Here is a 72089-nt window from a genome sequence, read left to right on the forward strand (position 1 = left end):
CGGAATTCTTAAATAGGAACATAAAAATCCTCCTCCTTAATCTTCCAGGGTGTGACTACAGGGTACGTCAACATCCCCATCTCCATCGGGTATTGTTACTCCATTACTCCATTGTACGAATGAGATTTTGGGATAACTACACAATGTATTAGAGGATGTTTGTGTGCCCATGTGATCCTGATTACTACAGCATTTTTCACTTCTCTGAACTCATGAGTGCTTTATTTTTTCAATGTCACACAAACACAAGCACAAGTGCAGATCGGATTGACAAGATTAATTGTTTCACTTCTGTGCCTGAAAACCACAGTTTACTTCAGTGCATTGAGATAAGTAGGCATGAGTATTACTCCACCTGACAACTGACTACTAATACTATGGCCCTCATTATGACATTGGCGGTAAATCCCACTTACCGCCATGCTGACTGCCACCAACATAACGCCGCCGCAGCGGATAACTGCCAAGCATAGTATGACACACACATGCCAATCCGTCACTATGCAGCCACACACACAAGTCCGCCAGCACAAAGGTCAGTGATAAACTGGCAGTGTCCAAACCCACACCGTTACGCCAACAGAACAACGCCCACAACATTATGACCCACAAATCTCTGCAGCGGATATTCAATGGTGGTAAACCATTGGTGGTACATACCGCTGTGCTCAAAATACACACACTCAAACACAACTACACCACATTGGACAATTCAAACTACACACACCAAACACCCATACTCACACAAAGGCAAATCTGCCAGGGCAACAACAACCATAGAGGACAACACACTCATACACAATATGTCACACTCAGAAACAATAACACTGCGTTCACATCCCTACAGGTTCGCCAACCAATGCCACTGGAGAAGAGGTGCCAGCAACATCCAGTCCTCCCCAGAAGAGGCCCACAGTGATGACAGCAGATCTGGTCACCTGGATCAGTATGACCAACCTGGCTCATCAGGGTTCTCCGGACAGTCGGGTACCTAGGCACAGTCACACACCACCACAGAGCCTCCCCCCTCAGGAAAAATCACCATAGGCACCCACCCAGCGGGCCCATACCTCTGTCACCAGGACACGTCAATCAGCAGTGTGTCCACCACTACAGGGACCTCAGGCCACCCCACAAACACAGGACGAACAGGGACCTGGGGTCAGTGGCAGTGGGCACACGGTTCAGGGGACAGAGGAACAGGACAACCAGGAAGCTGGAAGGACTGCTGTGTGACAGGGGGAGGACATGCCCAGGGAACAGACTCTCCTGGAGGCACTCACTGCGATCCTGGGAGCATACCAACATTCCCAGGATATGCTGGGCCACATACTGGACAATTTGCAGGAGAACATGCGGCTGCAGGAGGGACAGTACCTGGGCATCAGGGAGGACTTGAAGGACATCAACACAACCCTGGTCTCCATTGCAGGGGTGCTGGCAGACATGGCCAACACTATGAGGGAGGCTGTGGCACACCAACGGTCCCCTGACACTAGCCAAATTGATTAACAGCTCTCCACCTCCGCTGCTGCTAGTGGACAGGAGGCCCCACCACAGGACCAACAGACCACCAACACCTCCCCCTACAGAAAAACCATCCCGCAAACGTTCCCTGTGATCCAGTCAGAAGCCAGAGACTATTGCCAAGACTCCCACCAGGAAATAAGACACTCCTGATTGTCACCCTTGTGTCTCACTCTGTCCCCCTGTCCACCTTGAACTGCCATTGCTCCCCTTCCTATGCTCCCTTGGACAATGCTCCCTTGGACAATGCTCCTCTGATGTGTGTTCCCTGGTGGTGGCGGACACTTCTGTGCCCACCCCAGCTACAGGTACAGCCGCCGCCCCCGTACCAGCACCGCTCCACCAAAGAAGCACCCCAAGTGAGTTTTTCTTGTGCCTGCTCACCCAGGAGGGTGGGCGTCTCCTTCGCCCCAGGCACCTCACGCCCTGCCCCATTTAGCTCTGCTGCCCTGAGTTAGAATGCTATTGACCTCCTGAAATCCATCTCTGTTGGGCAGACAACCATACTGAAGGCCATGCAGGGGCTGGCAGCCCAAATGCAACAGACAAATGCATTCCTGGAAGGCATTTACACTGGCATGGTGGCCCAACATAGATCAATCCAGGCTCTGGCCTCCTCTCTGATGGCAGCCATTGGCCCTGTTTCCAGCCTCCCTCTCCAACTTCCTTTACGCAGTCCCATTCCCCTCAACCCCAACCTGTCCCAAGCGCACAGTCAGACCAGCATGCACCCAAGTCAACACACAAGAGTGGACATGGCAAACACAAGCACCACACTTCATCCCACAGGCACTCACACAAACACCATCCAGAATCAGACATACCAACATCCACTGCCTCCACTGCGGCCCCCTTCTCTTCGTCATCCACCTCCCTCCCAGTTTCGTCTCCACTCACACCTGCATGCACTACATCCTCATCCACTACCCCCATCACCAGCACAGCTAACAGCACACATCCCTCACTGGCAGTCACCACCCCCACTTCCATGCACACGTCCCCTGTGTCCACTACCACTGTGTCTGTGACCCCACCGCCCAAGGTACACAAACGCAAGCACTCAGACACTCAACAGCCATCCACCTCACAACAGCATCTAGCCCATGCACCTGCAACAAACATAGCAGACTGACATCTCCTACAACCACTCCCTCTTCCTCCACTCCCAAATCATCTTCCTCTTGCCACCCCAATGTCCTTAAGAAGCTTTCCCCCACAAACATTGACCTCTTCCCTAGTCCCTCACGTCAGACCAGGGTGGCCAAAAGCCAGGCAAGCACCTCAGCCACCCAGTCCACGGGCACAGTAGTGTCCACAGCTACTCGAAGTGGAGAGGATCCCGGGCACCAGGCAGCCACACTGAAAGGGTGCCTGCACCAAGTGCTGCAAAGAAGGGCAAGGAGGCACACTCAGCTAATGCAAGAAAGGACGAGGAGGCACCCCCAGCTGCTAATAGAAAGGGCAAGGAGCAACCCCCCTCTGCTGAAAGGAAGGACAAGGAGCAGTCCCCAGCTGCTACCAAAAGGAGCAAGGACCCATCCTCAGCTGCTGGTAAGAAGGGCAAGGGGCCTGCACCAGCAGGCAGAAAGGACAAGAGGCCTGGTCCTGGGATTCGGTTGGAGCCCTCACCACCAACCAGGATGGTTCAGCTATCTGAGGCTGCAGGGGAAGGGCTGGAGCTTCCCCCCACCACTGTCAGCACTGCCACCAGCACTGCCGCCAACAGTAGCAGCAGCCCCAGTGGGCAGCCGTCCGAGGCTTCAGGGGAAGGGCTGGAGCCTCCCCCCACCACTGCCAGCACTGCCACCAGCACCGCCGGCAACAGTAGCAGCAGCCCCAGTGGGCAGCCATCCAAGACTTCAGGGGAAGGGCTGGAGCCTCCCCCTACCTCTGCCAGCACCACCACCAGCACCACTGCCAGCAGCAGCAGCCCCAGTGAGCAGCCGGCCGAGGCAGCATGGGAAGGGCTGGAGCCTGCCCCCAACACTGCCAGCTCCACCATTAGCAGCACCAGTGCCACCACTGAGCAGCTGTCACTGCTGGTGGACAGTGTCTAGGCCTGCATCCATGGGCTGTTGTGCGGCCTAGCCCCTGCAAATCCTGTGGGTCTTACACCCAGGTGAGAGATCTGCATCACAGGGAACAATGCCCTCTCCAGAACCAGTGGAGAAGCCATCCACTCACCCCATACTCCCCAGGATGAAGCTCACTGGGCACAATGCCCCCTTCATAACCAGTGGAGAAGCCATCCACTCACCCCATCCTCCACAGGATTAAACTCACTGGGCACAATGCCCCCTCCAGAACCAGTGGAAGAAGCCATACACTTACCCCATCTTCCCCAGGATGAAGCTCACTGGGCACAATGCCCCCTCCAGAACCAGTGGAGAAGCCATCCACTCACCTCATCCTCCACAGGATGAATCTCACTGGGAACAATGCCCCCTCCAGAACCAATGGAAGAAGTCACTAACTTGAGAGACTGTGGCCTTGCACTCCTCAGGACGAAGCAGTGGGCAAATAACCCACTTGAGAGACTGTGGCCTTGCACTCCCCAGGATCAAGCACAGGGCGTGTTGCCCCCTCCAGAGCCAGTGTGCAAGTCACCCACTTGAGAGACTGTGACCTTGCACTCCCCAGGACCAAGCAGTGGGCAAATCACCCACTTGAGAGTCTGTGGCCTTGCACTCCCCAGGACCAAGCAGTGGGCAAATCACTCACTTGAGAGACTGTGGCCTTGCACTCCCCAGGATCAAGCACAGGCCATGTTTCCCCCTCCAGAGCCAGTGGGCAAGTCACCCACTTGAGAGACTGTGGCCTTGCACTCCCCAGGATCAAGCACAGGGCATTTTGCCCTCTCCAGGACCAGTGGTGTTGTTTCATCTGCCGGCCGAGGTGCCACCCCGTTCCTCATCCCCCAGAGGTGCCTGACTATTTTCGAACTGATACCCCTTCAGTGTTCTCTCAGTGTTGTTACAGGAGTCAAGTGGGGCCTTGGACTTTGTAATGTGGCCCTGTGGCCCACGAACAATGAGGACTGGGCAGTGTCCCTTGATTTGTAAATATGTATATACTTTTAGATTGGATGCATGTATTACTACTTTATTTATCTTTTTACACTCACTTTAATCTATTTGTGTTGTCCTTGCATTATTTTGGAGGGGTACGGGGTAAATATGTTATGTTACTGCATCTGCTTATGTGTATGGTGGTGGGTGTGTTGAGTGTGTGTGTCACTCTTTTTTTCCTCCCTCCCTCCCCTGTGTGCTAGGTGGCTGTACTCACTGTGGTCGTCTTTGCCATCGTTGGTGTTGTGGTGGAGCAGGACGTGGAACAGCATTGGAAATATGTGCAGTTCGGGCTCCATGGCGGCGTGATTCTTCCCTGAGTGTCCAGAGATGAGTCGTTTCCCTTCTGTGCAGTGTTTCTGCCAGGCTTTTGATGTTGTTGGTACCGCCCCAGAAAAGGTGTCGGTAACCACCCACAGCCATGGTGCCTGTTGGTTTCACCCTGGTGGTCGGTCTGTTGTCTGTCTGAGTGGTTTCCGCCGTGGTCATAATTTCAGATTTAGTACTGCTGGCCTGTTGGCTGTATTACCGCTACTTTATCACCGACCGCCAGGGTCGTAATGAGGGCCTATGTGTTTATGTGTGTCTTGTTTATGTGTGCCATGTTCTGTTTTTCCCAAACACAGTTACTAGCTTGACCTGATGGTGGGTGATAGGTCACATTACAATGCCACATAACCATGTTCAATCCACCTGCAGTACCAAAGCTGCATACTTTAGAGCAAACAAATGAATGCGTCACCAATGGATCACAGTCCTGGGGAAGGCCTTGGACCTATGTGGGCCGAGTGAGATGACTGAAACATGTTGAGTATTTGAGAACAATAACAATCCCTTAATTATTTTATTCTTGTTTTTAATATCCCACAGCGTTAGACCCCAGAATAATATTTATTATAATGGGTATCACTGCAGGTATTTTTATTTATAGTCTGATTCCCACTAACCTCACCAACAGGTGAGAAACAGGTGAACACCGAAGAGCTCTCATCTAGGTCAATCAAGCCCATCTGCTCCCCTTCAAAACTATTGGATGGATGTAGACAAATCTATGATAAAGCATAACACCTAGGTTGGTGTGTTAGTGTTTGTTTATATTTATTTATGTCTAAACAGGCATGCACTGGTTTATTTTTGTGATGGTCCCATACCAGTTCAGTTGTACTAGCGATCTCCATGTTAAACACCAGAGGTAACTGCACGTTTTTGCAACCAATTTTAGCACAATGTTTCTCTGTTAAAAACAAAGGAGAGTAGTGCAGGAACACACATGTGCCACCCATGAGATACCCCTTAACATGAAATAATGCAAATAAATTGTGTTATATTGATGGTTACCACCCATGAGATACCCCTTAACATGAAATAATGCAAATAAATTGTGTTATATTGAGGGCTACTTTCCTGTGCAAAAGCAAATGTTGAAATGAAAAGTAAATAGTTTATCAAGACTTTGGTTCTTTGCTTTGTTTTACTTTACATTATTTTGCACTGATACAAAGTCTAGATAAACGTGGACCATGTTGTGCGTGAATGGGATGTTAACCTACTAATTGGCCAAAGGTGTCCAACATAGATTTTCATGTCATTGCATGTGATGAAAATATAGACAAGTCAAATTTCAGGAATTGGTATGACCCAGTTATCCCAATATTCTTATTGATTCATACTTGTAAATTGAAGATTTCTTTGCAGTTGGATACGTGCAACTTTTTTAAAGGTGCCAGTAAAGCTGACTTGCTATTGTTATTTGGGATCTGCTTGCATAAATAAATGTAAAGTAACAATGACCAAGTCAGTTGGCTATAATATGTTTTTTTGAGAGTGCATTTGGATTTCTGCATCCCTCTGTATCATAAAGCATAGTCCAATTTCTCATAAAGGGTTGTCAAGCAATGGATATTAAGGGTGGTCAATAAGTGTAAATAAGGTTAATGCTCAACCACTGATTCCTGCTATTTCAGGCAAATCCTATTTTTTCTAAAATATTGTAATTCTGATGATAACTCTATCGGTCATTTAGAATTGTGAGCAGTAGTGATCTTGCATGTAGTTGGTTCACTTGAGAAGGAGGACTGGTATAAAAATAAACAATACTTGAAATCTCAGTAAGAGCCTCGTAAAATGGTTTATGCCATTTATGCCATGCAGGTTCACCAGAAGAATCCATATGTATGTAATATTCCCATCCATATTTTTGTGCAGTTAGTCTTGAAGGCCCTCTCAAAAGTAGATGTGGTCACACACTAACTCCACCGTTTAGGGGTCTTCTGAATATACCTCATGAACGAGGACAGATGCTGTTCTGTAGAAACTCTGACAGTACTTCAACTTCTACACTGATTGTCACTGAAAGGGAACCCATGGCCTTCCTTTGGTGAGAGTATGGGTCACCCCACTTGAGAAGTTCCAAAGATGCCTCGGATATGATCTCCATAAGCCATGTGGATGCACACTCACTCACTGCCACACATGCCAGTAGGGATTTTTAGTCCTTGCTCCTCAAATATGGTGCATAGGTACATGTATCCCTTTCTTTAAAAGGGGAATCTTCCAAATGAGCAAATGACAATATTATATTGCCCTGGTGCTATCTTTGCTGTGGTGCAATAGGTAATACACAATGGACAATGCAACATTCTGTTTTCCTTCCAGAATACTATTTCAGGAATAGTGGTTATGTACTGGTACAAAGAGTTGTGAAAAGTGTTAGTGTCATTCAGAAAAGTCCACTTCATTAGCAACATTAACACCTTCCCTGTAGCACATGTTCAATGGTACATTGAACAATATATACTAATACATTTGTGAAAAAGATAACCAGGTTCAAGATCAGCAGTGATCTGCATAGACAACCGTCTGCTCATATGTCTCGGCTCCAAAACTCAAATGACTGCTTATGCCCCCTTCTTTCTAATCCAATTGCCTTTTCCTCCCTAAATGTCAATGTATACAAACATAAAGTCTACCAGTAGAAATATTTGCCTTTTTGAGTGGCCTCCCCAGATATGTTTGCTTTATTGGACTGGTTATACTGGCATATGAGGACTCTAGCCACTGTGGGCATTCTAGACACATCTGTGTGCATGGGCTCTGCCCCTTAAACTTGAGAATATTTGACTTTTTCCAAATAGGCTAATTGTTTCTCAATTAAGGCTAAAGTAATGTCACCAAGGAAGGGCACCAGTGTCATAAAGGTCAGATGTTCCAGGTAAACTGCAGTGTGGCTCTACATCACTAACATCAGTGTGGTACCACTGTGCAATGTGGTAGCCAGAAACAGCAACCTTGTATCATGTTGATGTGTTGAAAAGCCTGATTTAACATGCCTTGGAGCTTGAAAAGCATAAAAGTGTATGGTGTAAAAGTGAGGTATGGCAAGTATGGAAGTGGTATACTTCACTTTACACCAATAGAAATAGAGAGTGCTTCTTGCTGCTGATACCTAAAACAGCCTTGCCAAGGACTGACATTTTTGTCAAGGCCTGCTTTTAGAATAAATGTTCCACTTTTCAAACCTGGTTTATGAAATGACACCTAAGATATATTGTGCTATTTGCATACATCTATTTAATTATTGAACATAGGTTTTTGGAAATAGGTGCCAATGATTATGCTTGTTCTTCCAGGCTGAAGCCTGGACAGTCCCCAAGATAGTTATTTAAGGCTGCCTTACTAAGAGGGCAAAATTTAGGATTCCAAAGCCCAGAAGGTGGAAATGGCCCCATCATAAAACACATGGACTTGTTAATAGACTGAAATCTCAGGAGAGACTATTTATAGTAAACATGGCTCCCATTGCATTTTGTTGTGGTCTGTCCTTAGCCAGGCTGCCTCCTATTACCTACAGAGGTAAAATGGGCCCAGAATAAGCTTGAGTTAGTATTCCTTTATATTAACACACTGTAAGAGGGCAGTCCCTGGATAGGGGGACATAGCTCCAGAGAGCAACAGAGAACTCCTGCCATACTGGAAGCCCCCGTCAATAGCACCTTCTCGGATTAATTAGAGGTTGTGCTTTGAACTAGAGTTATGGCCTATTGATGCAGAGGCACTAGCTAACAATTTGGCAATGAACCTTGACTTTCCTGTCTGGAATGAGTGGTTGCACATATCTCTAACTGACATCTCTGCTGTGATAAGCTAAGCACCATCCATAGTACTTTAGTATTTATGAAGGGACCAGTAGGAAGTCACCAAGCAGGTAGATGCAACTGGATTCACCAGTGGAAAGATTTCAGTGGTTATTCTGCTGAGTCCTTTCAACTGGAAGAAGTAAGGCTTCAGCAGGACCTTGGCAAAATGTATCTGACCTCATCAAGCCCCGCCCTGGTGCTGTTCCCAGCCTTGTCCAATGGAATATTTAAAAAAAACTAGCCTAATGCAAATGATGTTAGTGAGAAAAGGTGGCAAAGTGATCCCAATACTGAAATGACATTGTCAGGAACTCATTTTACGTTGGAGGCACCCTGAGTTTTTGAAGCCAAAACAAGGCATTAGTGGGACACTGAAATGGTTGTATCAAGCCTTGTGAATTCCCCATCTGAAATAGCATCTACCTTTCCCAGTGGAGGATTTTTACTTGAATCTAAGAGATTAGTTTGCAAAGTAAAGCTGTTGACAATGCTGGACAGCTAGTTCCTATTTAACTCTTGATACATTGAAATATTGTCAAACATGGGCCCAGGTCCTAGCCATCCTTGCCCATAGAATAATATTGAGTTTTTAAGCTTGTGTGTGTTTCTCTTTTACATTTTATTCAGAAAAATGTATGTCTGTGGATATTATTAAGCACATTTTTGTCAGGTTAGTGCTTGTTGCCTTACCTTAATTTTGCTTTGTGTTGCTAAATTAATTACTCTACATTTTCAAAGGATACCTAACTATTGGCACCAGTCAGTTTAAGCCTGACTTTCTATTGCAGAAACATACAAGCGTTTCTGTGTTGCACCCCTGAAAATTGTTGAAGGCAAGAGTTAAACAGAATTAACAGTAGTATTTAAGGACAGATATAATCTTAAATTTATTTTCACTTTAAAACGTGTTCTTTAACTTGCGGCTTAAGTGTATAAATTTAACGTAATAAAAACAATTGCATCAAAGTTTGTGTCATAAAGGTTACTGTTTGTAGGCAGATAAATAGTACATCTTTCATGCTCATTGTAGAATGTAGGGTTAAAGGGTGAGTTGGAAATCCAGTGACATTGGTTGGAGAGATCGAAGAATGACGGTGCTCTGTCCGCTACTCTCCTGTACTGGGGCATTGGCAATACACATATACTGGACAAACCATTGTGAGGTGAATTACTGCAGAATTTGGAGGTGAGCTTGCCAGGAGCAGTACTCTGGACTCCCAATCGAGTGGCATCTACTCCTATGATTTAATTCACCATGACTGACCCCTTCACATTCGATTTTTTGTTTAGTCATGTCACGTATATTTTCTGTTAGTCATAGCTTCACAATAAAATCACCCTTCACTGACTCATTGCTCATTTTGATTTCATATTTGGCCATGTTGATGTCAGACAATGTGAATCATATGATGATGATCCAAGGTACTTGTTCAGGATGGGAAATTTTGCATGTATACAGTGTCCAGCTCAGGATTACAACCATTCCACATAAACGCATACATACAAGTGTCAGGTCAAAATAACAATGTTCTTAAAGTGTTCATCACATAGGACGGTCAATATGTCTGAACTATTTAAATCATAAAAGTTTGACTGATACTGAGTAAATAAACATATTTACAGACACAGACCTCCAGACCACGGTAGGAAGCGATTTGCCAGACATTGTCCTGTAAAATAGGCAAACATTGAAGTGGTTGATGTCGGCAGCTTGAACCTTATCATATACCACACCAAAGTAATTCATAATCACATAATCCAAGATACAGACAAATGGCAGTACAACAGTCCCTGATCACAGGGCCATTATAGTTGAATGCTCATGCTTCTGGTGGTATGAAACAAACATATGTCAGTGTTGTGTCATAGGCACTGGGGCCTACAATGATGAAGCTTATCTACAGCTGCATACGGGTCATACAATGTGAAAGGAAAAAGACTTGGTCACATGTTAGGACTACATATTTTATGACCACATGATGACACACATCAGGTCCACCACAGGACACAAAGCAAGTCCAATCTTACTTCTGACCTTCCACCCAAACAATGTGCAAGCTGTCTTAGCACAGGTAACATACACCCAAACTCTGTGACCTACATTACCTTGACCAATCCATGTCCACTTTGTATGTCAGAACATCATCACATACCTGCCAATGTCACAACTCCGAAATGCCCATTTGAAGATGTCATGGTGAAGGTACCTGTACAATGAACAAAACAAGGAATATAGGCTTGAAACCATACATGTCATACACATCACATAGCAAGAATCTGGAAAACAAAGTACATTGCAAGGGAACTGACACAAACAATGCAACATCATCAAGGTGGGGATGTGTCAAAACATATCTAATCTATCAGACTTTGGCTAATTATTGCACGGTACCAGCTCCCTAGCTGTTTCCAAAACACTCACCTCTACACATTCTCACAACTACAGTTCATTGCACAGTCACAGTCAGAACATCACATGACATACTTACACTCATGAGAAGCAACTACAGATGAGATTGTCTCGCAAGTGAGCTCCTTCCTCTTCACCACTGTCATCCTCAGTTTACATTTCAGGATTCTTTCTCGGTGGCACTGCAGGCTCCCCCTCCTTTGGGAGCCCAAAAGCCCACTCCACTGACCGCCGTGTTCTTCCATTGACTTCATTGAAGCTGAATTCCCCTGGTGTAGTTAAATTCCTCAGCAGCGTCAACAACCAAGGATTGTTTGGATATACTGTGTCTCCTGTTCAGGAATAGGACATAAGTGAAACAATGAGTCACTCACTTCATGATTGTAGTACCTGACATTGTTCACACACAGTCAGGACAGGCATGACTTACGAACCAGCCAGGCCCTCTCTGGTTGCAGTTGTGATATCATCTGGGATATGGTGCTGTTCTGCTTTATGAAGGAATCATGCGCTGATCCTGGATAACGGGCACACACATTTGACATGTAGAGATCCGCCTGACATACAACTTGCACGTTGATGGAATGGAATGGAATTTCTTTCTGTTGCGATACACTTGTTCAGTGACCTGCGTTGGCATCAAACCAACATGTGTGCCATCAATGCCTGCACCAAATCTGGGGTATGGGCAAAACCATAGAAGTCTGCCTTCACATTGTCTAAATCATCCAGCCGGGGAACCTGATATATCGGTCAATGTGTTTCAAGATTGCTGAGAGGAAATCCTTCAACACAGGACTAAACATAAATTGGGACATACTACCAGATAGGGACACTATGGGGGTTATTACAACTTTGGAGGAGGAGTTAATCCATCCCAAAAGTGACGGGGAAGTGGCGGATATACCACCAGCTGTATTACGAGTCCATTATATCCTATGGAACTCGTAATACGGCTGGTGGTATATCCGTCACATTTGGGACGAATTAACACCTCCTCCAAAGTTGTGATAACCCTTTATATGTTGGAAGGACCCTGTGGCCAGGAATTGTAATACTGACATGACTTGTACAATGTGTGGTATGCAGGTTGGATTACTGTTAGCTGGCATCAGATCTGGCTCCAACTGACAGCATAAGTCCACTATAATTTGCCTATTCAGACAGCATACCTGGATGACGTGGTGTTCCTCCATGGTCTGAAGGTCCGGAAGTGGAAGGTAGACACAAGATTGAGCATCCTCCCTCTTCCAGGGTACCTATTTGTGACAAGACATGATTTGGAATATTAGTCAGTGTGTCCACAGCAGCATACATGATGCAATACAACAATATCATGTGACAATGCATTTCTGATTGGATAGACATGACACCCATCTGGCAACTACACAAAGGTGAAATGTGAGCCCCATGTTTGTCAACACATGTGCCCACAACATGGATTCGGGCAACGCCCAACTATCTGCTACACAATTGACCCTTGAATTGTGACTGTATTTTTCAACAGACAAAAATACCTTCAGTGGTGATAAACCATGCATAATATGCCATCTGTGCCCTGCAACACACTACACTGCTGGTTGTGTAGTCGGACTGTTAGAGATGGGGTCTTTGGTTGGCAGTCAGGTTACCCACTGTCTAAGCAAGGACCCTCATTCTAGTCAGGGTAAGGAGGAATCACCCTCAGTTAACACCCGCTCACCCCCTTGGTAGCTTGGCACAAGCAGGCAGGCATAACTTCAGAAGCAAGGTGTTAAGTATTTGTACCAACACACACAGTAACTCAGTGAAAACACTACAAAATGACACAACACAGGTTTAGAACAATAGAGAATATTTATCCAAACAAAACAAGACAAAAACGACAAAAATCCAACATACACAAGTCAAGATATGAATTTTTATAGAATAAGAGGCTTACATTATTTAGAAAACAGTGAGAACACTGTTAGCGTGTAAACGTACCTGGGTTGCATCAAAATAACACCGCACAGGCGAGTGTGCATCAGAAAAGGCCAGCAATGCGTCGATTTCTCACTCGCAAGCGAGACTGTACGATGTTCCTCCTCCGGTCTGGTCGGCATGCATCGGTTTTTCCTCTCCACAAGAGAGCGATGCATCGATCCGGACAGGCACCTCGGGTCTGGGCAGGCTTTGAGTTGTTTTTCTGCGCCCAGGGATGTTGCATTGAAAATCCGGTCGCACGGTACCACAAAACAGCCCTGTGTGGGGTTAGCATCGTTATCAGCCTCCCCTAGCAGGTCTTGCACATCATTTCCCCAGCCACGTTACATCGATCTTCCAGCCGCGTTGCGGGCGGAGCATTGATTTCAGCCGTGAAGCCGGCGGCACGTCATTTCTCAGCCGGTCACGGAAGGTGCACCAAAAATATCCCAGCACAGCTGTTGGTGCAATGTTTTCAGTCTTGGTCTGCCAGCTTCAACTTTCAAGGGCCCAGGAAATGGATAGGGCACCACTTTGCAGGGCAGGAGTCTCAGCAGAGAGTCCAAGTGCTGGCTGGGGAAGTCTTTGAAGGCCTTGAGACTTCAACAATAGGAGGCAAGTTCAGGGCAAGCCTTTGGCGATTCTTCACAAGCAGGAATGCACAACAAAGTGCAGTCTTTGTCTCCCTTCACAGGCAGAAGCAGCAACTGCAGGGTAGCTCCACAAAGCACAGTCACAAGCAGGACAACACTTCTCAGCTCTTCAGCTCTTCTCCTTGGCAGAGGTTCCTCTTGATTCCAGAAGTGATCTAATTTTCAGGGGTTTGGGTGATCTTCTTATACCCCTTTCTGCCATTGAAGTAGGCCTACTTCAAAGAAAAGTCTCTCTTGTTTGTGAGATCCTGCCTTCCCCAGGCTAGGTCGCAGACACACACCAGTGGGTTGAAGACTGCATTATGTGAGGGCAGGCAAAGCCCTTTCAGGTGTGAGTGTCCTCTCCTTCCTTCCCTCCTAGCACAGATGGTTCATCAGGATATGCAGGCTACAACCCAGCTTCCTTTGTGTCACTGTCTAGAGAGAGGTGCAAACAGCCCAACTGTCAAACTAACCCTGCAGGGAATCCACAAACAGGCAGAGTCACAGTATGGTTTAAGCAAGAAAATGCCTACTTTCTAAAAGTGGCATTTTCAAACACACAATCTCAAAACCAACTTTACTAAACAATGTATTTTTAAATTGTGAGTTCAGAGACCCCAAAATCCACATGTCTATCTGCTTCCAAAGGGAATCTACACTTAAATCATATATAAAGACAGCACCCATTTTAATCTATGAGAGAGCTAGGCCCTGCACAGTGAAAAACGAATTTGGCAGTATTTCACTGTCAGGCCATATAAAACACATTAGGATATGTCCTACCTTAAACATACACTGCACCCTGTCCATCAGGCTACCTAGGGCCTACTTTAGGGGTGTCTTACATGTAAGAAAAGGGAAGGTTTAGGCCTGGCAAGTGGGTACACTTGCCAAGCCAAATTGGCAGTTTAAAACTGCACACACAGGCACTGCAGTGGCAGGTCCGAGCCATGTTCACAGGGCTACTAATGTGGTTGGCAAAACCAGTCCTGCAGGCCCATGGGTAGCATTTGATTTACAGGCACTGGGCACCTCTAGTGCACTGTACTAGGGACTTACCAGTAAATCAAATATGCCAATCATGGAACTCCAATTACACATACATTTTGCATAGGAGCACCTGCACTTTAGCACTGGATAGAAGTAACAACATCCAGCACACATCAACAACTGGGAAACAGAGGCAAAAAGTTAGGTGAGACCAGGCCAAGGATGCCAAGTCTAACACAGATCTATACAACAAGACAATTTAGGATCTTTCTAATGATATAAAACTTATATTGTTGTGACACATTTTTCAGGGCCATAGACAGCATTTCAAGCTGCCAAAATGGCGGATGCCTGACCTACTCCACTGGACATCAAGAACTACCCGCAACTGCCGGCAGTAGTCGTCCACCTAGTAGGTGGTTCCAACTGCGGTGGACAAGGGCATAAGCTAACATTATTGACAGTTGAGGTCTAATTGCTATGTCAGTCGGCAGTGATGACTGCATATGTGGTGTACATGTGCATTGGGTTGTGCTAAATCAGTCACTAACTCCTGACACTGCTGCCAACAACACCTCCACAACTTTAGCTGCTGTGCACCACCTCTGGGAGCAATGATGACACGCCATGCGGTAAAAGGGCTCCTGACTTCCCTCCAGAGGAGCTGCAGAGGCTTATGAGTATGGTTCTTCCCCTATATGGGCAGCTCTATGGCTCACCAGAGGAGCAGATATATACTTCACTGGCACAATTGACTGTTCAACAGCATCCTTTCCCTCCTCAGAGGCTACAGTTTGCCCCTGTGTGCCAGCTGGGCGTCTTGTGTGCCTGTTGTGGCACTCTGTGTAGTATCAATGGTGTGTACATGGTGCAGGTATTGGTGACCACTACTATATGTTGTGTTCATGCACATTGTGCTGTGTGATGTTTTTTGGGCTCCTAAATCCTCTTTGTGTTGGATGTACATAACTAGGCAAGGAGACTTTACTGTCATCCAGTGAATTAGACTACATATATGCGCACAGCAGCATGAGCTGTGTATTCATCTTGTCGGAATCACTTGAGGATCTTGTAAGCAATGTGTGTTGTGCCACAGATCTTTTACCCCACATCTGGCCTTGCTAAACTGTTGTCTGGAAGGCATGTGATGACTCACTGTGCCCTTCAGGTTGTCACACAAGCCACAGGTCACATTGTTGAGGGCCACATGATCTACTGTCATACATTGAAGTGATGGAAATCTGAGTGTCATGTAGGTACTGTATGCACAGCCTGCAGAGACTTGGGCTTGTCAAATGTATCACTCAGTGTGGGACATAGTCCAGGCTGTTGCAGAGTCACTGTGGCCATGAAACTGTGGCATGGTGGCCACTCCCTTTAGTACTGAAGATCCTGTCATGGGGCCAATGAGGTTCTAGTGGCAAAACTTGCCGTGAATGCCTCAGTCCATTGACTAGATTATGAATGGGTATTGAGATAAATCCCTAAACTAGTCCATATGTACATTTTGCATCATTGTTAATGTGTGTCTTTGACTCATGACAGGTCCCTTACTCCCACAGCTCTGTTGTTATCTTCACAGAAGTCATATTGGTCTTGTACAGGCTTATTGCATGAATGAAAGACCCACAGTGCAGACAGTGTTTAGATTCCAGGGAGGCCTTGACATGTGACTCATTGGTTTGATTACATAGCAGAAATTGTACAATGTTGGATGCCATCTCTGTAGTTTAGAAACGTATGTCCAAAGGAGTGTTCTGTGGTACAGGTACATACTTCAGAAACCCACCCTGAAGTGCATGAGTCTGCATTTGGTAGGCCACATGTCCAAACATGCACAGAGAAAGACACTTTCTGTACCCACCAGGGCAGACCTTTCATTGTCACTCAAGTGTAATGATGAAGTCTGATCTGTGGTAGTTGCCTGTAGGGACTGTATGCAATGAGTTAATTTTCCAGTGTGTAAATGTGTTGGTCTAGTCAGGCCCAAGGAGTTTGCCCTTCAAAAGCCACATTGGTGTGGAGTGTTTTATTGTGGCTCACATCAGAGTACATGTTTCTGGAGCATAGGCTACCTGATGTTATTAGGCTTGTTTAGTCATTGGAGGCCATGAGCAGGGTAGTGGGTTAGTCTGCAGATGAATCCAAAAGTTTGTAGTTATGTCCCCATACTTATTGGCGTATGTGTTTTACACTTGTGGTATGTTGACAAATGGACAATTTTCAGTTTTTTTTCTGACATGAGTGTTCCACACCATTTAAGCTAAAACGCGGGTTTGTAATCCCTTGATTTTTCTCTTACATCCTTATAGGATAATGCCCATCAAAATAAGGAGATTTGGAGAGGCATCACCTGGAAGGTGCAGACCCTGGGGTCCACAGCCAGCGGAGCACCTACTGTCACAAGAGGTGGGAGGACCTGAGACATTGGGCCCAGAAGATCGCAGAAGTCCAGCTGGGGCTGTTCTCCCAATGTGGGTGAGGCACATGGCAGACCATGACCTAATTGCCAGCATTCTGGCGGTGATGTGCCCGGACCTTCATGGGCTTTTGAGGGGAACACACAGGCATAAGGGAGTGAATACAGAGCATATACCTGCCTGTCACATAGCCAAGTTGATGTGTTAGGTTCTGACATCTCCCTCTGATGATTGGGGATGGGCCAAGTGTCACATACTAGATGAGTAACTGTTTGTGTAGATATGTAATATGGTTCATTTTGATGTGCCTTGCCTATTAGCCCTAGGACACAACTGGGTACAATCCACAAAACAATTGTTCTCTAGGGACAACACATGGTTGTGTGCATTGATACGTCAAGTAATATTTGTTGTACTAGTATGTGTAACTTCTATGCAACAGACCACTACTCCTCAGTGTTACAGGTCAAAGAAAAATAAGTGATGTATCACTGTCCATGGTCATGTGTCTAGTCAACAGAGTAAATTGGCATCTGCCTCCCACAGGCCACTTGTCTTTAGTGTTTGACAAGTGCTGGTTGCTCACCACTCTCTGTCATGTGAAGGTAGCCTTTGTGCATGTGACAGAGCATACATTGTTCTTTGGGTACAGCTACAGATCAAATCTTTCCCTTGGTAAGTGGGGAATGTCTTTGAAATGATGTGCCATGGCTGTTGCCATTATTCCTTGTGCCTACATGTTAGCCTACGTCCCTTTCTTTTTTGACAAAATGTGTACACTACTATTTCATGCATGGTCCACTTGTGTTCATGGAATGATTTCTGTATATGTGCATGCCAACATGTGCCTTGAATTGGGCATATGCAATGGGGATATATTTCATGTGGTGCCACAAACAGGAGTGTGTCAAAGTTGATTGTTGGCTCACACATACCCTCACCCATCATTGCATTTCATTTGGCATGTATAACTGCAGTAACAATGAGGGACATGACAGGTAGGTCTTGGGTTTTTACACACAATTTGCTTTTCAGTGCCATTGATATGGCATCATGTGGAAATGTGCACTTCACATCTGTAATGGGGAGGGCTTGTCACCTGTCTATTGGCATGCATCATGGAGTGACTTGCTGTTATGTTCGAATCACATCTGGTTCGGTACAACCAATTATCCATAGGCATCTGGGTTTACAGGAACAAACTGGAGACAGTGATGTAGCTTCCAAATGAGGAACATGTTGAGGCCCTTCTACAAGTACTTGCAAATATCTTGGCCTCTCCAACATAGGACTGATGGCTTCTACTAATGCAATCAGCCTATGTCATTGTCAGGGGTGCCAGATAGTGGTAGTGATTTCCCTGAGGTTTGCATATTCATTTAATTGTGTATTTTACAGACACATCTCCATGAAATTTGGAATATTTTGTCAACAGTGTACATTTCCATGCCAAATGTGTAGTATATCTGAGCAACAGAACTACTACCTGGATGGCTCCATTAGGACAAATTACAAATGGTGATGTGTGCATTGTTGATATGTTTCCAGTGTGACATGAGTATTTCCATGTGACCTTCTTCAGACTACTGTGCTTCTGTCAGAAACATGTCAGAATTTTGGATCATCATTTCTTGTTGTGTTATTGTGTATGTGACAAATAAATGTCTGCATTATCTTGTGTGGGATCTTTGGGAATGAACTTGCCATTGACCTACTACTGTTTGACAATAGGTAACTGAGGTATGCTCCATGGGGCAAAGTCTTGAAGGTGTTGTGGTATCCTGCTTGTTTGATGGTAACTGTGTTTGCACAACTTCACCCATGCCATTGGAGTTGTCTGAGATCCTGCTTTTGTTGAGGCCTACTGTTGAGAGTTCAGGTGACATGCATGCATATGGTATGGAACATGTAGGATCCACTTTGATGTAGTTTTTTACTGGGGCCTACTTTGACGTCATTGTAATTTTTCCTAATCATATCTGCTATTCAAGTGTGATCAGGAACATGTGGTGGCCCTATTCCTCCTTTTAGTTGCTGCATAATCCTCGACAAGCAAATAAGACAGGACACAACCAAGTGGGGAAGCATCTGGCCATGGTACCTCCAATTCTTATACCACTGACACTGAGGGACCCAGTGGCCGGGGGGAGTGAGGGGAGTGCCATTGAAGAGACAGTATCAACCTCGTCATCATCCATCCTATATCCAGTGGCTGCTCCCTAGTGGTGGCAGACCTATCAGGATCGGCTCCTGTACCACCCTTGTCTGCCACCCCAGTTATATTGTCACTCTCCCTGTTGCTCCCCACCCAGTTGGCAGGGACCGTTTACAAAAGAGGGTGTGCATATCCTTTGCTCCAGGCACCTAAGCCCCAGTCGCTGTTACCCCTGCTGCACTGAGTGAGGAGGCTGTTGACCTCCTGAGGATTATCACTGTGAATGCCATCCAGGGGTTGGTAAGCCACTTTCAGCAAATAATGCTTTTTTTCTGAAAGGCATTCATAGTGACATAATAGTATGTCTGGCATACAGAGATATTTTCTGGCTCTGGCCTCCTCTCAGATGGCAGCCATCCACTCCCCACATTCCGTCCCTCCGAACCTCCCTCTTCGCAATCCAAATTTCCCATTCCCCAACCTGTCCCAAGCACACAGACACATCCACACACACCCAACTCAACTTTGCACCTTCTTTGTCCCATGCTGTGGGACTTCTGTGCATGCTGCCTGGTCTTCAGGGGCTCTCTGAGTTCTTGAGAGCCCCCTCTGTCTTTCCCTTCTGGGTAGTGGCCACCTGGTCCCTCCTGGGCAGCACCATTTTCTGCTAACCCTGTGCTTTGCATGTGCCAAACCTTGTTGGCAGAATCCAGCAACGCAAACCAGACTGTAATCATCCATCCAGTGTGGAACATCATCTGCACCAACCAGGAACCCACATCCATCTTCTTGGGTGCAGTACTGACTGTTCTTTTTCACCGGTGGTTCTTCTTTTGCATTGTCATTTGGGTTAGCAGGAGCTCTTGATTTCCCTGGACTCTTCAGTGCTTCTTGGACTTGGTCTTCTTCTTCCACAGGACCAGGAATCCATTGTTGGTGTCTTGTAGTCACTTCTGGTTCTTGCTAAATCTTCTATCATTTGTTCTTGTGTCTTCTAGGAAAGTTACTATGATTTACTCTTACTTTCCTGGGTTATGGGGTGGGATCTATTACTTACCTGTGGTGTTTTCTTACTGTCTCAGCGCCCATCTACACACTACACTTGCCTATGTGGAAAACCAACTTTCGCATTACACTATTTTCCCCTTGGCCTATTTCTAACTATTGTGATTTGCACTATTTGCAATGTTTTCTAACTGTTTTTACAGCTATTACTGCATTCTAGAAAATATACTGTGTATATTACTTACCTCCTAAGGGAGTATATACTCTAAGGTATTTTTAGCTTTTAGGTCACTAAAATTAAATAACTTTATTTTTGTAATACTGAGTATTTTCTTTCATGATTGTGAGTAATGTGTGACTACAGTGGTATTGCATGAGCTTTGCATGTCTCATAGTTAGGCCTTGGCTGCTCATCCAAACTACCACTAGAGAGCTTGGCTTCTAGACACGGACTACATTTCCCTAATGAGGGATAACTGGACCTGGTATAAAGTGTAAGTACCATAGATACCACCTACAAACCAGGCCAGCCTCCTACAGCATGGCCATGCTGTTGATGTTGTATGTATTTTCTTGACTTGCACTTACACATTATGTAGATAGCCATGTCATAAAACTCTACTATTGTTTGTCCTTGAGATACCGGAAGGGACAGTTCCTGTGCAAATGTTGTTTTAGGGTGATGCACAAAGTGTTATGTGTCCCAGGGCAGCATCCTCCCATGAGTGCTCCTGATGCCCCAATCACTATTGTACAGGTCATGGCTGCATTGTGAGCTTTGGATATTTGTCTCACAAACTATTGTGCATCCTATTGACCTTCCATTGTGTTGCAATATGGGTGATGTGTGGGTCCTTTGCAGGGCTGTTTCATGGGAGTGGTATTTGTGTTCCATGACACAGCCATACATATGTGTCTTCAATCTGATGACAGTCCATGGCATATGTGCAATGTGTGGGTGTAATTTGACTTATTTGTGATGTTGCTGTAGTGTTGATGTTGTGTGACACAATGTTCTGTATACTTCACTTTCCCTGTGACTTAGATGAGCAAACGTGTTCTTGTGTAGTGTAGCGGTGCAGTGTCAGTGACCTGGCCAAAGCAGGCGTTTAATGGCTGTGAATGTGTCATCCTTTGTGAATGACTCTGACTCCGGACACAATGTCAAGTGTACTTGGTGCCTGTTGCATGATCCTCATATCATGTGGATGACAGCACAGAAATCTGTTGTTGAGCTTAATGTCAAAGGTAGGTGTTTTGTCTTACCATTGGTTGCGTTTACGGCAGTGTGAATTTTGGACTCCTTCAATGAGCAGCAGCAGTACCTGTGTAATGGGATCCGTGACAGCACAGGATGTATAGCGCTAGCTGCAGGTGTGCTGCTCCCTTTATACTGTGTGTTTCTGCCTGCTGGGACTCGGCAGTTGGACCACCACAGTCATATTGGCGGTGTGCAACATCATAATGTGTCTGATGAAAACACTGGCTCAGTCGGGTTGTTTGACCTGCCTCATCACTGCAGCGGTCTGCGCTTGCTGGTGGTGCCGGCATGACTGTGGCAGTCTTTGCTCTATGGGACCACCAGCATTGTAATACGGTGGTCCGACCGCCAAGACGATGGCGGTTGAACCACCGCTGCTGCCATGGCGGTGCACAGACTGCCAAACTAGTAATCAGGGCCTAAATTAAATGCAAACACTTTTAACAACAACAGGATTTGCTTTAAGACTATTTCTAAATCTTACTCTATATAGAAAATATTTTTCTTTTCCTCCAATTAGGAATAACTCTTGGTTACAGGTTTGTTTTTTCCTTCATACTTTTGCTTTTCCATAGTCACACTAAATATGGCCACAATGAAAAACACACGTAAAGAAGCCTTTTCACTTCATCGTACATCTAATGTTATTTTGGTGGAGTGGAAGTAATGTTTTGTCTGTATTTCCACCTGAAAGAAAAAAACAAGTTTGAAGACTTGCTTGGGGCCAGAAGGACTTTGGGCCAGATGTATCAAAGGATTTTGCATTCCCAAATGGTGCGAATCTGTAAATTCCAGTATTTGCAAATTCAAAATCGCCTTTCACGGTATAAGTAAGGCAGAGCATTGTAATTTTAGGGAATCGCAATTGTTAGCGATTCCCTAAAATTGCGTCTTTGAATAGGGAATTGCGATTCCCTAAATAGGAAATCACATATAGGGAATTCCTATTTGCGATTTCCTATGCACATGTATCATGCATTTCCTAAATGCAAACTGGGTATTTAGGAACTGCAGTTACTACAAATTCACATTTGGTGGTACCCTTGTGAAATTAAAAAAATGCATTGAAAATGCATTTTTAAAAGTGTCATGTAGCACACACATGCCTCTAGGGCATATGTGCGGTTTACATGCGCACACTTTTTTTTGGTGGGGTGCATCAAATTGGGCCTTAGGCCTCCAGCACCCTTGGATTTGCATTACCTAATTTGCGAATTCCTAACAGGAGTTTTCAAATTGGGAAATGCAAAAACCATTCACACCTATGGGCCTTCGGGCATATGAGAAAGATAATGAGATAAGGATGTAATGATAACCTGATGGATCAAATATCAAACTGAAGAGCATTTTGGGAAGTGAGAGATGAACTATATATGAATGGTTTGTTACTTATAAGGAGAGACAAAGTAATTCCCCGTGCAGGTGTATAAAAGGATTTTATCAACCTATGCCATAAAGGGAATGTTGGCATTACCTGCACCAAGTACTATGTGAAACAATTGCATTCGTGGCTGAAAACTCATTCAGAGATGTAAATATATGTCTAGTCGTGTTTAGAGTAAAAAACAGATAAATCACAGAAAAGTTGATCAGAGTGTCTAGATCTTACTTGGAAGATGTCACTTTAGACATTATGGCCCTCCTTACAATTTCAGTGGCCTTTTGGAAAGACCGCCGAAGTCGTGGGTGCCAAAATACCACCAGTGTTGGCAGTCCGAAGATTGCTGTATCATTACTCATGACATGATTTCAGCCCATTTAATGGTGGAAATCTGACACTGTCGGCCTGACCGGCTGAAGGTGAGAGGCGGTTCCACCGCCAGCACCCCCACCCCAAATGGACTTCGCCCGCCATATTACGAGATGTAATACAGCACTGTGGTTCCTGCACGGTGGTGCTGCGCTGGCAGTAGAAACGCCGATACCCATCCCCTCCTGGACAACCACCTCGCCTAGACAGTTAGGTGGACCATCCAAAACGGAAGGGGAGGGAGTTGGGGTGTTGTGTGCATGCATGTGGTTTGTATGTGTATGTGTAATGGTATGGGTGTGCATGAGTGCGTGTGTGTATGTAGCGGAGGGGGTGTGTCTGGATGCGAGTGAGTAGGTGTGTGTTTTGGGATGCATGCGAGTAGGGGTGTTTGTATGGATACGTGTGAGCAAATGGGGGTGTATGTCAGAGAGTGTGTTGATGAGTGGGGTTACATGTATGAAGGTTCTTTGATGAGTAGGGGGGTGTCTGGGTGCATGTCTGTTTGTGTGCAAGTGAATGGGGCTGTCTGGATGTATGCATGCGGTTGGGGGTGCATGTCTGTTTGTGTGTGAGCTAGTGGGAGTGTCTGGATGTATGCGTGCAGTTGGGGGGGTGTCTGCAAGTGTTGGGGTGTGTGTCCACAAGTGTGGGGGTGTGTGTCTGCAAGTGTGTGGGTGTGTGTCTGCAAGTTTGAAGGGATGTGTCTGCAAGTGTGTTGATGGGTATGGGGTGTTTGCAAGTGTGTGGATGGAAAGGGGGAGTTTGCAAGTATGTGGATGGGTGGGGAGGTGTTTGCAAGTGTGTGGATGGGTGCGGGGCTGTTTGCAGGTGTGTGGACCTCTAGGGGTGTATTTGCCAGTGACAGGAATGGGGATTTATATCGCTGGATGCCTTACCACCAGTGTTTTCGGGCAGGGTGACTGCCACAGAAAGTCTGGCGGTTTGTCAAGTCATAATATCGCTGGTGGTCTTAAAGCTGCCGCTGGGCCAGAGGTGCTCAACTCCGGCCCGGCAGTCCGACCACCCTGGTGGTACTGATTGTTATTGTGGCAGTTTGGCTGTGGTCAAACCACCAGACTAGTAATTCATCAGTCTTTCTTGCCGGGTCCGCAGCGGTAAGACCACCAATGAGAGTGTGGCGTTCTTGAGACCGCCACACTCATAATGAGGGCCTATATGACCAGTTAGGTAGGAGGAAGGATTTAGAAAATATATTATCATTTTGACTGGTATGTTCTTACAATGAATTGAAATAAAACTGGTGGATAAGGTGGGTGCATTCATGGCTGAATTTTTGGCATAGAAAGCTTCAGCATCAATTTTAGCAGACAATGGTGCCCAATTTATATTGTCTTACATTATTATGTTTTTAATTTTCAGGAATCAACTATAGATCAGCCAGATCCTTGCCCTTTTCAAGCTTAATTTTTGTATTCTTCTGGTCCTTGCCTTTTGTACCTTTCTCCTCTACCTTAGTGCCTTTTCCTTTTGTGCTTGCCTGTGTCTTGTTTTTCCCTCCTTTCTCTCACTCCTTTTTCTCAATTGTTTTGTTGCCACCCATTTTTTGCCTCCTGCTAGCCCCGCCCACCGGTACCCAGCGCTTCTCCCTACTGCTAGGACCTACTTAATGGAGGTTACAGTGAGGCCTCTTGAGCAGGTCCTAGGACCAGCTCTCACTCTCGCTGCTCCTTAGCCTGTTTCTTGCCTTACTACTGTTTAATTGTTTTCCTTCTTCTGGTCTTTGACTTTTGTGAATTTTCCTTTGCCTTAGTGCCTTTCTTTTTTGTGCCTCCCTGTGACTTGTTTTTTCTCAGCTTTTTCTTCCAAATTTTGTGCTCTCCTTTTCTCTCCCTTATCTCATATCTGTTTCTAGCACTTGTTTTGCCACTGCCCATTCCCTGCTAGACCCTGCTTAGCGCTACTGAGTGCCTCTCTCTCCTCCCAGGACCTAAATAATAGAAGCCACATCGTGGCTGTGCAGCAGCCGTGTGCAACAGGCACACCATTGGCTCAACTAAGGTGTGCCAACGGCAAGCCCATCTGTGTTTGTCCATGCCTTGACCACGCCTGGTGCCTGGAACACTGATTCTCCTATACTGCACAGCTACACTGTCATCGAATTCTGAGACCTAATCCGTGACTGCCATAACAACTGCTGCTGACACACCTTTCCTCAATCCTCGGCAGGACACTTCTACATCCACTGCTCCTTCTCCTGCATCATCAGATCACCCGCCACCAACATGCTATCCACCACCCCAGAAAAAAAACAATACAACACACCTACTTCACAACACCCCTGCCTCCTCATCAACACAAGCTCCCTTTGCAAACACACCATTGAGATCTGGAACTTCATCAACACCGTAACTCCTGATTTTGTCTTTCTCACTGACACCTGGCTCACACCCTTGTCCATTTCTGACTTCACCATGGCAACACCGGGCAGATACATATCAGGACCACACCAACAAACCTGGAAGAGGATCATCTGCAAAGAAAATTGCCAATGCACCACCCAAGCAGAAAACAAATTGAACACCTCAACATCAAACTCCAAACAGATGGAAAAACCATCATCAGAGGCACTCTCACTACAGACCACCTGGGCACTCCATGGTGCACTTCAACATCTCCAACCCCCACACCTCCACTGGTGACTCACCTAGCACCCCCCACCACAGATTGAACAAAGTATCAGGGAGCCAATGGGCCAACACCCTAATACTACATCAAACCTGTACCAAGCTGTCAAAAACTTCAACTGTTGGATCACCAACTGCACCAATATCGTCACTCTCATCAAGTCCAGCAGACACAGGAGATCCACCAAGTAGGCAAGATGGTACAACAAGGAAGTGAAAATAGCAAAATCCACTGCACGCAACTGGAATGAAGATGGTCCAAAAGCAAGGATACCTCACACAGGACCTGATGGTTAAATTATGGAAGCATCCTCAAAAAACAGTATCAGCAGGAGCAAAAAATCTAGGCTTGATGTACTAACATACTAGTGTTTGTAAATTCTGCACTTCATTTTTGCCTTCAGTATGTAAATTTGTAGTAGAATGACCTGCCTAAATATTATTTATTAGGCGGGTTTCAATTTGTGACCCACTGCGATTGCCTGCAATGAAGAGGATGGTGGCCTGCAAGGGACAGCAGAACGCCACCCCTATCATTGCATTTGTAAATGAAAGGAAACACATTTTTCTTTTCATGCAACAAAATTTCCTTACAGGAAATGTGTCTGTTTTACAAAAAAAATGTTCTTTTACTAACTTTAATGCAAGTTTTCAATAGTCCTTTAGATCAATGCTTATTGCCCCCAATGTTGCCACCCTGATTCGCAAATGGGAAATGGGACCAAGGAGGAGCCTGCCCCATTTGCAAATTAGTTATCAATTTGTTTGTTTTGTTGAGTGTCAATACCGATCACTGGACTGCATCCATAATTACAGTTGTAAGCTGTGAGAATGTGGCTTCTTAGGTGGGGTGGATGGTAGTCCAACACAAATATTAATGTAATTATTCTTAATAGCTACAGTCAAGGTTCAAGTAATGTAAACCTGAGTTATATCCCTGTTACCTATCACACAGAGCAAACAGGTTTAACTTAAAAATTGTGTGAGACTTTTAGAACAACCAGAACAGTTAAAAAAATCAAAAGCACAACAAAATAAAAATTCAAAATCCAGTTTTTCAAAATAAAAAAATTGAGAATATTTCAATGAAAAGATGATAAAATCACAATAATCCAAAAGGGAAACCAAAGATCTGAAAAGCGGCAGGTGCCAACCACTGACATCTGTTTGCTTTAGACTAGGCTTAGGTTAAGGTCGACTGCAATAGGGCAAGTGTAAGATACAGAGACCAGGTTCGTCCTGGGTAAGGGTATTATGGTAAGTTACTTCCTGATTAAGAGTTTGGTGTTCCTACTGTGGGACTGCCAAACTCACAGGGAAGATGCCACCGCCATGTCTGTGGTGTCCGTTCATGCCCTATGACAATGTACCCACCCTCAGACCTGCGGGAACATTGCAGCAGGACATTGCAATCGAGCTGCAATAGGAGTTGGAGCCTGCGAGTGCCCTGGGGGGCCGTCCTCGGAGGATGTTTCACCACAGAAGGCACCAACAGGAGCACGCTCGCTACTCTCTTTGCCTTGCGGTCCCCTGGGGGCACAGGGAGCAGCACGCTCCTACAGCTACTGGTGCCTCCTGAGGCAAAGCATGCTCCGAGGAATGCCCCCGGGGCACCCTCAGGCTGCAACTCCTGCCTAATCACAGCTGTGGCCTGAGATATTGAAGAGCTACTCACACACCAGAACAGGGGAAAAGGCAGGAACAGCACTTTTAAGGTGCTTTTTGGATTAAAGATGAAAAGCGCTCTCGAAGTGCTGCAGCAGGGGCAACAAAGCACTCCTCCTGCACTACTCCAGTGCAGGTAAAACAGAGATATAGAGGAACAGGGGCCACAGCACCCAACCCATGGAGACGACAAATGGAGGTGCAGGCCGCAGGGCCCAGCAAAAGGCCAGCACAAGGGAGATGCAGTCAATAGCAGTTCTTCCTACAGACCCTGCAGGTCACAGGTCAGCACAGCAGCAGCAGTCCAAGGTGGTTCCTGGTGAGCACCTCCAGCAGCATTCTGTGTCCAGTTCCAAGTATGTTTCGTGTCAGTTTTAATGGGGAAAAAACCCCTGTACTTATACTCAGTTTTGCAAAGCATTTTCAATGAGGGGGAGAGGAGGTTTCAACCAGGTACAACTGGTTTTGGGAGTGTCCCCTCTCTCCTCCAGCACAGGCTTCAAACATCAGTTGGGGTAAACAAGCCCTTTGTGTGCGGCCAGGGCATTACCTTTACAGATGCAGGTGTGCCCCGCATCCCATTCTCTCAGCTCAGGAAGACCATTCAATATGCAAATGTACCTCTGTGACACCACCACCCTCCCTGTGTACAGGCTGTCTGAAAAGTATGCACAAAGCCCAACTGTCACTCTGTCCAGACATGGATTGGAGTCAAATTGCAAAACACCAGAGTCATAAGCACAGAGAAATGCTCAGTTTCTAGAAGTAGCATTTCTGTAATGATAATAACAAATCCACTTACACCAGTAAGTTGCATTTCTCATTATCATCACAACTATACCAAACATGCCTACGCTACCTCTCATAAATCAGACAATACCCCTTGACTTAAGACAGGGCATTTCCAATGCAATCACATGAGAAGGCAGCATTCACAGAAGTGAGAAACCAAATAGGCTATTTGGCACTACCAGGACAGGCCACACATCTAGGCACATGTCCTGCCTTCTGCATACATATCGCCCTGCCCAAAAGGCTAGCTAGGGCCAAGCTTAGGAGTGACTTACATGTAGTATAAGGGGAGTTCTGGGCCTGGCAAGTAAATTTAGATGCCCGGTTCCTGTGGCAGTAAACTGCGCACACAGGTCCTGTGCTAGCAGGCCGGAGACAGGTTCGAAAGGCTACTTCTGTGGGTAGCACAAGCAGCGCTGCAGGCCCACTAGTAGCATTTAATTTAAAGGCCCTGGGTATAGAGATAACACTGTACAAGGGACGTAAATTAATTGTGCCAATCAGGTATAAGCCAAACATACCAAGTTTACAAGGGAGAGCACATGCACTTTAGCACTGATTAGCAGTGCTAAAGTGACCAGAGCCAAAACACCAGCCAATAAGGGTCAGGAGGAAAAGGCAAAAAGTTTGGGGAATGACCCTATAGAAAGGGCCAGGTCAAACTGCAGTGTTAAAATTGCCTATGGAGACTGCAGCAGCGGGCTTGGAGGCATTGTCAATTTAGTGGTAGTACAATATGTGCTGCAGTCCCTTAGTGACATTTAACTTCCAGGCCATGGGTACACTTTTGTCACATATACTAGAGATGCATATGTAAGTTATATATGCTAATTACATAAATACCAATGTAACATGTTTTAGGGGTCAGAGCACATACACTGGGCACTGGACATAAGTGTGCAGAGTCCAAAGCACAGCAAAAAGACAGAGCAAAAATTAGATGGCCACGCAAAAAGAGGCGTGTTCATTCACAAGCCATTGAAGCACATGTTATTAATCTCCAAATTGGAACAAATGCTCAAAAGGCATGGCTTCCAAACTGCAAGTCAGTACTTTAACTGCAATTTGTGATTCAGAAAAAAAATCTCTAAATAACAGAATTAAAAGTGTTCTAGTGATTGCAAACCCTGTAATGTTTGTGCAATACATCTGCTAAATCGTTTAGTATTGATGTACATCAGACTGTGCAGCATGAGTGAGTGTTTTGTTTTTAAGCTAACTTGACAAAAACACAAACGGTTCCTGCAGAACCATTTTCAGATTAGCCCTAGTAATTTGATTAGGCCCATGCACAAGAATGTCTACAGCCGCAAAACAAAATATTGACTCCTACGTCATGGGCTGTAGAATGGGCATGAAGGTTTGGAAGTCGAAATAAAGGTGCTGGCTAAATGCTGTGTCAGTTCCCAGTGCCACTTTACCTGAAATGAACTTTGGTGATTGTTTTTACTGAATGTTAGTGCAGCATTAAGAGGATATTGATATGTAGCATCCACCTCCTAGTTGAGCACTGCCTCCAATCTGACTGCCTTCACATCCACAACCATCATCCATGATCCCTTTGTGTACAACCCTCACTGCACATCCCTTTAATAACCTACAACCAATACAACAATGCCCTGTTTTATAATAGTTGAGGTACCAGTTTACACTTCTCATCCTTTCAGCACCTCTGACAAAAATTGTACCCAATTGTAGCATCTTCTATGCCAATATTAGCCACTGTGATTTAAAAATCTGCCACCCCCACATATCACAAGCGATTGGCTTTATGATACAATTTTTTTAACCCATAAAAAATAAGTCTTCACTTTCCTACCATAGCACATGCACACTGAATGATAGTGTAAAGAAATAAGAGACCTTGGGCCACATATACGAAGGATTTTGCACGTCACAACAGCAAATCTGGCTGTTTGCAACGTGCAAAATGCACTTCCCCATGTACAAACCCAGTTTTGCGATTTGGTAAACTTTTTACCGAATCGCAAAATGGGATTGCGACTCGCAATTAGGAAGGGGTTTTCCCTTCCTAATTGCGACTCTCAGTCCCATGTATGATAGTTTTGTGACCGCGAATGCAGTCACAAAACAATCGCAGTTAGCACCAGTGTCACACTGGTGCTAACCCATTCATAAACGGGAAGGGGACCCATGGGACCCCTTCCCCTTTGTGAATGTCACTTAAAACATTTTTTCAGAGCAGGCAGTGGTCCTATGAACCACTGCCTGCTCTGAAAAAATGAAACAAAAACGTTTCATTTTTTGTTTTTGTAATGCATCTCATTTCCTTTAAGGAAAACGGGCTTCATTTAGAAAAAAAAAAATTGCTTTATTTAAAAGCAGTCCCAGACATGGTGGTCTGCTGTCTCCAGCAGGCCACCATCCCTGTGAGGGCCGCCATTCCCGAGGGGGTCGCAAATTGCGACATACCTCATGAATAATCATGTGGTGTGCATTTGCGACCCACTCGTGAATCACTATTAGCATCAATGACACTATACTACATTCAGATTTGCGACTCGCAAATTGCAAGTCGCAAATCCAAACTTTGGTACATGTAGTCCCTTGAGACCAAACCCTGCTTAGTGAAATCAGAATATATGAGGATTTATGCTTAAAAATTTTGCAGTCATGGCCATTTCTTCAACTTTATTGAAAATCCACTTATTACAAACTAAGACTTCCACTCATGAACAACCACAGTGCATGTGATCTGGTTACATTAACCTTTTTTCTGAAAACATCTCCCATCACTGCCACTTGACAACCATTACTCCATTAAGAGCTGCAAATTACTGACCACTGTTCCCACAATAACTAGTATGGTCAGAGATGGAAGAGGAAGAGTATTTTTCATTTTGTTAATAACTGACACGCTTTTCATGAAAGTTTCCAAAAAACAGGGCATCCACCTCTGCTCCTTCCTGGAAAGTTTCAGTGTGATCCGTCAACTTACAGGTGATGAAACAGAAGGATTCCAGAATGTGTTTTCCCTATGCAATATACAACAGGAATTTTAAGAAGAAATGTATACCAAATTTGGCAGAAAGCTAGATTTCAACTAAGAATGTGTGCTTTTTGTGATTTTGTGTAAATCTGTTTACTCGGTTTTGACAAATTAAATTTAAACATTAGTGATAGCAGGATGGTTGTAACGCAGCACTCCAGCCATACAATGAGTTAAATAAATAGAGCAATCCCATTGGTCAAGAGAGCTTTTTGTCCTGTCAGTCATTTTGGTTCAGCACTACTGACTGGTCCTGCAATCCCAAGGGATCTGATTGCCTGGCTGAAACACAAACTGAGATGGTCCTCGTGTCCTGAAAATGAAAATAATGAATGTATAGGGAGGTGGGTGGTGGTTCCCTGACATTGGGATCAAGGGTCACATGGTATTCCCATGGGCCCCAGTAAAGCCACTGTGAAATATTGTGGGACTCTTGATGGACCTAACTTTGCCCTCCCATGTAGTCCCATGGAAGTATCACTGTACTGCTAAATATAAAACAAAATAATCATTGGTAAGTGTCTGTAGGGGTTGGGTGACTGCAGAGGTTGCCAGCAATGAAGCATTGGCCAACCTCAGGATATTGGATGTAGGGTCTGGTCACAGGCCAAGCCCTGCAGACAAACCCACATTATGCTTCGTCAAATGCCATGCACGCTGTAGATTTGCCTTAACCAGGGAGTTGGCTGTAGAAAATGACCAGACCCCCTATTGTGCATGGTCAAAAGGTATGCTCGGAGAAGGACTAAGGCAAATATGATGAAAAAAATCTTAAATTCACTGAATAAAAACAAAGGTCAAAGCAATATTTTAGTTAAGTATGGAAGTAATTTCTAACTTTACGTTAAAATCCCTGGAAATTCTCTTAAAAGAACAAAGGATAGTGTGACGTTGTAGTAAGGTGTTGTAATATAGAAATTATTGTTTCAACACAAAAAATCTATAAGATTTACCAGTTATTGTTTACCGAGCTAAATATGCATAGCGCGCCTACCATGCTCTGTTTATGTCCTCATAAATTACACAACTCATGACATGTTAAATGCCATCATTGATGTCATCACTGATGACATTAATAAGGATATAATACAATAATTGTGGCATCCTCCATTAGGGTTTCAAATAATTGTATACCATACAGGTAAGGCCAATTTTCTATTTACCTTAGTGGGACTAGCCCCTTGAATAGTTCATATAATCTGCAATTTTAAGTGAAGAGGTTGAAAGCTATATATTTGCCTCTGTTGAGACACTTTCTTACAGGTGGTATGGCCTACACTCTGCAGCTTAATAGGATACTCTACACACATTGCTGAGGACACGAGGAGGAGGCGAAGGCAGAGTGGAGGCAGACCATAGCGGCGGAGCAGGCAGGTAGGCAGGCTCTCCAGACGGGGAAAAGTGGCACGACGGAGAAGCACCGCGAAGAACGCTGCGAAAGACGGTGCAAGTTACGGGGAACTGCTTGCTCCTTGCTCCCGCCACTGCCCCCAGGAAGACAAAGAGATGCTTTAAATATGCAGCGAGTCGCGTTGCCGCAAGCCGCCCGTTCAGTCTCCTACTCCCGGTCCCGCCCCAGGGAGTGTAACGTATAGCAACAGTGTAGCAGTGCCTCGGGAAAGACACAGCGAATTGCGGCAGCAGCGGTAACAGCAGCAGCAGTGCCGCAAAAAAGACACCATGGGAAGGCCGGTCACCCCCTTCTCCCGCTTCAGGAAAACAAAGCGGCAGTAGTGGAAGCGGCCGAGTAAAAACACTTAGAGTCACTGCAGAAAAGACGCTCACCTCTTTCTCCTTCACCTACTCTTGGTTTAGGAAGAATTTGGAAGTTTTGGCTGAGTTTTTGCAGCAAGAAAGTCTGTGTGAGAGGGGAAAGAAGAAAATAAACTCCCTCTGAATATTCAAGGAAAGTCCTTGAAAATTGAGGGAGATTCTAGGAGCCAGCTGCGCAGAGGATCCAGGCCAGCAGGTCGTGAAGAACTGCGGGCAGTTGAGAGCTGGTTGAGTCGGGAACTGAGGGAAGCCTGTCTCTTGACATTAAGGTACTGTGATGTGTTGCTAGCTCCACTCTGATTACTCCTTTTCTTCTGACCTGGCCTCATTTTGCTCTGCTCTGCCCTATTTTTGTTGAGCCTCAGTCTGTCTGCAATTGCCACAGAATGGGTGCCGGAGATTTGTGGAATGTTCATAGATCGAGACTCTTCAAGACCCAGTGGGCACCCTTATTTCAGAGTGAATCAGAAGGGTGTAGCAGGAAAAATCGTAACTAGATACATACTACATCCTGGTGGATCGCTAAACAATTTTCTTGACAGTAAAATTTGGCCTGCTGGGAGAGTGGATTCAGGATTAAGGCAGAGTATAGTAGAAAAGGAGTAAAAGGATCGGGAATTAATAAAAATGACTTCTAAACGTATGAGAAGGAGTAGGTCATTCCTTAGTCGGGCCTGTAGAAAAAACAAATCAAACCCCTTAAGAAACAAGGGTGTTCAGCACCTAAATGTAAAAAGTTTGAACTCTATCCTCCCATTTCTCCAAAAGGACCTATGTGAGAAATTGGCGGTCAAGGTGGGAAATTCAGCCTGCACCAACAAAAATACCTCTCAAAGTTCCGCCCAGGGTAATGACTTAAATTATATGACGGATGAGGGCTCTACTGTCAGGTGGGGATTGGCTGTTTTTTATGCCTCCCCCCTTCCGAGTAGGACCAATCAAGCCTGATATTGGTTTGGATGAGGTGCCCGGCCGCAGAATTTTCCCTCTATCCATCCCAATAACGCCCATATTAGCACAATCTAATATTGGTTCCCCTATGCTAAAACCTATTAGTAGTACTTCCTCGGACCACTTTCTTTCGGATATAAGATCTTCAGAAACCCCGGATTTGGTATGTGCGGGGAACTTTTCCAACTAGCTTCCAGATCAACACATAGGCCCTCATTCCAACCCTGGCGGTTGGTGTTAAAGTGGCGGTAATACCGGCAACAGGCCAGCAGTAAAAGAAAATGGGATCACGACCATTGCGGAAAATGCCAACACAGACCGCTACGGCGGTAGCAGCAAACATCGCGGCGGTAGCCGCCAACAGACAGGTGGAAGACAATGTTCCGCCCACACTATTACAAGGCACCAATCTGCCAGCTTTTCGGGGGTGGTACTAACTCCATCAAAAGCACACCGGAAACAGTACACAGAAGGGAAACCACTCACCTCTTGACACCCAAGGAAGAACTAGGACACCATGGAGCCCGAATTGCAGGTCCTACCCATGTTGCTGTATCTATTAATACACCACGAAGTGGAAAGAAGGCGGCGGCGACGACGACGATGGTGAGTACTGCACCTAGCACACAGGGGAGGGGAGGAGGGAAAAGAGAGTGACACACACACGCGACACACAACACCCCTGCCTCCCACCCAAAGCAACATACACACACATATCCAATAACATCACAGATACACCCCCTGGAAGAACGCAAGGACCAAATGAAATGAGTTTAACTAGTGTAATATTGGAACAATCAGATAGATCAAGAGAACTGCAAATAATCAGTATACATAAATATTTACAGCAAGTACACAAGTCCGTACACTGTCCCATGAAATGTCCATGGACCAGTGTTCCCTAAAATCATGGGGCGAAGCCCACACATGACACCTGCCTCAAAATGGAGAGAACACTGCGGGGGCATCAGGTAAAAACAAAACTGGCACCTCCGGGGGAATGGTAGGGGGACATCTCAGCCGGATGATGGTACAACGCCACTGCTCCTCGACGGGGCTCCATGCCCACTGCCTGCCCTGGGAGTGAAAAGCCACAGTCTCACAAGTCTCTCAATGGGTGGTTTGCCCTCTGCTTGGTCCTGGGGAGTGCAAAGCCATAGTCTCATAAGTCTCTCAAGTGGGTTCACTGCCCACTGCTTGGTCCTGGGGCGTGCAAAGCCACAGTCTCTCAAATGGATGCCTTTCTTCACTGGGTCCGGAGGGGGCTTTGTGCCCAGAGTGCTTCATCCTGCCAAGGACTAGGTGAGTGGATGCCTTTCTCCATTGGTTCTGGAGGGGGCTTTGTGCCCAGTGATGCTGCACCTGGGGTGTGGCAGTTGACTTCGTCTCACTTGGGTATCTTAGCCACACGATGTACCTGGAACAGGTAGCATGATACTCCATGGAGGCAGAGCCACACGCCATCCTGCGATGACTTAGGCTGCCAATTGCTGGTTCGTGTCAGTGCTGGAGGTGGTGTCTCAAGTGGCGTGTCCAGGGTCCAGGACGTCACCTGCAGACTCTGACGGCTACACACTGGGGATGGGGCTGATATCTGACAGAGTGGCATGTGGTGGTGCTGATAGTGCTGCAGGTGGCGGTGTCTGCGGCGGAGATGCTGCCAGTGCTGGCCGTGGTGCAAGTGACTGTTGTGGTAGATGGATACACCACACCGTCTCGGGCAGCCTCAAATGGCTGATCCTTTGGGAGGATGCTGCAGACTGACGTTGTGGCAGCGGGGGTGCAGGTGGCAGTGTAGGTGGCGGTCAGAGCGGCGGTGGTGACTGTGGTGCATGTGGCTGCCATCCCTGATGATATGGTGGTGACCAGCCATTCACCAGGAGACATCTTGCCCAGAGGTGATGTGCCCTTCGGCTTGTGGCCCTTCCCCATCTTGACAGTCGCTGTGGGGACCTTGGCACTGTCCACTCGGTGTTTGGGCGAGGCCTTGCTGGGTGGGTGGTGTGACTGTCCCCTGCTGGAAGCCGGCCCCTTTTTGACCTTTGCAAGTGGTGGAGTAGGGTGGTCCTTCTTTTCTGTAGGTGGCACACTGGCAGATCTGAAGGGTGCCCCGTTAGACCGTACTGGAGTAGCAGGGACCACAGAGGATGTAGATTTGGTGGCTGAGGTGCTGGGCTGGGATCTAGACATCCTGGCCCTAGGGGAAGGACGGGGGTAGGTATAGGGAAGAGGTTAATGTTAGCTAGGAAAGGTTTTTGGGACACACTGGGACGGGAAGATGGAGGAGGTGTGGGAGTGGAGGAAGAGGTAGTGGTTGTAGGAGGTGTACGTCTGCTGAGTTTAGGTGAATGTGCATGGGTTGGAGGCTGTTGTGAGGTGGATGGCTGTTGAGCGGGTGTGTGCCTGCATTTGTGTACTTTGGGAGGAGGGCTTATAGACACACTGGAAGAGGACACAGGGGACGTGAGAATGGTAGTGTGAGTAGTGATTGCACGTGAGCGGTGTGTAGTGATGGGCGTGCTGGTGATGGAGGCAGTGGCTGATGATGTAGTGCATGCAGGTGTGAGTAGACACGAGACTGGGAGGGACATGGAGGACGTGGAGGAGAAGGACACAGTGGAGGAAGTGGATGTTGGTATGTGTGCATGGGTATGGTGCTTGTGAGAGTGTCAGTGGGATGTGTGGTGCTTATGTTTGCCTGAGACACCTTTTTGTGTTGATGTGTGTGAATGCTGGTCTGATGGTGTGCTTGGGATAGGCTGAGGTAGAAGGGATTGGGTCTGGGTAGTGGGAGTTGGAGGTGAGAGGCTGGACACAGGGACAATGGCTGCTATCACTGCTGTGGCCAGAGCCAGAAATGCTCTCTGTTGGACCGTCACGCCAGAATGAATGCCCTCCAGGTATTCATTTGTTTGCTGCAAATGCCTTTTGACACCCTGGATGGCATTCAGAATGGTTGACTGCCCAACAGTGAGGGATCTCAGGAGATCAATAGCTTCCTCACTGAGGGCAGCAGGGCTAACTGGGGCAGGGCCTGAGGTGCCTGGGGCAAATGAGATGCCCACCCGCCTGGGTGAGTGGGCAAGGGAAACACGCTGAGGGGATGCTGGGAGGGCCGTGCTGGTAAGCGGGTTGGTGGCTGTACCTGTTGGTGGGGTGGGCATAGAGGTGTCCGCCACCGCCAGGGAGCTTCCATCAGAGGAGGAGTCGCTGTCGATGGTATCCCCTCCTGTCCCCATCGTGGAGCTCCCCTCGCCCTCCGTCCCACTGGTGCCTTCACCCTCCGTGGATTCAGCCTCCAGGGCCATGTGGGATGCAGCTCCCTCTGTCGCCGGTGACTCTGCTCCTCCGCCTGATGATGCTAATAAACACAAGGACAGGATGACAAAAGAAGAACGGGGGAAAGACAGAAAACACACATGGTCAATGCCAGTAACACCACTACCGTTGGCAGAAACAACACATAGGGAGCAGTCCTATGCAGTAGGCCTTGCACTAGAAGTTAGTCGGAAATTCACCAGGCCATGGGGTACAATGCCTAACACCATTTGCTGCACACCTGGAAACCACAGGAGCCTGCCCTGTTGTAGATGCCCACTAAAAATATTGTGGTTTGAGTGCCTCAGAGCCCGCACAACAAGGGACCTACCCTACCAAGTTGGCCCTGGCCTAGGGGAACCCACAGCCCACATCCCCCACCCAGACACTTTGTAAAGCATGCAGAGTCAGCTTAATGACACTTTACTTACCCTCTTGTGGCTGCTGTGATGGGCTCAAGTGCCCATCCAACTCTGGATATGCCACGCCAGCTTCTGGAACATCAGGGGGATCATGGTGCGATGGGCACCCCTTCCACGTTGGGAGGCCAGCCCCAGCTGGGCCTCCACTGTCTGCTTCCTCCAGCGGTGTAGGTCCTCCCATCTCTTGCAGCAGTTGGTGCTCTGTCTATGATAGACCCCGAGGGTCCGCACTTCCTTGTCGATGGCACGCAAAATACCCTTCTTCTGGTAGGCACTGACCTATAGAAAAGTTACAGGAGAAAAGAAAGCTTCTCACCCTTCCGGACAGTCATACTCATTGCCCACCAGTTCCCACCCATGCCCTGAAGCACATACACTCACCATCCTCACATGCAGGCCTCAGCCCCCCCCACATGTATTTTCCAGCCACACCACTCCAAACAGGCATTGCCCACGCATCATGCTCACAGTGTACTCACCTGTTTGTCTGGAGGGCCGTAGAGTAGCGTGTACTGTGGGAGGACCCCATCCACCAGTTTGTCCAACTCCTCCGCAGTGAAGGCAGGGGCCCTTACCTCAGACACTCGATCCATTGTCACTTCCAGAATCAGGTCACAGCAGTGCTTGCAGTGTAGGTCCTCTCCTGTTGAAGGTCAGGTATCAAGTGAGTGAACATATAGAAAATGGTGGTCACGTCCACGGCAGTATGTACCGTCACCGCCGGCGTACATTGTCATTGGCTCCTGGAACCCCTAGGGCCCAATGATAACCAATGCTGAATTACACCTCGGTCTTCAACCGCCTACCGTGACACTGCACAACACCAGCACAGTTACCTCACTTCCGCTTGTCCCTGCTCACAAGTAAGGCAGCCGCTATTTCAGGGGGACACATGGCATGGCACCTAACTGCGTCACAGCACAATTTGGCAGATATACGGACAAACTACGCCACACATGGATTTACTCACATTACTGCAAACACACTTGTGCAACCTATGTGGTACATGACCCTCTGCTCACCATTCTCCTCCATAGGGCACATCCACTGGGGCAGATGATGAGATGGCATCATCCTCCGGTTTACAGACCCTGGTGGACCTGTCGACAATGGAAGACAGACAATCATTATCACCTACAGACTTGATCGTGCCACAATCCAAGACCTGTGTGCCCAATTGGAGACAGACCTGATGTCAGCTATCCGCCATCCCACAGGAATCCCCCCTCTAGTGCAGGTCCTGTCAGTGCCTCATTTTGTGGCAAGTGGCTCCTTTCAAACTACAGTGGCCATGGCATCTGGGATGTCTCAGCCAATGTTTTCTAATGTGTTGACCAGAGTGTTGTCTGCCCTGCTGAAACACATGCACAGCTACATCCTGTTTCCCCTGGTGGAGGATTTGGCCACAGTGAAAGCTGACTTTTATGCCCTGGGACATATCCTCAACATCAATGGTGCCATTCATGGCACACATGTGGCATTTGTCCCCCCCCGCTCAGAATTCAACAAGTGTACAAAAATCGAAAAAGCTACCATTCAATGAATGTGCAGATGGTGTGTTTGGCGGAACAGTACATCTCTCATGTGAATGCCAAGTATCCTGGCTCTGTGCATGATGCCTAAATCTTGAGGAATAGCAGTATCCCTTATGTGATGGGGCAACTCCAGAGGAACTGTGGGTGGCTAATAGGTGAGGCCAAGGTCCCCACACAGTATGAGTAGCTGTCTGGGTATGGGGTAGTCCCTAAGGGTTATAATGTGTCTAACAGTTATCCCTCGACATTTGCAGGTGACTCTGGTTAACCCAACCTCTCATGGCTACTGACCCCATTGAGGAATGCCAGGACAAGGGCATAGGGCCGCTATAATGAGGCACATGGGTGAACTAGGTGTATTATTGAGATGACGTTCGGCCTCCTGAAGGCCAGATTCCGGTGCCTCCATCTAACAGGTGGCTCCCTATACTACTCACCGAAGAAGGTGTGCCAGATAATCGGTTTCATGCTGAATGTTGCACAACCTGGCATTGCAATGCCAGGTGCCTTTTCTGCAGGAGGATGGGCCTGATGATGGTCTTGTGGCAGAGGTGGGGCCTGTGGACAGTGAGGAAGAGGAGGCAGAGGAAGAAGATATTGACAACCGAACGGACATCATCATGCAGTACTTCCAGTGACACACAGGTAAGAGACTGTAACTGCTCCTCACATTTCTGAATACTGTAGGATATTGTATAATTCAGCCTCTTCACCTCTGTCTATGGACACTGACATTTCACTGTGGCTTTAAATTTTTGAGATCTGGGTACCTCATTCTGCCTTCTGCTATATGTATTGCTGCCCAACAACTGTTTCACATTGGTAGGAGCAAATGAACATTTACATTTATATTTGTTGGTGATGTTATAATAATACATTTGTGAAAGATCAGACTGACTCCAGATTGGTTTGTGATTCAAGAGTGTTTATTTAGGGGCTAATGGGCATAGGGGTATGTGGAAGGGGCTGGGGTGATGGAGGAGGAAGGTCCATAGTAGAGTCTAGTCTCTTGGTATCACAGGTGCATTGTCCAATGGGGCATAGGAAGGGGAGTAATGGCAGTTCAAGGTGGACAAGGTGACATAGTGGGACAGAAGGGTGACAATCAGGAGGGTCCTATTTCTTGGCAGGGGTCTTGGCAATGTTCTCTGACTTCTGCCTGGATCGCAGGGACCGTTTGCGGGGTGGTTCTCCTGTCTGGGGGGGGTGGGGTGCTGGTGGGCTGTTGTTCCTGTGGCGGGGCCTCCTGTCCACTAGCGCCGGCAGAGGTGGAGGACCGTTCCTCAATTTGGCTGCTGTCATGGGCCCTTTGTTGTGCCACTGCCTCCCTCATGGTCTTGCCTATGTCATCCAGCACCCCTGCTATGGTGACCAGGATGGTGTAGATGTTGGTGAGGTCCTCCCTGATCCCCATGTATTGTCCCTCCTGCAGCCGCTCGGTCTCCTGAAACTTGGCTAGTACCATGCCCATGGTCTCCTGGGAATGGTGGTATGCTCCCATGATGTTTGATAGTGCCTCATGGAGGGTTGGTTCCCTGGGCCTGTCCTCCCCCTGTCACACAGCAGTCCTCCCAGCTTTCTTGTTGTTCTGTGCCTCCGTCCCCTGAACCGTTGCTCACTGCCACAGACCCCAGGTCCTTGATTGTCCTGTCTTAGTGGGGTTGCCTGGGGTCCCTGTAGTGGTGGACACACTGCTGATTGTCGTGTCTTGGGGACAGTGGCATGGGTCCTCTGGGTGGGTGCTGGGGTGGTGTTTTTTGAAGGGGGAGGTTCTGTGGTGGCTTGGGACTGTGGCAAAGGAACCGACTGTCCAGAGGTCCCTGATGGGCCAGGCTGGTCATCTTGATCTAGGCGTGCAGAGATGCTGTCCTCACTGTGGGCCTCTTCTGTGGGGAGACTGGATATGGCTGGCACCTCCTGTCAAGTGACATTGGGTAGGGCTCCTGTTGGGGTGTAAGTGCATTATTATTTTGTCCGTATGTGCCATTTTGTGCAATGGGTGTGTTCCCCTTTATTACTATGCTTGCACAACTGTCTTGGCCTTTGTGTGAGTGGTGATTGTGTGCCCTGGGTGAGTCTCTCTACTGGACATGCTTTGTTGATGGGTGTCAATGCATTGTTATTGCATGCAGGGCTTGGTTGTGAGAGTGGTGTGGCATGATGGTGGGGTGTGTGGGAGATGGTGGAGTCACAGGAGTGAGGGTGTGGGTGAGGGTGGGAGTATGTGATGGCATGCAGGTATTGGGTGGGGATATAAGGGTAAAGATATGACTTACAAGAGTCCAGTCCTCCTGCTACCACTGCGAGGCCCTCAGGATGCATTACTGCCAAGACTTGCTCCTCCCATGTTGTTAGTTGTGGGGGAGGAGGTGGGGTCCACCCCCAGTCCTCTGTACGGCTACCTGGTGTCTGGATACAACGGAACGTACCTTCCCCCGTAGGTCATTCCACCTCTTCCTGATGTCATCCCTTGTTCTTGGATGCTGTCCCACTGCGTTGACCTTGTCGACAATTCTCCACCATAGCTCCATCTTCCTTGCAATGGATGTCTGCTGCACCTGTGATCCGAATAGCAGTGGCTCTACCCAGATGATTTCCTCTACCATGACCCTGAGCTCCTCCTCAGAAAACCTGGGGTCTCTTTGATGTGCCATGATGTGGTGTGAGTGATGTGTGAGGTGATGGTTGATGTGATGTGTGGGGTGATGTGTTGGGGTATGTGGAGTGATGTGCGAGGATGGTGTATGAGTGATGGTGTTGTGTGCCTCTGGATGCTGGTGTTGTCTGTGCTTTTCTCTCTCTTTGCTTCTTTTTCAGTGTAAGAGGTTGTGGGTAATGTGGGTGTGTGTTTTATAGTGGTGTGGGTTTGTGGGTGTGGTGTGTGTATGTGTGTCAGGTGTGTGTAGTTTAAATTGTCCAATGTAGTGTAGTTTTTTAAGTGTGTGTGTATTTTGAGCACGGCAGTGAATACCGCCAATGGATTACCGTGGTTGAATGACCGCTGATTTGATTCGTGCGTCATGATACTGTGGGCATATTCCTGTTGGTGTAACGGTGTGGGTTTTGCTATCTCCAGTTTATCACTGACCTTTGGTGTGGACTCGTGTGGGTGTCTGAATAGTGGCGGAATTCTCAGTGTGGGTCATAATACCCGGTGTGGATTTCCACCGCGGACACGTTACGTTGGTGACCGTTGTCACGGCGGTCAGCGGGATTTACCACCAGGGTTGTAATGAGGGTCATAGTCCTTTCTGAATCCTTTAAGTGCCTTGAGAGAATCCTTTCGTCGATTTTGGAACTTCTCGAAAAATCCATAAAAAATTCTGATCACACTCAAGATATTCTTGTTTCTATTCTAAATGTTTTACTAGTAAAAAAAAATGTGAGCCACCCTCCTGACGAGTCGGCCAAGACAGTCATAGAGGAGATATGTCAAGGTTTGGGTTTAAACACAAATGGTACCTGTTTGTAGTCCCCAACTGCTGGAGATTTGATGAAGATAGGTGATATGTCCATTGACTTCAATAAAGGAACCCAAGCAGGAAAACAACATCTGGATAAAGCAGTCTCCACACTAGCGAATTTGGCCACCCAAGAGAATGAGGTATATTCTCTGGACAACCTCTTTTCCAGCATGAGTTCAGCGTGCAGTATTCAACCATTGTTCCATGAGGTCCAGAAAAAGGAATCATCTCTAAATCCTTGAGCTGTTCCATTCCCAATCTTCCTTCCCAAAGATCATTTATCCCTAAAGTCGATGGAACAAAATGAAATCGATATGGAAAAGGCCAATAAAGTAACTAAAACAAGATGGAAAAAGACAGGAAAAAAAAGGAACAGTCGACTCTCTAAAAAGAAAGCAGAGCAGGTGGAATCTACAGACGCATTGGAACAGGTCCCCTCATTGGAGAACTTCCAGAACAGGTCTGAGTGGGCGTCTCTGTACTGCAAAGGCCAGATTTGGGCTCACCGCAAAATCACAAACAGACAGATTTTACGGTGATCCCTAGTGCCACATCTAATTCCATCAATGTAATCCCGCCTGACACTGCCCCATTAAGAGCTATGGTCATTTGCCCTAGATTAATTACTCAGAATGTGGGAGAAAAATTCAGAAGGGTAAATGCCGTTATTGAACATATGGGGTTACCGGACAACTTGGAGTTTTTGACTATATTTGACTCTAACATATGTCTAAAGAGTTCCTTTCTACTGTCATGCCTTTTGGAAATAGAAGAACTCAAATTTATTGAGAGTACCGATATTGTGAGGGTCTTTCTTGACCACAGCATAGGGAGGTGTAAGGCAAAGGTATGGTTTAGCTCTAAGACTGTTTTGAAAAGAATCCTAGACAATTGTGCCGAACTCCAACGCAGGGGTATAGACATTATCCCAGGTCGGAATAAGTTAACAAATTCAACACTATTCTTCAACAGTTGCTTAGTCAAGTTTGTGCTATAGGAAATTTTGTCAACTTAAATATAATGGAGGACTTTAATTGCAAAATCTAAAATTCCTCGCTTCATATCTTTGTGACCCAGACAGGGGAAAAGCACTGAATATTACACCTATCCTATCTCCTCCCAGAATTAGGACAGACAAAAGAGGACTAATTTTATTGAAAGGTCTGAGGTCCTGTAGCAGTATTATATTGAATGGGCGTTTCTGTTTGGACTCGACCGCAGCTTACACTCATAAGTCCCTCAAGAATAATTCCATCATAGACTATATTAGTTTGTCGTACAATATCGCTCAAAGAGTTGTGGATATGGAAATAATAGACAACCCGCATAGTGACCATATGATTCTAAAACCTACCTTAAAACTGCAGCTAGGGGCTGTAGATCCTTGGTCTATAAAAGGTGTAAAGTATAGAATTAATGGGAAAAATAGGAGAATGTTTTGGATGACAGCTAAAATAGCATTGATTAAGCTATTGTTGGAAAATATTGTGAGAAATATGGAGGTTTGGGGGAAAGATGCCTTAACATATTTTCCTAATTTAATGAGTCACATTATTAAGGGTATGCAGCCTGAGCATAGTATAACTGGAATCAAAAAAGCTCAGCTGCCCATAATAAATCTGAGTAGAGAAATAAATAAGTTAGTAAGGCGACAGCTGGAGTATAAGACTATGGAAATGAATAGGAAAAGATCACTACTTAAGAGAAGAAGATCGCGGCTGAAACTGGATATCTGAAGGAAAGAAGCGGATCATAAGTGGATCGCACTGAGAGAAGCAGCTGCAAAGAGAAACCCCAGTAAATTTTGGCTATCATCTCAGAAGGGTGCAGAAACGGTAAAACACTTTTCGCCCCCGATAGCAGAGGAAGACTGGAAGCTGTATATCCGAGTCCTTTATGCTAAAAACTGGGTCGTTGACCCTGGGAGAGAGGTGATAGTATTAAACGGAGAGGGAGAAATGAACAATATGGGTGCACCTACTGTCGCTGAATTGGAGGGGATTATAATTTCAATGCGCTCATCGGGTGCCATGGGCCCTGACGAGGTTCTGATGACTCTAATTAAAAGGGAGCCTTCGCTTTGGCCAAAACTTCTTCATCCAGTATTTTGCACCTGCTATGCTCAGGGTAATAGCCCGGAATCATGGACAGGTAGTATAATACTCCCTTTATATAAAAATGGAGATAGAGCAGCACTGTTGAATTATAGACAAATTGCCTTAATAGATGCAACAGGAAAGATTTTTGCGAAAAGCATCTTATTGCAATTAACTGATTGGGTTGAGGAAAATGGTATTCTTCCATTGAAACAGGCAGGTTTCAGAAAGGCCAACTATACTTTAGATAATATTCTTATAATGCAAACCATAATTGATAAATGTGTCGAGACTAGGGGGGAATATTATATGCTGTAATTATTGATTACTCCACAGCATTTAACAGAGTGTATAGGAATTAGGGGTCCCGCCTTGCCTCCTGCAATCGGTGATTGTCCTGCACTCTTCGACTGGGTGTAAAATCCTCATGGGTGGAGAGCAGGGATTATCCTCAAAATGTTTAACAAAAAATGGCCTGAAATACGGCTGTTTACTACAGTACTACTGGCTATGCCCCCGTGGTGGGTGATTGGCCAATCGCCTGCTTATAATGTGCGGATGACACAGTTGTGTTCGATCTCACCCCAAAAGGCCTAAATCAACATCTGGCCGCACTACTTAAGAATTAATACATCGAAGTCTCAGGTTGTATGCTTCACTAGGAAAAAAAAAACAGAAGGAAAATCTGTTCCTCCTGGGTTCTGGGTCAACATAAGCTGGAGCGCATCGATACATATCGTTTTTTGGGTAAGATCTTTTCCGCCTCAATAAATGAGCAAGAGCATATTCGCAATAATACTAGTAAGGCTATTTCACGCACTCCAGGTTTTGCAGCTTTTTTCAATGCAAATGGTAAACACCACATTTCGCATTTATTTTCTGCCTATCAGGTTAAGATACCAGCTACGCTTCTATATGCAATAGAATGTATAGACATAAATAAATGGGATTTCCTTGACAAGAGAGAAGTCTGCATCTTAAGACGCATGGCCTCTTGTAATCCCTCAGCCTCAGGGGCAGCGCTAAGACTTGAATTTGGCATTGAGAGTATCTTCGTGCAAGGCCTTGCGGCCGTGATTAGAAGGGCACATTGCCTTATCCATAGCGAGGAATTTACTCTGAGAAAACTGGCTTTCAACGACATCTTTAATAATTTGAGAGAAGAATCTGGGTTTTTCAGAAACAACATCCATGCTATTCGGCTCCTAGAGCTGGACCCACACCTCACTCCTTCAATACCCTCAATAAGTTAAAAAAAAATCTTGAAGGAAGTGACATGGTCCAAAGGCTTTTTAATGGATCTTGATGCGTGTCGCTATAGAAGAGTTAATCAATTCTGTATCTATGAAAGTGGTGCAACCTTACCTGACTTGGAATCTACCACATGGTGTGAGGCAATCTTTGTACTGATCAGACTTGATAGAATACACCTGAGGGATCTAACCTCCAACTGGGATTGCTCTACTAATTCCTGTGACTTGTGTCAAGGTGGGGTACAGAATATCAAACACATTTTATTTGTCTGTCCAGCTTTAGCCGCACAGAGAAGGTTTTGGCTGAAACCTCTCTATTTGCAGCTAAATATTAGATCTTATAGAGAGGCCCTAGATTTATGTTATACCCTTCCTAATGAAAGGTTCTGTTATAGGATTTTCAATTTTTTTCAAACCTTCCTGCAGATATATTGATCCTGTGATTACATCATTGTCCAGCCCCTGGCATTGAAATTACCGCAGGGACCGTAGGAATCACCACGATTTAATGAGAAATTTTAAGGATGAAGGATGGGAGGGGTATGTCCCTCAATTTTGTTGGGTAAGGACTCTTTGAATTTAAGAATTGGTATCTGTAGTGGGAGGCTAAAGGTATGCTATTTTAGATCAAATATTGCATTATATTGGTATTATTTTGTAATGTGTGAAGTATGTAGGAATGAACTGAATGTTTGGAGCTTTATTCTCTTTTTTTTTTTTTGGGGGGAAAAGTGTATTATTTCATTGTGCAATTATATTTACATGGTTCTGTATCACTTTTCATGTGGATCTCTTTGGAGTTCCAAATCATGATAATAAAAATTGAATTGAATTGAATTGTGAGATGGGCACAGTGGCATTCAACCTTAGAGCCAGTGAGAGATAAACCACTTTTAAAGGTGACACACCTACAGCCTACACTCTTCAATCCTCAAAATCTTCAGCAAAGTTCCGGAAATAAAATCACTCTTTATAAACATCTGCATTACATAGAATTTGTCTATAGAACTGCATTACAATTATTTAATACAGGTACATGCACATATATATCCACTGGTGGAATATCTATTGTGAATACAATGTTTGCTCTTAATAACTGATTTCTTTTGGAACAGCCTTTGGATTGAAGCCTTACCATACTTTCAGACATACCCCTGCAGCCCTCTTTAGGTGTATCAAGCCTTTGTCTAGTTTAACAATTAGTAAACATTACATCCCAAACTTTAGTGCTTTGTAAATGGTGTGCCACATAATTTTCAAAATACATAATTATGCTTGCTTCCAGGGGCTTACACTACTTCAATGTTTTTGACACACATGTACAGTCAGTAACTATATGCTGTATATGGCTATGGTGATATAAGTGAAGTTATCAATGATGTCATTTGTTATGTCATAATTTAACATGTTATTAGTGATGCAATATGTGAGATAATAAGCAGCACACGATAAGAATAGTTCAGTAAATATAACTGGTACTTCAGTGTTCTATTTTGTTTAAAACAATAGTTTTTAAATGATTATAAGACATAACTACAAGTTCACTACAATGTTTTTCGGTGAATTTATATCTGCTATTTTCAATAGGAAGATATTTTTTTGTTTTGCTACTACCTTTGCCCCATTTCATGAATTGGTAAGAAACATTACAGAAAAACAAGAACAGCAATAAGTTATAACCATACTCAGAAAGTGTACTTTTTGCAATTTGGATTAAATCTCTTCATCTAGTTTTGGGAAACTTGCATTTAAAGAAATGCTTATGTTTGGCATCAAAGAGTTAAAAAGTTAGGTATATCTGGATGGTGGTCCAAAAGTACTGAAAATTGTAAAAGAAAATAGAGAAAGCTTTTTCTTCAGTTGGTCCTTTTGATATCCAAGGACCCACATTAATCCTGTGGTACTCAGCGATCTGATTGGCTTGTCACAACCCATAGAAACAAATGTTGAGGGCTGCCATTACAGGACTCTGGGACTCAGTCCCAGTGTCCTGAGATTGTAAGAAAAAACAAATAAGGGAACACCGGCTAGACACTGTCATCCCCTGTCCCCAGGGCCACAATTAATTATTTTTTGCACAGTGGGTTTCATGGTACTCCAGTAGTAAGTACCCAGCATGGCCCTCCCCTATGGTACCCTGGTACTGAAAATTGTAAAAAAAAAAAAAAAAAAATAGATCCTTCGGAAAAAGATTTTTCATCTGTTGGTCCTTTTGATACCCAAGGACCCACATTAATCCTGTGGCACTCGGCAATCTGATTGGCTGGCCACAACCTATAGAAAAAATTATTGAGGGCTGCCATTACAGGACTCTGGGACTCGGTCCCCGTGTCCTGAGATTGTAAGAAAAAACAAATAAGGGAACATGGGCTGGGTACTGTGATCCCCTGTCCCCAGGGCCACAATTAATTATTTTATGCGTAGTGGGTTTCATGGTACTCCAGTGGTACCCAGCATGGCCCTCCCATGTGGTACCCTGGTACTCCTGCAAGAACTGCTGCTCAAGCTTCACTCCCATGGTGCCATGGTACAGTGCAAACTTCATAGGAGGAAGCTTACCAAGTACCACAGTACAATGGGGTGAAGCGTTTGTGGGTGGTACAATGGGGTATGCGTTTGTGTCTGTAGGCAGTTGGCTGTTTACAGGACAGTTGGCTGTTGTTGCCACCCTCTGCGCTGCACAGTCAAAGCTCATGCACAATGCGAGGGAGGTGGCTACCTGAAGAGGGTTGTGCACAGGGAAGCGGATTGTTGGCTGGCTGTGTGGGCATTGAGCGTGGGGAAATACGGTGCTGGGCCAGCTTGTAAGCTATGCCTTATCCTTATCCCCCCACTGTGGGTAGCTGGGTAGATGTGTAGTCAGGACAGATGGAGATAGAGAGTGGGCGTATTATTATTATTTTGGGGCATAAAGTTGGTAGCACTGTAATCCCATAATAATGGGAAAGGAACTACCCCAGAACATATGATGAACTGATGGAAAAATCTATTTAAAAATACTTAACAGAAAATTACATGTAACATAGTGAGAATAATGTGGCCTTGCCAAAAACCTTTGTTTTAATAGTGTGTTACAATACTTCCCTTTATGATATTTAGGAGGATTCTGTACTCTTCTGTGGTGAAATGCACTCCATCTCTTCTGCAGATACCAGGCATGTCAAAGAGAATGCTATTGTGGTAAATGGAGGCCATGCCATAGTCTTGGAGAAATTCATAAATTACCTTATCGATATGCTTCCATAAATTTACAACATTTGGACAGAGTTGGTTTGACCACTCCCATTTTTGCCTTTGATATGTGTTAGGATAAACAAAGGAAGTGTGGGGCAATAGATTCATTAAGAGGACCAAGGTCTGCTTCCTTTGAATTGCTAGAGCTACTCCTGTGACAATCCACAATAATAATAATAGGGAGCTTACAGTTTGAAATGCTTTCCACTGTAGGCAGTAGTTGATGCTTTTTCATTTCTCTGGGCCAAATCTAAGTAATATCCACTTTGGGAAACCCTCAATCTTTGTCAAAACTGCTATGTTTGACATACACATGAGCCTAAATGACAAAGGAGTGGCTCACAATCCAGATGTCAATGAAGATGCTGGTATCCTGGTGTAACACAGAGAAGGTGTCTGCAGCAGAATGAGCAACACAAAAGGATGATGGACAGAGTGTTGAAACTTTTCAAACACTCACCACCAGTCACAGATCCCAGCCATATGCAAAGCAATCTTGCCCCTGCTCTCCACGGGAACAGCCCAGCCTGAACTGCGATGCCAGGTCCTCCCTGGACCGGAAGCAAGCATCCTGTGACCAATTGGCTTGGAGGGTTGGGCTGGACTGTTTCCATGTGGAGTAGGGTCAAGCCTAATTTGCATATGGCTGAATCCAAACTAGGGTGACATGGCAAGCAAAATTATGATGGATTGAACTCAGATCTGTGAGTGGGGGTGAGTGTTTGAAAAGTAACAACAGCACTATGTCCATCATTTTATTCTGTGATGTAACTAACTTTTTGTGCTTGGATTTGACTTTTGGAAGCCCTTGTGCTCTACTCCCCATTTGGCTGCAAACCAAGCCCTGGAGGCCAACAGCCACATACTCAGGGTCACAGTCTTATCCCTGCACTTCTATGACAGCTTACAGCAGAATTTTACCCTGAAGTAGTAACATGCAGCATGGTTGTAAAAGATGATGAAGCACCTTTCTGCTGACTATGCTTTCTCGAGGTCCAAAACATCTTCCCCAGCTGAAGGTTTTCTTATATAAAGTAAAGCTCACAGTTTTTGCTGAGACTTTCTTTCCATTTAGAAGAATACAAACAATACTGCCACACAATGGATTGTGGTGGTTCTCATTGTTCTTCATACATTTCCATGTGTTTGTGCTCACTTCCTGAAGCCAAAGTTGTGACTGATTCTCCCCAAAACATTTTTCTAATGGTATGTGAAGTTTGAGCCAATCCATCAAGTGGGGCACAGTTAAGGGGGGGTAAAAATTCTACATGCCTATTTGCCAAAATCGCAGTAGTGGTGGCAGTTGGACTGCCAACAAACCCGCGGTCCAGCCTCCACATTATGACCATGGCCGAGCCACTATGGTCTGATCACTGCCACTGCCAGGTAGCCACCGGTGGACAGCCTGGCAGTGCCGACAATCTTAATCCGCCAATGGATTATGAGTCCCCTCTTTGCCGGCTGTTGCATGGCGGTTCTACTGCTATGCAAAGGCTGGCAGAGACTGTGTGCCGGGGGCCCCATGGGGACCCCTGCAGTGCCCATGCACTTGCCACATGCAGTGCAGGGGCCTCCATGGACTCATCATGCTTTTCACTGCCTAAATTATGAGCCAGCATCAGTGTTGTGGCCTGTTTCCTAGTGGGCCAGTGGACGGAAATGCTGTTTCCGCCCGCTAGCCCAGGGGGAATTCATTATAGGACCAGTGGGTGGAAAACCAGAGAGGCGGTTTTCCATCGCAAACTCAAAATGAGGGCCTGAACGTGGCAGACCCTTAGCAGGTGTAAATTACTTTTGCTTATGTCAATTCTTAAACTGAATCACCATGGGTAAAATAAATTGGGGCACTAAGGGGGTCATTCTGACCCTGGCGGTCCGAGACCGCCAGGGCTAGAATGACTGAAAGCACAGCCAAAAGGCTGGCGGTGCTTTCATCCCCATTCTGACCGCGGGGTAAAGCCGCGGTCGCACCGCCAGGGCCGGCGGTTTTCTGCCATTTCTGTCCCGGCGGCGATAATCCGCCAGGGCAGCGTTGCAGCGCTGCCGTGGGGATTATGACCCCCTTACTGCAAGCCTGTTTCTGGCGGTTTTCACCGTCAGGAAGAGGCTGGCGGTAAGGGGTGTCCTGGGGCCCCTGCACTAACAACTGCACCTGTCGCACGACCGCAACACCGCTGGCTCCATTCGGAGCAGGCTCCTGTGTTGCGGCCTCATTCCCGCCGGGGCGGCGGACGCAAACTTACTTTGCGCCGCCGGCCCAGCGGGAATGTCGGAATGGGGGCCGCGTGAGTGCGGCCGCATTGGCGGCCACATGGCGGTTTCTGCCTCCACCCGCCAAGGTCGGAATGACCCCCTAAATGTTTAATTCACTAGTAGCATTGGGTGTTCTCTGATGCATTTGCAAGAAATTCAGCAGTTAGTAAATTAAGGTCAGTGCAAGACAAGGCTGCATATAACACAGATGATGACATAGAGGAGGAACATGGAACATCATCAAAAATCCATTAAGTTCCCTGAATAAAATGGTTAAAGTTCAGTTATGTTGCAGTGAACACAAAACTGAAACAATTCAGAAATGAGCCAGCTTTGGGGTGCAATACACAGTATACCCCCATTGCGCACTCCTCTACCATGATCACAATATCCCTCAACCATTGTCATTTAGAAAACTGTCTGCAAAAAGCAAAAGTAGTATTGCACATCAAAAATACCTGAAATAACACCATACAGTTAAAGACAGCACCCTAATAAATGTACTAACCAAAAGAAAGACACTTGATAACACAACTATTTTCTATACCTGAAAAAAAATGATCTTAAACATGCCTTCCTCTGAACTATTAACTGAAAATATTCTAGCTATTCTCAACAAATCACCTAAACCACACATAGCACACTTTACCAAAATCAATAAACATTACTAACTGTAACAATGACTACCACAAAATTCACAATACCACTGAAAAGCAATGCACCAAATTCCTGGAACAACGAAATAACAAAATTACAGTCAGGAAATTAACCTCTAACTTTATGTTTCTGTAAGCATTCATAATTGACACATGTGAAACAGCATATTCTCAACCTTTTTGTATGGCAATAGAAAGAAACATATTGTAATAAGCAACAAACAACATGATGTGTTCTATGCACCGCTGGTTTGTTAAAGAGAATGAGTTCAACTCAACAAACGGAATCACTTACATTTACATATAAAACATTTCCATTTCAGGCTCATTCTCTCAACGAAAACTCTGAAAGATTGCTCGGCATACTATTTTTTAACAATGACATTCCTTTCCCAGAGTGAACAAAAAAGCAATTGTTGTAAATGCTGTGAACATTTTGTTAGAAAGAGATATCGTTGAAAATCTGTATTTACAACACTCAACAAACAAAAACCAGAACAGGTGCTTATCCCAAAAAGCACCAAACTAAGAGCGTACGGCACACAGCACACACCAGACCCAATAATAGCATACTTGATTTCCACAAACCACTCACCACCCTGCATCTGAACTGATTAGTCACCATTTTATTTGTCCCCCAGCATAAACTGCAAGCCAGAATACTCAAGTTGTGCCAAGCAATAAATATTGGACTCTACAAAATGGGAATAACACTCTACCAAAAAACAGCACAAATATCAGGATGCAAAAGTATGTACATCGTTACCAACTAATCCACTATCAGCAAAGAACAACACAAAATAGCATCACACCACAACAAAAAAATGCAGACAAAACCACTGCAAAATGTATCATACTATATTATCTGTGACTCAAAAGAAATAGCAACCACTTCCATTTAACACCTAGGGTGACCACACCACTCCATACCATTACAGAGATTGTTGTGTGCAACCTGATACGTTCTAAGCATGTGGTCTGTGAGTACATACCTTAACATCTGATTGTAAATGTTTGTATGTAACACCCCAGGTCTGGACTGTAACCAATATCCAGAATGACATGGACTGAAGTGGTCACATTATTCTCATTCTAAACCTTTTACTCCTGACACATACAGTGAATGTATCTCATTATCAAAGACATGCAATAGATAAAATACTTGGACAACAAAGGCGCCCAGTTGACTAGTAAATGTGGCTTCAGAGGGAAGAGTCAGTTAAGGAACACATCATAATCCATAGACATAGGGCCTGATTTAGTGTTTGACAGAGGGGTTACTCTGTCACAAACATGATCGATATCCTGCCTGCCATATTGTGATCCCATAAGAAACCATGGAGATTGTAATACGGAGGATGGAATATCCGTCACATTTGTGGATCAATAACCCGTCCGCCAAACTATAAATCAGGCCCATAGTGTTTTAAGACTAGCTTTTTTCCAGGACAAATATGGGTGTGTACATTCCTGCTTGATACAAAGCTTGATATAATTAAATCATGAAAATCTTTCTAGCATTATGTCCAAAAGCTGTCACTGGTTAAACGCTTCCAGGAGTAAGCTACAGAGAATTATAAATTGTCATATAGCTGCACCTATGCAGGTAGATTACATTAAAATAATTATATTAACTTTGGACAATATAGGGCCAATGCACAAAGTGAAATCAGTCATAAATATACATTCATGACAAAATGTGACTTTTCTACAAATGCCAGAAATCCACAAAGGAATTCCTGGCAGTGTACATGCATTTACAAGTGCAGATGTGTGTTGTAGAGAAGGCCATGCTCTTAGATTTGACTAAATCGGTGGACATGAGGGTTCCAATGCAATGTGTGGCTTGCATCAAAAATGTGGATTTCTTCTCCACCAAAAGGTGGAAAAGGGAATGGACCACATCCACATTTGGTGCACGCTGGAGAACTCCGTACAGGGGTTATGGTAGCCTTTGGGAATAGTAATACATGCAGCTTTCCAGCTGTTATTATGAGAAAATGTGTGAACCCTAAGAAGCAGGAAATCTACACTCACATGTAGAAGTAAATCAATGACTGCACATGTTCTATTTTGTTGTGAACAGGTTCTTTGAGTTTTGCACAGATCTTTAGTGTAGGCTAGTAGGAGGGTCTATTTCCCATGTCTGGATCACTATATTATATAGATCTTCAAGTACCACAGCATGATATAGTATTTTGTCATCCTCAATAAAGTCCGTATGAGTTAGCTCTCATTGCACTGCCAGACATCTTGTCTCTTTCATATTTTCAATGGTCCCTACAAACACATTCTAATGATCCCAGTCACAGAGCTCTCCAGGTCATTAAGCAGAATAAATACTGAGGCTGCTGTGTTTCCTAATCAGGTAGTAAACCTGGGGATGCACATTTATGACATTTCCTATGACATTTCCTATGAATCTGTTGCTTTGTGCTTTAAAGCCAAGACAGTCCAAGTTCAAACTTAGGTACTGCATGGTTTGCAGGTGATGGGTAGAAAAACCTAATCAAAGTTATTGTAATATGTTTCAGAAGGTAGAGAAGCAATCTAATGTTAAAGGGGTAAATAAAATTAGATATGAGTAAAAACAATGGGTTAAAATGCACCTCACCCCATTCTCATTTCATTAAAATGTTGTTGTTGTTTGGGGGGGCTGAGGTCCAGGGGGCCCCCTCAGCACGGTAACCTAGCCTGAAAGCTCCTGAGTGAGTCCAGAGGGGGACCCCCACATGCACTTTGCAAGGGGGCCCCTCTCAAGTTTTAGTATGCCACTGGAATTGGCTGCAGCCTGACAAGAGAGATAAAATTACTCTCAGCAAAAGACTTAAAGATCTCAAATAAAAGTGAGCAGTGCTTTAAACCTCTGTTACTACAAGACAGTAAACAAATTAACTATCAGGTAAAGTCTCTTCCCCATATAGAGTTCTGAATGACTCATTCAAACACACACAACCATACCCTTTGGGTGTTGAATAGCTGGTGCCAGCTTCTATTCCCTCCAATCAATATTGATGCCATTACTCATGACATGATTTCAGCCCATTTAATGGTGGAAATCTGACACTGTCAGCCTGACCGGCTGAAGGTGAGAGGCGGTTCCACCGCCAGCACCCCCACCCCAAAAGGACTTCGCCCGCCATATTACGAGAGGTAATACAGCACTGTGGTTCCTGCACGGTGGTGCTGCGCTGGCAGTAGAAACGCTGATACTCATCCCCTCCTGGACAACCACCTCACCTAGACAGGTAGGTGGACCATCCAAAAGGGAAGGGGAGGGAGTTGGGGTGTTGTGTGCATGCATGTGGTTTGTATGTGTATGTGTAATGGTATGGGTGTGCATGAGTGCGTGTGTGTATGTAGCGGAGGGGGTGTGTCGGGATGCGAGTGAGTAGGTGTGTGTTTTGGGATGCATGCGAGTAGGGGTGTTTGTATGGATACGTGTGAGCAAATGGGGGTGTATGTCAGAGAGTGTGTTGATGAGTGGGGTTACATGTATGAAGGTTCTTTGATGAGTAGGGGGGTGTCTGGGTGCATGTCTGTTTGTGTGCAAGTGAATGGGGCTGTCTGGATGTATGCATGCGGTTGGGGGTGCATGTCTGTTTGTGTGTGAGCTAGTGGGAGTGTCTGGATGTATGCGTGCAGTTGGGGGGGTGTCTGCAAGTGTTGGGGTGTGTGTCCACAAGTGTGGGGGTGTGTGTCTGCAAGTGTGTGGGTGTGTGTCTGCAAGTTTGAAGGGATGTGTCTGCAAGTGTGTTGATGGGTATGGGGTGTTTGCAAGTGTGTGGATGGAAAGGGGGAGTTTGCAAGTATGTGGATGGGTGGGGAGGTGTTTGCAAGTGTGTGGATGGGTGTGGGGCTGTTTGCAGGTGTGTGGACCTCTAGGGGTGTATTTGCCAGTGACAGGAATGGGGATTTATATCGCTGGATGCCTTACCACCAGTGTTTTCGTGGCAGGGTGACTGCCGCAGAAAGCCTGGCGGTTTGTCAAGTCATAATATCGCTGGTGGTCTTAAAGCTGCCGCTGGGCCAGAGGTGCTCAACTCCGGCCCGGCAGTCCGACCACCCTGGTGGTACTGATGGTGTTGTGGCAGTTTGGCTGTGGTCAAACCACCAGACTAGTAATTCATCAGTCTTTATTGCCGGGTCCGCAGCGGTAAGACCACCAATGAGAGTGTGGCGTTCTTGAGACCGCCACACTCATAATGAGGGCCTATATGACCAGTTAGGTAGGAGGAAGGATTTAGAAAATATATTATCATTTTGACTGGTATGTTCTTACAATGAATTGAAATAAAACTGGTGGATAAGGTGGGTGCATTCATGGCTGAATTTTTGGCATAGAAAGCTTCAGCATCAATTTTAGCAAACAATGGTGCCCAATTTATATTGTCTTACATTATTATGTTTTTAATTTTCAGGAATCAACTATAGATCAGCCAGATCCTTGCCCTTTTCAAGCTTAATTTTTTCATTCTTCTGATCCTTGCCTTTTGTACCTTTTTCCTCTACCTTAGTGCCTTTTACTTTTGTGCTTGCCTGTGTCTTGTTTTTCCCTCCTTTCTCTCACTCCTTTTTCTCAATTGTTTTGTTGCCACCCATTTTTTGCCTCCTGCTAGCCCCGCCCACCGGTACCCAGCGCTTCTCCCTACTGCTAGGACCTACTTAATGGAGATTGCAGTGAGGCCTCTTGACCAGGTCCTAGGACCAGCTCTCACTCTCGCTGCTCCTTAGCCTGTTTCTTGCCTTGCTACCGTTTAATTGTTTTCCTTCTTCTGGTCTTTGACTTTTGTGAATTTTCCTTTGCCTTAGTGCCTTTCTTTTCTGTGCCTCCCTGTGACTTGTTTTTTCTCAGCTTTTTCTTCCAAATTTTGTGCTCTCCTTTTCTCTCCCTTATCTCATTTCTGTTTCTAGCACTTGTTTTGCCACTGCCCATTCCCTGCTAGACCCTGCCCACTGCTACTGAGTGCCTCTCTCTCCTCCCAGGACCTAAATAATAGAAGCCACATCGTGGCTGTGCAGCAGCCGTGTGCAACAGGCACACCATTGGCTCAACTAAGGTGTGCCAACGGCAAGCCCATCTGTGTTTGTCCATGCCTGGACCACGCCTGGTGCCTGGAACACTGATTCTCCTATACTGCACAGCTACACTGTCATCGAATTCTGAGACCTAATCCGTGACTGCCATAACAACTGCTGCTGACACACCTTTCCTCAATCCTCGGCAGGACACTTCTACATCCACTGCTCCTTCTCCTGCATCATCAGATCACCCGCCACCAACATGCTATCCACCACCCCAGAAAAAAAACAATACAACACACCTACTTCACAACACCCCTGCCTCCTCATCAACACAAGCTCCCTTTGCAAACACCATTGAGATCTGGAACTTCATCAACACCGTAACTCCTGATTTTGTCTTTCTCACTGACACCTGGCTCACACCCTTGTCCATTTCTGACTTCACCATGGCAACACCGGGCAGATACATATCAGGACCACACCAACAAACCTGGAAGAGGATCATCTGCAAAGAAAATTGCCAATGCACCACCCAAGCAGAAAACAAATTGAACACCTCAACATCAAACTCCAAACAGATGGAAAAACCATCATCAGAGGCACTCTCACTACAGACCACCTGGGCACTCCATGGTGCACTTCAACATCTCCAACCCCCACACCTCCACTGGTGACTCACCTAGCACCCCCCACCACAGATTGAGCAAAGTATCAGGGAGCCAATGGGCCAACACCCTAATACTACATCAAACCTGTACCAAGCTGTCAAAAACTTCAACTGTTGGATCACCAACTGCACCAATATCGTCACTCTCATCAAGTCCAGCAGACACAGGAGATCCACCAAGTAGGCAAGATGGTACAACAAGGAAGTGAAAATAGCAAAATCCACTGCACGCAACTGGAATGAAGATGGTCCAAAAGCAAGGATACCTCACAAAAGACCTGATGGTTAAATTATGGAAGCATCCTCAAAAAACAGTATCAGCAGAAGCTAAAAATCTAGGCTTGATGTACTAACATACTAGTGTTTGTAAATTCTGCACTTCATTTTTGCCTTCAGTATGTAAATTTGTTGTAGAATGACCTGCCTAAATATTATTTATTAGGCGGGTTTCAATTTGTGACCCACTGCGATTGCCTGCAATGAAGAGGATGGTGGCCTGCAAGGGACAGCAGAACGCCACCCCTATCATTGCATTTGTAAATGAAAGGAAACACATTTTTCTTTTCATGCAACAAAATTTCCTTACAGGAAATGTGTCTGTTTTACAAAAAAAATGTTCTTTTACAAACTTTAATGCAAGTTTTCAATAGTCCTTTAGATCAATGCTTATTGCCCCCAATGTTGCCACCCTGATTCGCAAATGGGAAATGGGACCAAGGAGGAGCCTGCCCCATTTGCAAATCAGTTATCAATTTGTTTGTTTTGTTGAGTGTCAATACCGATCAATGGACTGCATCCATAATTACAGTTGTAAGCTGTGAGAAAGTGGCTTCTTAGGTGGGGTGGATGGTAGTCCAACACAAATATTAATGTAATTATTCTTAATAGCTACAGTCAAGGTTCAAGTAATGTAAACCTGAGTTCTATCCCTGTTACCTATCACACAGAGCAAACAGGTTTAACTTAAAAAATGTGTGAGACCTTTAGAACAACCAGAACAGTTAAAAAAATTCAAAAGCACAACAAAATAAAAATTCAAAATCCAGTTTTTCAAAATTACAAAATTGAGAATATTTCAATGAAAAGATGATAAAATCACAATAATCCAAAAGGGAAACCAAAGATCTGAAAAGCGGCAGGTGCCAACCACTGACATCTGTTTGCTTTAGACTAGGCTTAGGTTAAGGTCGACTGCAATAGGGCAAGTGTAAGATACAGAGACCAGGTTCGTCCTGGGTAAGGGTATTATGGTAAGTTACTTCCTGATTAAGAGTTTGGTTGTCCTACTGTGGGACTGCCAAACTCACAGGGAAGATGCCACCGCCATGTCTGTGGTGTCCGTTCATGCCCTATGACAATGTACCCACCCTCAGACCTGCAGGAACATTGCAGCAGGACATTGCAATCGAGCAGCAATAGGAGTTGGAGCCTGCGAGTGCCCTGGGGGGCGCTCCTCGGAGGATGCTTCACCACAGAAGGCACCAACAGGAGCACGCTCGCTCCTCTCTTTGCCTTGAGGTCCCCTGGGGGCACAGGGAGCAGCACGCTCCTACAGCTACTGGTGCCTCCTGAGGCAAAGCATGCTCCGAGGAATGCCCCCGGGGCACCCTCAGGCTGCAACTCCTGCCTAATCACAGCTGTGGCCTGAGATATTGAAGAGCTACTCACACACCAGAACAGGGGAAAAGGCAGGAACAGCACTTTTAAGGTGCTTTTTGGATTAAAGATGAAAAGCGCTCTCGAAGTGCTGCAGCAGGGGCAACAAAGCACTCCTCCTGCACTACTCCAGTGCAGGTAAAACAGAGATACAGAGGAACAGGGGCCACAGCACCCAACCCATGGAGACGACAAATGGAGGTGCAGGCCGCAGGGCCCAGCAAAAGGCCAGCACAAGGGAGATGCAGTCAATATCAGTTCTTCCTACAGACCCTGCAGGTCACAGATCAGCACAGCAGCAGCAGTCCAAGGTGGTTCCTGGTGAGCACCTCCAGCAGCATTCTGTGTCCAGTTCCAAGTATGTTTCGTGTCAGTTTTAATGGGGAAAAAACCCCTGTACTTATACTCAGTTTTGCAAAGCATTTTCAATGAGAGGGAGAGGAGGTTTCAACCAGGTACAACTGGTTTTGGGAGTGTCCCCTCTCTCCTCCAGCACAGGCTCCAAACATCAGTTGGGGTAAACAAGCCCTTTGTGTGCGGCCAGGGCATTACCTTTACAGATGCAGGTGTGCCCCGCATCCCATTCTCTCAGCTCAGGAAGACCATTCAATATGCAAATGTACCTCTGTGACACCACCACCCTCCCTGTGTACAGGCTGTCTGAAAAGTATGCACAAAGCCCAACTGTCACTCTGCCCAGACATGGATTGGAGTCAAATTGCAAAACACCAGAGTCATAAGCACAGAGAAATGCTCAGTTTCTAGAAGTAGCATTTCTGTAATGATAATAACAAATCCACTTACACCAGTAAGTTGCATTTCTCATTATCATCACAACTATACCAAACATGCCTACGCTACCTCTTATAAATCAGACAATACCCCTTGACTTAAGACAGGGCATTTCCAATGCAATCACATGAGAAGGCAGCATTCACAGCAGTGAGAAACCAAATAGGCTATTTGTCACTACCAGGACAGGCCACACATCTAGGCACATGTCCTGCCTTCTGCATACATATCGCCCTGCCCAAAAGGCTAGCTAGGGCCAAGCTTAGGAGTGACTTACATGTAGTATAAGGGGAGTTCTGGGCCTGGCAAGTAAATTTAGATGCCCGGTTCCTGTGGCAGTAAACTGCGCACACAGGTCCTGTGCTAGCAGGCCCGAGACAGGTTCGAAAGGCTACTTCTGTGGGTAGCACAAGCAGCGCTGCAGGCCCACTAGTAGCATTTAATTTAAAGGCCCTGGGTATAGAGATAACACTGTACAAGGGACGTAAATTAAATGTGCCAATCAGGTATAAGCCAAACATACCAAGTTTACAAGGGAGAGCACATGCACTTTAGCACTGATTAGCAGTGCTAAAGTGACCAGAGCCAAAATCCAGCCAATAAGGGTCAGGAGGAAAAGGCAAAAAGTTTGGGGAATGGCCCTATAGAAAGGGCCAGGTCAAACTGCAGTGTTAAAATTGCCTATGGAGACTGCAGCAGCGGGCTTGGAGGCATTGTCAATTTAGTGGTAGTACAATATGTGCTGCAGTCCCTTAGTGACATTTAACTTCCAGGCCATGGGTACACTTTTGTCACATATACTAGAGATGCATATGTAAGTTATATATGCTAATTACATAAATACCAATGTAACATGTTTTAGGGGTCAGAGCACATACACTGGGCACTGGACATAAGTGTGCAGAGTCCAACTCACAGCAAAAAGACAGAGCAAAGATGGGATGGCCACGCAAAAAGAGGCGTGTTCATTCACAAGCCATTGAAGCACATGTTATTAATCTCCAAATTGGAACAAATGCTCAAAAGACATGGCTTCCAAACTGCAAGTCAGTACTTTAACTGCAATTTGTGATTCAGAAAAAAAATCTCTAAATAACAGAATTAAAAGTGTTCTAGTGATTGCAAACCCTGTAATGTTTGTGCAATACATCTGCTAAATCGTTTAGTATTGATGTACATCAGACTGTGCAGCATCAGTGAGTGTTTTGTTTTTAAGCTAACTTGACAAAAACACAAACGGTTCCTGCAGAACCATTTTCAGATTAGCCCTAGTAATTTGATTAGGCCCATGCACAAGAATGTCTACAGCCGCAAAACAAAATATTGACTCCTACGTCATGGGCTGTAGAATGGGCATGAAGGTTTGGTAGTCGAAATAAAGGTGCTGGCTAAATGCTGTGTCAGTTCCCAGTGCCACTTTACCTGAAATGAACTTTTGTGATTGTTTTTACTGAATGTTAGTGCAGCATTAAGAGGATATTGATATGTAGCATCCACCTCCTAGTTGAGCACTGCCTCCAATCTGACTGCCTTCACATCCACAATCATCATCCATGATCCCATTGTGTACAACCCTCACTGCACATCCCTTTAATAACCTACAACCAATACAACAATGCCCTGTTTTATAATAGTTGAGGTACCAGTTTACACTTCTCATCCTTTCAGCACCTCTGACAAAAATTGTACCCAATTATAGCATCTTCTATGCCAATATTAGCCACTGTGATTTAAAAATCTGCCACCCCCACATATCACAAGCGATTGGCTTTATGATACAATTTTTTTAACCCATAAAAAATAAGTCTTCACTTTCCTACCATAGCACATGCACACTGACTGATAGTGTAAAGAAATAAGAGACTTTGGGCCACATATACGAAGGATTTTGCACGTCACAACAGCAAATCTGGCTGTTTGCAACGTGCAAAATGCACTTCCCCATGTACAAACCCAGTTTTGCGATTTGGTAAACTTTTTACCGAATCGCAAAATGGGATTGCGACTCGCAATTAGGAAGGGGTTTTCCCTTCCTAATTGCGTCTCTCAGTCCCATGTATGATAGTTTTGTGACTGCTAATGCAGTCACAAAACAATCGCAGTTAGCACCAGGGTCACACTGGTGCTAACCCATTCGTAAACGGGAAGGGGAACCATGGGACCCCTTCCCCTTTGTGAATGTCACTTAAAACATTTTTTCAGAGCAGGCAGTGGTCCTATGAACCACTGCCTGCTCTGAAAAAATGAAACAAAAACGTTTCATTTTTTGTTTTTGTAATGCATCTCGTTTTCCTTTAAGGAAAACGGGCTTCATTTAGATAAAAAAAACTGCTTTATTTAAAAGCAGTCCCAGACATGGTGGTCTGCTGTCTCCAGCAGGCCACCATCCCTGTGAGGGCCGCCATTCCCGAGGGGGTCGCAAATTGCGACCTACCTCATGAATAATCATGTGGTGTGCATTTGCGACCCCCTCGTGAATCACTATTAGCATCAATGACACTATACTACATTCAGATTTGCGACTCGCAAATTGCAAGTCGCAAATCCAAACTTTGGTACATGTAGTCCCTTGAGACCAAACCCTGCTTAGTGAAATCAGAATATATGAGGATTCATGCTTAAAAATTTTGCAGTCATGGCCATTTCTTCAACTTTATTGAAAATCCACTTATTACAAACTAAGACTTCCACTCATGAACAACCACAGTGCATGTGATCTGGTTACATTAACCTTTTTTCTGAAAACATCTCCCATCACTGCCACTTGACAACCATTACTCCATTAAGAGCTGCAAATTACTGACCACTGTTCCCACAATAACTAGTATGGTCAGAGATGGAAGAGGAAGAGTATTTTTCATTTTGTTAATAACTGACACGCTTTTCATGAAAGTTTCCAAAAAACAGGGCATCCACCTCTGCTCCTTCCTGGAAAGTTTCAGTGTGATCCGTCAACTTACAGGTGATGAAACAGAAGGATTCCAAAATGTGTTTTCCCTATGCAATATCCAACAGGAATTTTAAGAAGAAATGTATACCAAATTTGGCAGAAAGCTAGATTTCAACTAAGAATGTGTGCTTTTTGTGATTTTGTGTAAATCTGTTTACTCGGTTTTGACAAATTAAATTTAAACATTAGTGATAGCAGGATGGTTGTAACGCAGCACTCCAGCCGTACAATGAGTCAAATAAATAGAGCAATCCCATTGGTCAAGAGAGCTTTTTGTCCTGTCAGTCATTTTGGTTCAGCACTACTGACTGGTCCTGCAATCCCAAGGGATCTGATTGCCTGGCTGAAACACAAACTGAGATGGTCCTCGTGTCCTGAAAATGAAAATAATGAATGTATAGGGAGATGGGTGGTGGTACCCTGACATTGGGATCAAGGGTCACATGGTATTCCCATTGGCCCCAGTAAAGCCACTGTGAAATATTGTGGGACTCTTGATGGACCTAACTTTGCCCTCCCATGTAGTCCCATGGAAGTATCACTGTACTGCTAAATATAAAACAAAATATTCATTGGTAAGTGTCTGTAGGGGTTGGGTGACTGCAGAGGTTGCCAGCAATGAAGCATTGGCCAACCTCAGGATATTGGATGTAGGGTCTGGTCACAGGCCAAGCCCTGCAGACAAACACACATTATGCTTCGTCAAATGCCATGCACGCTGTAGATTTGCCTTAACCAGGGAGTTGGCTGTAGAAAATGACCAGACCCCCTATTGTGCATGGTCAAAAGGTATGCTCGGAGAAGGACTAAGGCAAATATGATGAAAAAAATCTTAAATTCACTGAATAAAAACAAAGGTCAAAGCAATATTTTAGTTAAGTATGGAAGTAATTTCTAACTCTACGTTAAAATCCCTGGAAATTCTCTTAAAAGAACAAAGGATAGTGTGACGTTATAGTAAGGTGTTGTAATATAAAAATTATTGTTTCAACACAAAAAATCTATAAGATTTACCAGTTATTGTTTACCGAGCTAAATATGCATAGCGCGCCTACCATGCTCTGTTTATGTCCTCATAAATTACACAACCCATGACATGTTAAATGCCATCTTTGATGTCATCACTGATGACATTAATAAGGATATAATACAATAATTGTGGCATCCTCCATTAGGGTTTCAAATAATTGTATACAATACAGGTAAGGCCAATTTTCTATTTACCTTAGTGGGACTAGCCCCTTGAATAGTTCATATAATCTGCAATTTTAAGTGAAGAGGTTGAAAGCTATATATTTGCCTCTGTTGAGACACTTTCTTACAGGTGGTATGGCCTACACTCTGCAGTTTAATAGGATACTCTACACACATTGCTGAGGACACGAGGAGGAGGCGAAGGCAGAGTGGAGGCAGACCACAGCGGCGGAGCAGGCAGGTAGGCAGGCTCTCCAGACGGGGAAAAGTGGCACGACGGAGAAGCACCGCGAAGAACACCGCGAAAGACGGTGCAAGTTACGGGGAACTGCTTGCTCCTTGCTCCCGCCACTGCCCCCAGGAAGACAAAGAGATGCTTTAAATATGCAGCGACTCGCGTTGCCGCAAGCCGCCCGTTCATTCTCCTACTCCCGGTCCCGCCACAGGGAGTGTAACGTATAGCAACAGTGTAGCAGTGCCTCGGGAAAGACACAGCGAATTGCGGCAGCAGCGGTAACAGCAGCAGCAGTGCCGCAAAAAAAGACACCATGGGAAGGCCGGTCGCCCCCTTCTCCCGCTTCAGGAAAACAAAGCGGCAGTAGTGGAAGCGGCAGAGTAAAAACACTGAGAGTCACTGCAGAAAAGACGCTCACCTCTTTCTCCTTCGCCTACTCTTGGTTTAGGAAGAATTTGGAAGTTTTGGCTGAGTTTTTGCAGCAAGAAAGTCTGTGTGAGAGGGGAAAGAAGAAAATAAACTCCCTCTGAATATTCAAGGAAAGTCCCTTAAAATTGAGGGAGATTCTAGGAGCCAGCTGCGCAGAGGATCCAGGCCAGCAGGTCGTGAAGAACTGCGGGCAGTTGAGAGCTGGTTGAGTCGGGAACTGAGGGAAGCCTGTCTCTTGACATTAAGGTACTGTGATGTGTTGCTAGCTCCACTCTGATTACTCCTTTTCTTCTGACCTGGCCTCATTTTGCTCTGCTCTGCCCTATTTTTGTTGAGCCTCAGTCTGTCTGCAATTGCCACAGAATGGGTGCCGGAGATTTGTGAAATGTTCGTAGATCGAGACTCTTCAAGACCCAGTGGGCACCCTTATTTCAGAGTGAATCAGAAGGGTGTAGCAGGAAAAATCGTAACTAGATACATACAACGTCCTGGTGTATCGCTAAACAATTTTCTTGACAGTAAAATTTGGCCTGCTGGGAGAGTGGATTCAGGATTAAGGCAGATTATAGTAGAAAAGGAGTAAAAGGATCGGGAATTAATAAAAATGACTTCTAAACGTATGAGAAGGAGTAGGTCATTCCTTAGTCGGGCCTGTAAAAAAAACAAATCAAACCCCTTAAGAAACAAGGGTGTTCAGCACCTAAATGTAAAAAGTTTGAACTCTATCCTCCCATTTCTCCAAAAGGACCTATGTGAGAAATTGGTGGTCAAGGTGGGAAATTCAGCCGGCACCAACAAAAATACCTCTCAAAGTTCCGCCCAGGGTAATGACTTAAATTATATGACGGATGAGGGCTCTACTGTCAGGTGGGGATTGGCTGTTTTTTATGCCTCCCCCCTTCCGAGTAGGACCAATCAAGCCTGATATTGGTTTGGATGAGGTGCCCGGCCGCAGAATTTTCCCTCTATCCATCCCAATAACGCCCATATTAGCGCAATCTAATATTGGTTCCCCTATGCTAAAACCTATTAGTAGTACTTCCTCGGACCACTTTCTTTCGGATATAAGATCTTCAGAAACCCCGGATTTGGTATGTGCGGGGAACTTTTCCAACTAGCTTCCAGATCAACACATAGGCCCTCATTCCAACCCTGGCGGTTGGTGTTAAAGTGGCGGTAATACCGGCAACAGGCCAGCAGTAAAGAAAATGGGATCATGACCATGGCGGAAAACGCCAACACAGACCGCTACGGCGGTAGCAGCAAACACCGCGGCGGTAGCCGCCAACAGACAGGTGGAAGACAATGTTCCGCCCACACTATTACAAGACACCTATCTGCCAGCTTTTCGGGGGTGGTACTAACTCCATCAAAAGCACACCGGAAACAGTACACAGAAGGGAAACCACTCACCTCTTGACACCCAAGGAAGAACTAGGACACTATGGAGCCCGAATTGCAGGTCCTAGCCATGTTGCTGTATCTATTAATACACCACAAAGTGGAAAGAAGGCGGCGGCGACGACGACGACGGTGAGTACTGCACCTAGCACACAGGGGAGGGGAGGAGGGAAAAGAGAGTGACACACACACGCGACACACAACACCCCTGCCTCCCACCCAAAGCAACATACACACACATATCCAATAACATCACAGATACACCCCCTGGAAGAACGCAAGGACCAAATGAAATGAGTTTAACTAGTGTAATATTGGAACAATCAGATAGATCAAGAGAACTGCAAATAATCAGTATACATAAATATTTACAGCAAGTACACAAGTCCGTACACTGTCCCATGAAATGTCCCTGGACCAGTGTTCCCTAAAATCATGGGGCGAAGCCCACACATGACACCTGCCTCAAAATGGAGAGAACACTGCGGGGGCATCAGATTAAAAAAAAACTGGCACCTCCGGGGGAATGGTAGGGGGACATCTCAGCCGGATGATGGTACGACGCCACTGCTCCTCGACGGGGCTCCATGCCCACTGCCTGCCCTGGGGAGTGAAAAGCCACAGTCTCACAAGTCTCTCAATGGGTGGTTTGCCCTCTGCTTGGTCCTGGGGAGTGCAAAGCCATAGTCTCACAAGTCTCTCAAGTAGGTGGTTTGCCCACTGCTTGGTCCTGGGGAGTGCAAAGCCACAGTCTCTGTAGTCTCTCTAGTGGGTTCACTGCCCACTGCTTGGTCTTGGGGCGTGCAAAGCCACAGTCTCTCAAATGGATGCCTTTCTTCACTGGGTCCGGAGGGGGCTTTGTGCCCAGAGTGCTTCATCCTGCCAAGGACTAGGTGAGTGGATGCCTTTCTCCATTGGTTCTGGAGGGGGCTTTGTGCCCAGTGATGCTGCACCTGGGGTGTGGCAGTTGACTTCGTCTCACTTGGGTATCTTAGCCACACGATGTACCTGGAACAGGTAGCATGATACTCCATGGAGGCAGAGCCACACGCCATCCTGCGGTGACTTAGGCTGCCAATTGCTGGATCGTGTCAGTGCTGGAGGTGGTGTCTCAAGTGGCGTGTCCAGGGTCCAGGACGTCACCTGCAGACTCTGATGGCTACACACTGGGGATGGGGCTGACATCTGACAGAGTGGCATGTGGTGGTGCTGATGGTGGTGCAGGTGGCGGTGTCTGCGGCGGAGATGCTGCCAGTGCTGGCCGTGGTGCAAGTGACTGTTGTGGTAGATGGAGACACCATACCGTCTCGGGCAGCCTCAAATGGCTGATCCTTTGGGAGGATGCTGCAGACTGATGTTGTGGCAGCGGGGGTGCAGGTGACAGTGTAGGTGGCGGTCAGAGCGGCGGTGGTGACTGTGGTGCATGTGGCTGCCATCCCTGATGATATGGTGGTGACCAGCCCTTCACCAGGAGACATCTTGCCCAGAGGTGATGTGCCCTTCGGCTTGTGGCCCTTCCCCATCTTGACAGTCGCTGTGGGGACCTTGGCACTGTCCACTCGGTGTTTGGGCGACGCCTTACTGGGTGGGTGGTGTGACTGTCCCCTGCTGGAAGCCGGCCCCTTTTTGACCTTTGCAAGTGGTGGAGTAGGGTGGTCCTTCTTTTCTGTAGGTGGCACACTGGCAGATCTGAAGGGTGCCCCGTTAGACCGTACTGGAGTAGCAGGGACCACAGAGGATGCAGATTTGGTGGCTGAGGTGCTGGGCTGGGATCTAGACATCCTGGCCCTAGGGGAAGGACGGGGGTAGGTATAGGGAAGAGGTTAATGTTAGCTAGGAAAGGTTTTTGGGACACACTGGGACGGGAAGATGGAGGAGGTGTGGGAGTGGAGGAAGAGGTAGTGGTTGTAGGAGGTGTACGTCTGCTGAGTTTAGGTGAATGTGCATGGGTTGGAGGCTGTTGTGAGGTGGATGGCTGTTGAGCGGGTGTGTGCCTGCATTTGTGTACTTTGGGAGGAGGGCTTACAGACACACTGGGAGAGGACACAGGGGACGTGAGAATGGTAGTGTGAGTAGGGATTGCACGTGAGCGGTGTGTAGTGATGGCCGTGCTGGTGATGGAGGCAGTGGCTGATGATGTAGTGCATGCAGGTGTGAGTAGACACGAGACTGGGAGGGACATGGAGGACGTGGAGGAGAAGGACACAGTGGAGGAAGTGGATGTTGGTATGTGTGCATGGGTATGGTGCTTGTGAGAGTGTCAGTGGGATGTGTGGTGCTTATGTTTGCCTGAGACACCTTTTTGTGTTGATGTGTGTGAATGCTGGTCTGATGGTGTGCTTGGGATAGGCTGAGGTAGAAGGGATTGGGTCTGGGTAGTGGGAGTTGGAGGTGAGAGGCTGGACACAGGGACAATGGCTGCTATCACTGCTGTGGCGAGAGCCAGAAATGCTCTCTGTTGGACCGTCACGCCAGAATGAATGCCCTCCAGGTATTCATTTGTTTGCTGCAAATGCCTTTTGACACCCTGGATGGCATTCAGAATGGTTGACTGCCCAACAGTGAGGGATCTCAGGAGATCAATAGCTTCCTCACTGAGGGCAGCAGGGCTAACTGGGGCAGGGCCTGAGGTGCCTGGAGCAAATGAGATGCCCACCCGCCTGGGTGAGTGGGCAAGGGAAACACGCTGAGGGGATGCTGGGAGGGCCGTGCTGGTAAGCGGGTTGGTGGCTGTACCTGTTGTTGGGGTGGGCACAGAGGTGTCCGCCACCGCCAGGGAGCTTCCATCAGAGGAGGAGTCGCTGTCGATGGTATCCCCTCCTGTCCCCATCGTGGAGCTCCCCTCGCCCTCCGTCCCACTGGTGCCTTCACCCTCTGTGGATTCAGCCTCCAGGGCCATGTGGGATGCAGCTCCCTCTGTCGCCGGCGCCTCTGCTCCTCCGCCTGATGATGCTAATGAACACAAGGACAGGATGACAAAAGAAGAAGGGGGGAAAGACAGAAAACACACATGGTCAATGCCAGTAACACCACTACCGTTGGCAGAAACAACACATAGGGAGCAGTCCTATGCAGTAGGCCTTGCACTAGAAGTTAGTCGGAAATTCACCAGGCCATGGGGTACAATGCCTAACACCATTTGCTGCACACCTGGAAACCACAGGAGCCTGCCCTGTTGTAGATGCCCACTAAAAATATTGTGGTTTGAGTGCCTCAGAGCCCGCACAACAAGGGACCTACCCTACCAAGTTGGCCCTGGCCTAGGGGAACCCACAGCCCACATCCCCCACCCAGACACTTTGTAAAGCATGCAGAGTCAGCTTAATGACACTTTACTTACCCTCTTGTGGCTGCTGTGATGGGCTCAAGTGCCCATCCAACTCTGGATATGCCACGCCAGCTTCTGGAACATCAGGGGGATCATGGTGCGATGGGCACCCCTTCCACTTTGGGAGGCCAGCCCCAGCTGGGCCTCCACTGTCTGCTTGCTCCAGCGGTGTAGGTCCTCCCATCTCTTGCAGCAGTTGGTGCTCTGTCTATGATAGACCCCCAGGGTCCGCACTTCCTTGTCGATGGCACGCAAAATACCCTTCTTCTGGTAGGCACTGACCTAGAGAAAAGTTACAGGAGAAAAGGAAGCTTCTCACCCTTCCGGACAGTCATACTCATTGCCCACCAGTTCCCACCCATGCCCTGAAGCACATACACTCACCATCCTCACATGCAGGCCTCAGCCCCCCCCACATGTATTTTCCAGCCACACCACTCCAAACAGGCATTGCCCACGCATCATGCTCACAGTGTACTCACTTGTTTGTCTGGAGGACCGTAGAGTAGCGTGTACTGTGGGAGGACCCCATCCACCAGTTTGTCCAACTCCTCCGCAGTGAAGGCAGGGGCCCTTACCTCAGACACTCGATCCATTGTCGCTTCCAGAATCAGGTCACAGCAGCGCTTGCAGTGTAGGTCCTCTCCTGTTGAAGGTCAGGTATCAAGTGAGTGAACATATAGAAAATGGTGGTCACGTCCATGGCAGTATGTACCGTCACCACCAGCGTACATTGTCATTGGCTCCTGGAACCCATAGGGCCCAATGATAACCAATGCTGAATTACACCTCGGTCTTCAACCTCCTACCGTGACACTGCACAACACCAGCACAGTTACCTCATTTCCCCTTGTCCCTGCTCACAAGTAAGGCAGCCGCCATTTCAGGGGGACACATGGCATGGCACCTAACTGCGTCACAGCACAATTTGGCAGATATACGGACAAACGACGCCACACATGGATTTACTCACATTACTGCAAACACACTTGTGCAACCTATGTGGTACATGACCCTCTGCTCACCATTCTCCTCCATAGGGCACATCCACTGGGGCAGATGATGAGATGGCATCATCCTCCGGTGTACAGACCCTGGTGAACCTGTCGACAATGGAAGACAGACAATCATTATCACCTACAGACTTGATCGTGCCACAATCCAAGACCTGTGTGCCCAATTGGAGACAGACCTGATGTCAGCTATCCGCCATCCCACAGGAATCCCCCCTCTAGTGCAGGTCCTGTCAGTGCCTCATTTTGTGGCAAGTGGCTCCTTTCAAACTACAGTGGCCATGGCATCTGGGATGTCTCAACCAATGTTTTCTAATGTGTTGACCAGAGTGTTGTCTGCCCTGCTGAAACACATGCACAGCTACATCCTGTTTCCCCTGGTGGAGGATTTGGCCACAGTGAAAGCTGACTTTTATGCCCTGGGACATATCCTCAACATCAATGGTGCCATTCATGGTACACATGTGGCATTTGTCCCCCCCCCTGCTCAGAAATGAACAAGTTTACAAAAATCGAAAAAGCTACCATTCAATGAATGTGCAGATGGTGTGTTTGGCGGAACAGTACATCTCTCATGTGAATGCCAAGTATCCTGGCTCTGTGCATGATGCCTACATCTTGAGGAATAGCAGTATCCCTTATGTGATGGGGCAACTCCAGAGGAACTGTGGGTGGCTAATAGGTGAGGCCAAGGTCCCCACACAGTATGAGTAGCTGTCTGGGTATGGGGTAGTCCCTAAGGGTTATTGTGTGTCTAAAAGTTATCCCTCGACATTTGCAGGTGACTCTGGTTAACCCAACCTCTCATGGCTACTGACCCCATTGAGGAATGCCAGGACAAGGGCATAGGGCCGCTATAATGAGGCACATGGGTGAACTAGGTGTATTATTGAGATGACGTTCGGCCTCCTGAAGGCCAGATTCCGGTGCCTCCATCTAACAGGTGGCTCCCTATACTACTCACCGAAGAAGGTGTGCCAGATAATCGGTTTCATGCTGCATGTTGCACAACCTGGCATTGCAACGCC

This window comes from Pleurodeles waltl, chromosome 6 (genome assembly GCF_031143425.1).
Source record: "Pleurodeles waltl isolate 20211129_DDA chromosome 6, aPleWal1.hap1.20221129, whole genome shotgun sequence".
Lineage (NCBI taxonomy): Eukaryota > Metazoa > Chordata > Amphibia > Caudata > Salamandridae > Pleurodeles > Pleurodeles waltl.